Source organism: Lycium barbarum, chromosome 11 (assembly GCF_019175385.1).
Source record: "Lycium barbarum isolate Lr01 chromosome 11, ASM1917538v2, whole genome shotgun sequence".
In the NCBI taxonomy this organism is placed as follows: Eukaryota; Viridiplantae; Streptophyta; class Magnoliopsida; order Solanales; family Solanaceae; genus Lycium; species Lycium barbarum.
The window spans coordinates 12108125-12180213 of NC_083347.1; the positions used below are offsets into that span (position 1 = coordinate 12108125).

A 72089-nucleotide genomic window follows, 5' to 3' on the forward strand; every position below is an offset into this window, starting at 1 on the left:
AACTCAGGAGTTGTCAGCTTTGAAAGCAAAGAAATCTTGCTCTGATGCGGAATTAACTGAAACCAAAGCGGAAGTCGATGGGTATAAAGCAGAGTTGAAGCGTCTTCAAGATGGTATCCGACTTTCCGAAACTGAAAGAGGAGATCTCCGAGAAGGATATGGCCATTGGCAATTTGAGGGTGAAGCTCATACAGACGACATCCAAATTTGAAAAAGCAAATGAGGAAATCCAGAATCTCCGAGATAGATTGTCTTCTCGGAATACCGAATTCGCCAAGCTCGATGCAAAATTTCAATCATTACAAGTTAAGAGCATTCAAGATTCTGGAGATCTAACTAGAGTTTTGATTGACTTAAATCCAAGTAGGAGAGACATAGTTGTGATTGAGGAGAAGTACACCGAGAAAGATCTCAAGATGAAAACTTCATTAGAGAAGAAAAATAGATTCATTGCTAAAATTTTGAGAAAACTAGAAGACTTGCAAGAGCGCGGGAAGCCACTTATGCACCGGGAAGACAAGTATAAGCAGAAGGTTAAACATTTGGAAGAAGCCTATGTCGTGGAAAAGCAAAAGGTTGTTAACCTAGCTGTCCTTAAGAACTCACTTCAATTTTCTGAAAGGACTTGACCTTTCCTCATTTGATCATGCTGACGCTCTTGCTACTGCTGAGCAAAAATTAAAGAATGCTCGTGATCTTCTCGGCGACATGTTCGGAGATGATAATGCTGAAGAAGATGACGAAAAGAAGGTAGAGGAGGAAAGTGATTCTGGGGATGCAAATGATGATTTACTTTTTGAAAATAAGATTCCATCTGATGATGATCATACTTAGATCATTTCAAAGGCTCTTGTATTTCTCTTCCCTTCGGTGTTTGATTATTTCTCTTACTTTTTGCTCTATTTGGATTTGGCGATTATTTTGTAATCGTTTTGTTTTGTGTAAACTTTACAATGAATGAAGCTTTTGCTTATCCATATCGCGTGTTTTCCTTTTTATGATAAATCTGTTGTAAGAATTCTTTGGTTAGAACCTTTCCCGGGTGATCAATCAGTTCCAGAATTCCGACCTCAGAACACTTGTAAGAAGATTTGTAACTTTGCCGCACATATATTCGGGAAGATGGTTTGGGCATCTAACTCATTACGAATAAATTCCTTCACTCGTAATGCCGAAAAAGAGGACTTTGTTTTTAATGAGAGATTTACTCTATTTTGTGAAAAAAGTAGCTTAAATAATCCATTGACTACTTAATCACAAAGTGATTTAAAATAAAAAAGGCAAAGATACCTTAAGTTGTTTATGATTTGGGCTAGCGGAGCTTAACAATGCCCGGCATCTCCAAATATTCAGAGACAAAAGTTCCCTTTATGGATAGTATATCACTGATGTGATCACGTTAACCCTTAATTTATGTTTTTGAATCGGAATTCAAAAAACATGATACTAAGTGATTCGGGAATTCCAGAAGATCGGAATCTTTTACTATATTAATTGCAAGATGCCTTCACAATGAATAATTCTTGTAACGCTTGTACTCAATGTTTTTTATTATTTCGCATAAACTGTTGTCATGCGTGTGTATAGTCCCTTCTTCTTCTCGGCGAAACGGTTCAGTTCCCGTGTACTCATCTGGATTTTGGCGGGAAAATAATATATGACTAAGACTGATAAGACAGTTTAGTTTTCCGATGACCTTCTTCGATTTGCGAAACGTCTCATAATTAGCCATAAAGGCTGCTTTTTATTGGAACCGTTAGTCCCAACTCTTTGTATTCCTCCTTTGAATTTATATAAGGAAGTGAATAATTGATCAAATATTTCATAGTCTTCTTTCCTTTCATAAGTCGTTTAAAGCAATAATTATTCTCTGCAATCTTTTCATATCTTTTCTGAAAATATGTCTTCTTCTTCTAATAAAAATACTTCTAAAATTCCAACAAATCCTTTCGAATTAGAGACTTTAGCCAATACCCTTCTTCCCACTTGTTTCGATTATTCTAATAATTTTGAAATTTTCTATCATTCTTCTCCTATAGAAGATATTGGCTCTTCTATTGCTCCTGAAGATATTGCTTCAGTTGCTCAGGAATGTGGTTTGGGTCCCGGTGTCGTTTTGGCTGTTGACAACGGGACAAAATTTCATAACCATGTTGATGGTTTCACTTTGATGCCTATTTTTTCTTTTCTTATTGGGTTTTTGTTACCCATTCCTCTTGTTATCGAGGAATTTTGCCGCCGATACAATGTGTGTGTGGGCCAAATCACTCCTGATACTTGGTGATTATTTTATTGCCTCCAGTTTTTATCCATCAATGCTAATCTTCCTTTTACCTTGGATCATCTGATCCATTTATACATTCCTTTTGTTTTCTGGGGTGGTTTGATCCATTTGTTTCCCCGCAGAGAACGTAACTTAATTTACTCTATCGATTTTGGCGATGTGGATCATTTAGAGTGGTTTGTCAAAATAAGAACAGAGCTACTCCATCGCCCCTCCGACGATGAATTTCCGAAAATATGCAACCCAACTCCGAATCCTGTCAATCCGAATGAAGTTGTAGACATTCTTGATTGGATTACGGGTTTGTTGGGAGCCTCTCGGGATGTTATACATTCTTGGAGAAGTTTAAGGCTTCTTCCCTCAATTTTTCCTTTAGAAAGTGATAAGTTGGTATTTTACCAACTTATTTCTTCTTAAATCTTAGATTGTTGTTACGTTTTGATTGAGAAAATAGTGTATTTAATGTCGTTTACTTCAATTTCATAGGTATATATGATTGAGAAGTGATCATGAAGAAATCAAGTGAAAAACAAGTCAAAAAGAGGTCAAAGTGGAGAAAATGACAAAAATGGCTAAAACTACAAAAAGTGGACAGTTTTGCCAAATCTGGACAGTTTTCAAAATCTGAAAATATGGGGCTGTTTTGGTCATATTTTGATGTGGAAAAATTAGGGAGCTATAAAAGCAACATTTGAAGGAAAAACTCATCATCTTTGGCCACATTTCAAGCTTGGAAGTTAGGGTTCATCATCAACCACACCATTGAAGGAGAAGATTGGAGCACTTGAATGATAAATTCTTAACCCTTTCTTCAATTCCTTGCTTTGTATTGTATATCTAAGTGTGCAGAATTTTATTCCATGACTTTAATCTTGTTTATGAAAATATTCATTTGCAAAGTTGGATGAAATCTCTTGTTATGCTTATGTATTAAATGATTTTTATTTCTAATGAAGCGGGTTAATGTTTTTCTATCAACTCTTCATGCTTTAATGTCTCTTAATGGTTGCAAACATTATTTGTGCCTAAGTACTTTTAATTTGCTTGAGAAAGAAAGTGAAAGTTAGGAAAAGAGTTAGATAGCAAGGATTTGGGTCATTAAATCCATCTAATAACTTGAGCTACATATAGGATAGTTAACTTGAGGTTGAATTGATTGTGTTTAACATCACACTCTAAGGCTTGAGAAAGCTTAGAGTGAAATTCATTGATTTGGTTGAGAGACTTTCAATGAGATTTTAGAAATCATTATCTATTAACATAAATCCGCTCATAGTTGTAAAATTGTAAAATACATTGGATCATTACTTGAGAGTAATTTCTCTCGTTTTCCTTTGCTTGTGAGGCCGTTGATCATTTTACTTGCTTTTTAGGTTAGTTTTGTCTTTGTTAGATTTTAAATAAAAAATTCAAATATTGAAAAATTGTTTGGCTTAGCTTAATTGGTGATAATTCCTTACTTGTTTAAATCGCCTTTATATTGTTCCCTGTGGATTCGATCCCGACTCATAGTTGGGTAAATTATATTGCGACGATCGTGTACACTTTTTCTTTGAGGAGTGGATTTGGACTTTATCAGAAAGGCCTGGTCCCTCAAACTGAAAACGAAAGAGGGACGTAATAATAATTGAGGATGACGACGAGAAGGTTCAAGCTGATATTCGCCATTCCGTTGCTCCTCCTCTGCCTAATCTCGAGATACCGGCAAGAGAGGCAACTCCGAAGAGCGTTAACCATTCCCGACAAGAAATCTCTTCAGGATCTCTCCAGATACCATGGATGCCCCACGGTAACGCAGAACTATTCCTTGGGTCACTTATTCGAGATGCTTCTTCAAGGCTAGTCTCCTGCAACGGCTTCTTCATCACATGTCCCTGTCACACCCCTTTTTTGCGCCCTCGGCTATAAATGCGCAAGTTTTATTATTAAAGGGTTTTTCCATTGGAAGCGACGGTTTTGAAAAGGGATTATTTTATTTACAGAGTCGCCACTTGGAATTGAGTTTTGGTGTTCCAAGTCACCTTATGAATCCCTAATCAAAAGGAAATGACTCTTTTATTATGGTCCGCGAAAACAAAAGATCGGGTAAGGAATTTTGTTGACCGGGGAGAAGGTGTTAGGCATTCCCCGAGTCCCGTGGTTCTAGCACGGTCGCTTTATCGACTTATACTTAGCTTAAATTAATCTTTGAATATATTATGTATCTGAGCCTTGATTTGCTCGTACTTTTATTGTTGAACATTTATTTGTCTTAAACCGGATGCGTAACCGCATTCCGAATCTTTTAAGCGTCTCAAAGTAAGATGCATAACTGCATTCTTATTCGAAACAAAATTAATTATTAAAAACGAGTTCGGCCAAGGTGCGTAACCGCATCCTTGAATTATAAAGCGTCTCGAAATAAAATGCGTAACCGCATTCTTAATCGAAACAAACGTCTTGAAACGTGCCTAAAGCTCATCTAGCGTTAAAGGCAATTATTTGTCTCCAAAATTCAAGACTTATTATTATTTGGTTATTATTTTCTCACTCTTTGACAACGGATTTTGAATAAATTCGCCATCCATCTCGCTCCCTTACAATTAGTTTTACTACTCTTTTCTTTTATACTTGATAACGGGGTTTGAGATAGATTCGCAACCCGTCTCACTCATCTCACGATTAAAATTAAAATGGGCCTTAAATAATTGTCTTGGCCCAAAACTTGATCAACTTACTTAACTCAAAATTTTAAAAGTGAGATATTGACATAAACAAATAGACCAAGCAAGGTAAGATATTCTATATCAAAATAATGAGCAGTACGTTTTCACGTGATCAAATGCAACAATAATAGATCAACAAACATAGGATCTCAACATGATAAGACACCAAAATATAAAACAAAAGAAGAACTGCAATTAGAGACGAGCCTTTAAAACATAAACACAAGCTACAAGAAGCACGTAGACAGAGATATCAAAGCATACTAGATAGATGGCCTATTTTTATCAAGATTTAGCCATTAAGTGTATGTCTCATATTCAAGTAAAAATTCCAAAGCAACAGTAATCAAATTATCCAAATTTCTAGGCAGCTTCACCATCTTACAACAATAAAAATTGACGCACGCAAAGAAAACTAAGGATTATTGATCATCTGATGCAAACACAACTCTAACCAGATTCGTATAATTCATAAATCAGGAATTAAGTACATATGGCTGTGCAGCACAGGCAAAGTACTGGAGAGGTGACATGGAATATTGAGGGTCTTGTGGAGGAGAGTAATGTTGAGGTTGAGTGTATGGAGTTTGGGAATAGACTTGAGGTTGTGGCTGGGTATATGAGCGATATCGACCCCTCACACCTCGTCGCAATTCTGGTATAATCATGGCTACATCACCATTTTCCTTCATGTCGCTCAGGCTTCCGGAACCATTTTGAGTTACTTCAGCATTTACTTTCATGTCAGCAAAACTCATGATACGTCCTGTTTTGATTCCATCTTCTATCATTTCCCCCATCTTAATGACCTCAATAAACGGTTTGCCCAGTGCCGGGAGCATGTGTTGATAGTATTCTTCTGTTTGGGCTTGGAGAAAAGTATCTACCAACTCACATTCTGCCATTGGAGGCTTTACTCTAGCAGCCTGCTCTCTCCACCTAATGGCGAATTCCCTGAAACTTTCTGTAGATTTCTTCTGCACCTTGGTCATGGACATTTTATCTGGAGCAATGTCTATATTATACTGAAATTGTCGCACAAACTCTTGAGAAAGAACATGGACCTCAAAATCAAGCTTCTAGCTTCCTTAAACTTGGACCAGAGTCTTGAACCGAAAAGGGGAACGCTGACCGGAGACCTCTACTTCGACCAAAATGATGGAAAGAGTTAGACTTTCATTGAGTTTTAATGGGTGATTCAGTGACGTTTATATGGTCTTTTCAATGGTTTTCATGGTTGGTTTTTGGTGATATTTCAACTGGTTTTGGGTGGAGCTTTAATAGAAGTTCACAGTTATGGAGCTTCGGAGCAAAAACAAATGGAGAAGAGACAGTCGGCGTTAATGGAGTTTCGTTACGGCACTGCTTTTCTCGTGAAGTTGCTGCTTTTTTTTTTCTCTTTGGCTGCGGCTGATTGTTTTTTTTTTTTTTTGCTAGGTTTTTATAATTAGATATTTATAGGGTGTCTAGGCTAGGGTTTTGAGTGTGTTATTCCTTTTTTTCTTTTTCCAAAATGCCCACATGAATAAAAATATCTTGAAGGATGAAAGGAATATTCCCTTCCCAAAATAGATTGTGCTTTTTGTGTGGATAGGGTGAAATTTTGCCAAGTGGCGGGCCATCATTGGTTCCATTTTTTATTTTTCTTTTCTATTAAAAGGATTTATAAAATACCAAAATAAATATATTAATCAACTATTTTTAAACCAAAACTAAGAAAAAATTAAATAAATAGACTAACGAAAAATCCAAAAGATAGAATTAACTTAGAAAAACTAGATTAAAAGAAACCTATTCTTTTGTAATTTTTCTTTCTTTTAAACACAAAACTTATGCCTTGAAAATAGCGAATATTTTTTGTCCTTTTTCATTTTCACAAACAAACCTACTAAAAATGAAATAATAGTTAAAATCCACGATTAGACTAAAAAGAAAAATTAATCAATAAGACAATGAAAATATCCCGGGAGGGTCAAAAATTACGTGTCTACAGTCCCTAAAACGAGAAGCTTAAGTTAGAAATAAAAAAGCTTAAGTCTGACCTTGACTCTGTTGAAGCTGCTTTGATGTTACGCCTAGAAGATACAGTTTGTGCATTACAGTATCAAGATAACACAATACAAGCATTGAGCACATCCTATGCGGACCTTCAAGATCAGTTAAAAAGTGTTGAAGCTTCTCGTGATCGTTGGTACTCCCGGTGTAAGCTACTGCGCCTTCAACGTGATGTGGATATCTGTCACGCCCCTGACTTATTCCCATTCTTCAGGCGGGTCCTGACTTGTTTCCCATTCTTCAGGCGGGTCCTGACTTGCTTCCCATTCTTTAGGCGGGTCTTGACTTGCTTCCCATTCTTCAGGCGGGTCCTGACTTGCTTCCCATTCTTCAGGCGGGTCCTGACTTTCTTCCCATTCTTCAGGCGGGCCCTGACTTGCTTCCCATTCTTCAGGCGGGTCCTGACTTGCTTCCCATTCTTCAGGCGGGTCCTGACTTGCTTTCCATTCTTCAGGCGGGTCCTGACTTGCTTCCCATTATTCAGGCGGGTCCTGACTTGCTTCCCATTCTTCAGGAGGGTCCTGTCTTGTTTCCCATTCTTCAGGCAGGTCCTGACTTGTTTCCCATTCTTCAGGCGGGTCCTGACTTGTTTCCCATTCTTCAGGCGGGTCCTGCACATCAACAAAGACAAACAATACGAACAAATTTTTTTGCCCCAGTTTGCACTAGGAAATTTTTTGTGAGTGTTAGCAAAATCATAAACTCTTTGTAAGCTAATTCAAAGATGTAAGTAAAATCAAACGCTGTAACTAGGAAGTGCGTCTCCTAGAGGTAAAACTGAAAATTCTAACTAGGAAGTGCGTCTCCTAGAGGTAAAACTGAAAATTCTAACTAGGAAGTGCGTCTCCTAGGAGTAATGGTTCAATTTAGGAAGTGCGTCTCCTAAGAGAAAAACCTGAAAGACCCAAAATAAGAAATGCATCTCCTAAAAGAAAAAAGAAAAAAAAACCTGAAAGACCCAAACTAAGAAGTGCGTCTCTTAGGGGTTAAAATCGAAAAACTCTAACTAGGAAGTGCGTCTCCTAGAAGTAAAGGTTAAATTAGGAAGTGTGTCTCCTAACAGCACAATGTGAAAGACCCAGGCTAGGAAGTGCGTCTCCTAGGGGTTACAATATACATAATTGAAAAATTGATTAATTTTTGTTGCTTGCAAACCTATGTTGTGCCATTGCCTTTGGTTTTGGCAATTTGAGGAAATGCGCCCTTCGAATATTCGGGCTCTGAAGCCTCTGATTTGAAGATAACACCCATTCGTGTTTCAAACAAAGGAAATTTGTGAGTTTGAAAGCATGGTGGTTGGTTTGTGGCCTTGGATTTGAAGATCTTTGCCCCATTCAGCTCTGATTTCAACCTATCTCGATAACCTTTTCCATACATCTCAAACCTCGAACCTCAAAATAAATGTATTGTACTCGCATTTCAACAATCGCCGGACCTTTGAGTTAACCATGAATCCAAATGTCTATCAATCGTCAACAAACTTGTTGTGCATATAACTTTTGCTTGAAAGTTGTCACTTTAATGATCTGACCAAGTTTTGCTTTATGCAATTGGAGGAATTGGTAGCATATTTTGAAGTCCCTTCTTGCTTGTTTTGACATGGACTGACTCAAGAAACAAAGAAAGAGGAAACAAAAAGTGATGTAGAAATGAAAGAAATAGTATTCAATAAGAGACGTCCCTCTTGGGGAAAGACTAAGAAATGACACTTTTCTGAATGTGGTAGCCGGCTCCAATGATCATGACATGCATTTTGGATTAAGCGGCCTAACCTATTCAAACCAATCTAACCTTCAACTCGTATCATATACTTAGACTTCCAAATTCCAAAACTACATCGCTATCATCGAACCTCTTTCGGCTAGTGATGCCACGAAGGGTTTTCACCAACAAGCCTCTGTCATTTGGTTCTTTCTCATCTTACCATTGCCTTACGGTGCCCATGAGGGTTTTCACCAATAAGACTCTCATTTTCATTCCCTTAACTCACCGTCGCCTTATGGTGCCTGTGAAGGTTTTCACCAGTAAGACTCTCTCATTTTCATTCTCTCAACTCACCGTCGACTTATGCTTCCTGTGAAGGTTTTCACCAGTGAGAGACTCTCATTTTCAGTTCTCTCAAATTATCATTGCCTTATGGTGCCTGCGAAGGCTTTCACTAGTAAGACTCTCTCATTTTCATTCTCTTCTTCCACTTACCTTATCCTACACAGACAGGTGATGCTCGTTAGCAAATATTTTGTACTCATAGTGTGCTCACCCTTGACATTCTCAATGATTGATTTGAAGGTCTTTTCTTTGGTTGTAACGTGGCTTTGGATAGGATTGAAAAGAAAGGATGGCATGGAGGCTCGAAGACAACACAAAAATAATAGGGGTGAGACTTACAACTTTCGGAATCGACTCAAGAGGAAAAATAACTTCTGTCCCAGTTTCTTTGAAACGGGAAAATTCGAATCTTATTTGGGTTGGACCGAACCCCAGAATAGGGTTGCCTACGTATCCTGTCGAGACAAGAATCAGGTCAGACGTAGTTCCGGCAGCTCATTTCTTGTGTGTTTCTCTTTTTTATTTTATATTTTTTTTTCAACTCTTTTCTCTTCATTTTGACTTTCTCCTTACCTTTTCACTTTTTCTCTTCCGACTCTTTTTTTGTACTGTACTTTGATTCCAAAAGAGGGATATGAAAGAAAATAAAACTAAGGCTCAAAAGGGCTAGCAAAAGGTGACACAATGTTCTGATAGCAGAATGAAATGCCTTCGTCATACCAATCATTAAAAATATCAAGTACAAAGCATGCGATTCGAGAATGAGAAGTGAAAATCATATGGTATCTCTTTATAATGGATGACTCAAGTTAATTGGAGCGAACTTGCTTTTTTGACCTCTCTTGATATTGGCCCACTTCAAATCACTTGGGATCAACATTTGTTATACACTAGTGCCATCTCATGATTCCCAAAGTGATCGTATTAGTTTCATTCAAGCCAGACTTCAGCTTACTGTCAAAATGTTTCAGCACTCTAATATTTCCTCCCATGTTTTTCTTCACCATTTTCAATCTTTTAGGTGCATTTCTTGTGTAATTAAACTGGCCTTCAAGATCTGGCTAAAATATCCGCATGCATGTCATGTCAATAGAACCAACCTAAAAAGAACTATACAAAAGAAAAATTAAAGAAAATATACTAGGAAATGACAAAATAAAAAATCTTTTTTATTATTATTAAACAAAATGATAGAAGGGTTGTGGACATTAAAACAAGCCAAAAATTTCTAGATTACAACCCTAGAATAACCCGGATAACAGAAAGAACATCAAAACAAACTACCAAGACTCCTTCCTAGAGGGGAGAGGAGTGACTTCCCAACTGCAAAGCTGTCATCTTAGCCACTAAGTTGCACATAAGCATTACTTGAACCATTATCATTTTCAATCAAATTATTCTCAGCAAACAAGTTTTGGGTCCCTTTAACCAATTCATCCTTATCAACTTCTGGAACTGAGACTGATAGCCCGGGAAGTTTTCCAGAGGCCTCCCTTCTCTGTTGCCTCTCTTTCTTGTATTCTGGCCTAGGTCGAAAGTTGAAGCTGGTACAAGGTCGATATGCTTGTGGGGGTAAGAACCCTGTGGAGCTGGTGCACACCATTGTTGGTAAGGATATGGTTGCACATATGGCTGTGCAGCACAGGCAAAGTACTGGAGAGGTGACATGGAATATTGAGGGTCTTGTGGAGGAGAGTAATGTTGAGGTTGAGTGTATAGAGTTTGGGAATAGACTTGAAGTTGTGGCTGGGTATATGAGCGATATCGACCCCTCACACCTCGTCGCAGTTCTGGTATAATCATGGCTACATCACCATTTTCCTTCATGTCGCTCAGGCTTCCGGAACCATTTTGAGTTACTTCAGCATTTACTTTCATGTCAGCAAAACTCATGATACATCCTGTTTTGATTCCATCTTCTATCATTTCCCCCATCTTAATGACCTCAATAAACGGTTTGCCCAGTGCCGGGAGCATGTGTTGATAGTATTCTTCAGTTTGGGCTTGGAGAAAAGTATCTACCAACTCACCTTCTGCCATTGGAGGCTTTACTCTAGCAGCCTGCTCTCTCTACCTAATGGCGAATTCCCTGAAACTTTCTGTAGATTTCTTCTGCACCTTGGTCATGGACATTTTATCTGGAGCAATGTCTATATTATACTGAAATTGTCGCACAAACTCATGAGCCATGTCATCCCAAATATGCCACTTAATGACGTCCTGATCAGTGAACCAATCCGAGGCTATTCCTGTTAAGCTATCACTAAAGCAGGCCATAAGCATTTCGTCCTTACCTCCAGCTCCTCTCAACTGATTGCAATACCTCTTTAAATGGGCCACAGGATCACCATGCCCATCATACTTGTCAAACTTTGGAGTCTTAAAACCAGAGGGCAAGTGAACATTAGGAATCATGCATAAGTCTTTGTATGAAACACTTTTGTGACCTTCCTGACCTTGCAAGTATCTTATGGATTGCTCCAAGCTTTTCATCTTTCTAGTAATTTCCTCATCATCCACGGTCTTATCAAGTTTTTCACTATTAACGGGAGGCTCAAGGTGAGGATTAGAGACATTTAAAGTCGGTTCTAGAGTATAGGGTTGAGCATCAGGGGTTTTGAACATGGGCCCACTGTTAGATGGATCACCAGGCACAATGAGTGGAGTTCGGGTTGAGGTCGGCATATTAAGGGAAATGTCAAGGAAGCCAGGTGGCGGTGGAGGTGGTGCCTTACCAGTCATCCAAGCCCGATACATGCTTTCCATGTGTTGTTTTAACATTCTCACTTCTTCGGCTAACCTCGAGTTTTGGTCAACCAACGGTGTTTGAGCGCTAGCGTCAACCAACCCAGTGTCCTCGTTGGTCGCCATTGCCTTTTTGGTTTTTGACCTTGTGTTGTAAGGATGAGTCGCCAGTTTTAAAACCACAAACCAACCACCTTCTAAAATCAAACATCAACAATAAAAAAAAACGATTGAGTTAGGGAACCGCGCGCAAGTCACATGTGCACGATTATTAGTTCTAGAATGATTCTAAGGGTAACGATGTCATTTTGGCATCATCCCCATTTTCGTTTGATTTGGCCTTTCTCTCTTTCATTTTGCCTTCCATGCCTCTCGGTTCACTCATCTTTTTTCTCTTTTTATGATTATCTCTCTTTTTCTTTCCACTCTTTTTTATTCTCCACTCTTTCAATACTCTTTTTGGATTTTTTATTAAAATAATTCGATCGAACCCGACTTGGGTTGCCTACGTATCATGCTGGGACATGAATCAGATCTTTGCGTAGTTCGGGAAGTTTCGGCAAAAAGCAATCAACAAAATTGTTTCGAAATTTCTCTTTTTTTTTTTTTGAAATTTAGGAAGAGAAAAAAACTACAAAAACTTGAAAAAAAAAATCTTTTTGGCTTTTGATTGTAAAATTTCCTCCAAAGAAACCCCGCTAAAAATACTACTCAAAGTAAAATCTTTTTGCATTTTCCTTTTTCTTTTGGATAGGGAGTTAAAAAGAAATCTCCTTTTTTTTTTTTAAGTAAAAATAAAATAAAACAATCTCCTTTGTTTTTTGGATTTTCTAATACAAAATAAAAACACTTTTTTTAATAAGGATCATCGAACCCGATATGGGCTGCCTACGTATCGTCGCCCCGAGGGACGGGAATCAGGTGTGCGTAGTTTGTCCAGATTGGACTGCTAAGTTGTTTTTAAAAATAAATAAATTAATAAACTCGTCTCGAATTGAACTCTTCTCTTCTTATTTTAGCAAGAGCGAGACAAATTAGTGGTTTAAGGAAAATGGGTGCGTAAAAAGTCAGATGAATGCTTCTCTCTCGTCTGTCTCACTAGTTAGCACAACCAAGTCTTCCAAATAATATTACAAATAGCACATAAGATGCACATATTGGTCAGATAAAAGGGTCACCTGTCCTAGACAGACCCGACCCCTATGCCAAGTCCCACTAAGTCAACTGCAAGTGATGCATATAAGCGTAGCCTACTAGGGATACCAGTTCTGCGTTTTCAGTTCTGCTAGGTTTAAGACCTAATGGCAAAGGTGTCTAGACTGGGTCACCCGAGCGGACAACTCGAGTCGGGGAGGGGCAATACTGTCGGTAGCAGTGCTATTCCGACTTCATTGCTTATCCTGTCCCGCCTAACATGTGTGACTAAAATCCTACACCGGGCGCCAAGACGCTCCGGCTTTATCTTGACAGAAAGTTAGGATACATAACTGCATTCCTGTGCCCGTGTGTGAAGTGTTTCAGAGACTCAGAAGGGTGCGCAAGAGAAGACAGTTTATAATACAGTTCAACAATATCAAAGCGGTAAATGAGCGGGCAAGTAGCACATTAGGCCAACAAACACACAATAAATCCAAATAATAATAATAAAAGCCAAGTATAAGGCAATATCACAAAGCTCGAAATCTGGTAGGTCCCCAGCAGAGTCGCCAGTGCTGTCACACCCCTTTTTTGCGCCCCCGGCTATAAATGCGCAAGTTTTATTATTAAAGGGTTTTTCCATTTGAAGTGACGGTTTTGAAAAGGGATTATTTTATTTACAGAGTCGCCACTTGGAATTGAGTTTTGGTGTTCCAAGCCACCTTATGAATCCCTAATCAAAAGGAAATGACTCTTTTATTATAGTCCGCGAAAACAGAAGACCGGGTAAGAAATTCTGTTGACCGGGGAGAAGGTGTTAGGAATTCCCCGAGTCCCGTGGTTATAGCACGGTCGCTTTATCGACTTATACTTAACTTAAATTAATCTTTGAATATATTATGTATCTGAGCCTTGATTTGCTCGTACTTTTATTGTTGAACATTTGTTGGTCTTAAACCGGATGCGTAACCGCATTCCGAATCTTTTAAGCGTCTCAAAGTAAGATGCATAACTGCATTCTTATTCGAAACAAAATTAATTATTAAAAACGAGTTCGGCCAAGGTGCGTAACCGCATCCTTGAGTTATAAAGCGTCTCGAAATAAGATGCGTAACCGCATTATTAATCGAAACAAACGTCTTGAAACGTGCCTAAAGCTCATCTAGCGTTAAAGGCAATTATTTGTCTCCAAAATCCAAGACTTATTATTATTTGGTTATTATTTTTTCACTCTTTGACAACGGATTTTGAATAAATTCGCCATCCATCTCGCTCCCTTACAATTAGTTTTACTACTATTTTCTTTTATACTTGATAACGGGGTTTGAGATAGATTCACAACCCGTCTCACTCATCTCACGATTAAAATTAAAATGGGCCTTAAATAATTGTCTTGGCCCAAAACTTGATCAACTTACTTAACTCAAAATTTTAAAAGTGAGATATTGACATAAACAAATAGACCAAGCAAGGTAAGATATTCTATATCAAAATAATGAGCAGTACGATTTCACGTGATCAAATGCAACAATAATAGATCAACAAACATAGGATCTCAACATGATAAGACACCAAAATATAAAACAAAAGAAGAACTGCAATTAGAGACGAGCCTTTAAAACATTAACACAAGCTACAAGAAGCACGTAGACAGAGATATCAAAGCATACTAGATAGATGGCCTATTTTTATCAAGATTTAGCCATTAAGTGTATCTCTCATATTCATCTAAAAATTCCAAAGCAACAGTAATCAAATTATCCAAATTTCTAGGCAGCTTCACCATCTTACAACAATAAAAATTGACGCACGCAAAGAAAACTAAGGATTATTGATCATCTGATGCAAACACAACTCTAACCAGATTCGTATAATTCATAAATCAGGAATTAAGTACATTTGAGAAAGAACATGGACCTCAAAATCAAGCTTCTAGCTTTCTTAAACTTGGACCAGAGTCTTGAACCGAAAAGGGGAACGCTGACCGGAGACCTCTACTTCGACCAAAATGATGGAAAGAGTTAGACTTTCATTGAGTTTTAATGGGTGATTCAGTGACGTTTATATGGTCTTTTCAATGGTTTTCATGGTTGGTTTTTGGTGATATTTCAACTGGTTTTGGGTGGAGCTTTAATAGAAGTTCACAGTTATGGAGCTTCGGAGCAAAAACAAATGGAGAAGAGACAGTCGGCGTTAATGGAGTTTCGTTACGGCACTGCTTTTCTCGTGAAGTTGCTGCTTTTTTTTTTCTCTTTGGCTGCGGCTGATTGTTTTTTTTTTTTTTTGCTAGGTTTTTATAATTAGATATTTATAGGGTGTCTAGGCTAGGGTTTTGAGTGTGTTATTCCTTTTTTTCTTTTTCCAAAATGCCCACATGAATAAAAATATCTTGAAGGATGAAAGAAATATTCCCTTCCCAAAATAGATTGTGCTTTTTTGTGTGGATAGGGTGAAATTTTGCCAAGTGGCGGGCCATCATTGGTTCCATTTTTTATTTTTCATTTCTATTAAAAGGATATATAAAATACCAAAATAAATATATTAATCAACTATTTTTATACCAAAACTAAGAAAAAATTAAATAAATAGACTAACGAAAAATCCAAAAGATAGAATTAACTTAGAAAAACTAGATTAAAAGAAACCTATTCTTTTGTAATTTTTCTTTCTTTTAAACACAAAACTTATGCCTTGAAAATAGCGAATATTTTTTGTCCTTTTTCATTTTCACAAACAAACCTACTAAAAATGAAATAATAGTTAAAATCCACGATTAGACTAAAAAGAAAAATTAATCAATAAGACAATGAAAATATCCCGGGAGGGTCAAAAATTACGTGTCTACAGTCCCTAAAACGAGAAGCTTAAGTTAGAAATAAAAAAGCTTAAGTCTGACCTTGACTCTGTTGAAGCTGCTTTGATGTTACGCCTAGAAGATACAGTTTGTGCATTACAGTATCAGGATAACACAATACAAGCATTGAGCACATCCTATGCGGACCTTCAAGATCAGTTAAAAAGTGTTGAAGCTTCTCGTGATCGTTGGTACTCCCGGTGTAAGCTACTGCGCCTTCAACGTGATGTGGATATCTGTCACGCCCCGAACCATGGCCTGGGCGAAACACGGCACTAGGTGCCATACTACATGTGGCTTGCTGAATCATCATGAGGCATATATGAGCGGAAATATAACATGAATGTGATGAGCTTTTATAAAACATGAGATGTCATAATAATTTAATGAAATACTTATTTAAATCATAAATGCGGAAATAACATGAGTTGAGCCAAAGATGGCTAAACACCTTGCATGTCTAACATAACTAAACAGACTAGTCTATGAAATCTCTAATTATGAGTCCTGACTGGAAAACACACTTGCTGGGACAAGGCCCCCAGCATACGTTTAAATGCATAACTAATAAAATAAAGATCACTGACTAAAACCTCGAATAAAATGAGGCTCACCAATAAGCTGATACGAGCGAATCCTACTGAGCATATGTGGCGTCCTGTAAATTTGTACCTGCATCGTGAAATGCAGGCCCCCGAGCAATAAAAGGGGATGTCAGCACATTGAATGTAATGGTATGTAAACTAACTGAATGAAATAACATGGGACATGAAAATAACATAACAGAGATTGAGCTAAAACATGATCATGAACATGAGTACATATACATATATAACATGTGTAAAGTATCGTGAGTAGGGAGAGCAGTAAATATAACCGACAACATGGTCTGGTACTTGCGTCCTACCAGCAGAACACTCATACCTTGCTAAGGACATGAGATTTAATAATATTATGAAAGGATCCAGTCATTATGAGAGATCGTCCTAAGCATGGATGGAGCAATCCTCATGCTACGGTGGCTACATAGTTTCAGGCTGTTTGAACCCTTCTCGGTAATTAATGCAACTCCCAAAACATGAACATGTAAAAATAAGTGGCACTTGCTACTCATGGTTTTCATGAATATAACTTGCTTGTACATGGATATCATGAATTATAACTTGCTTGCATGAAATTGTAAAACATGTATAGTATTTTCTTGAAAATAGCATAATATATCATAAACTAGCATGCATGAACCCATGGAATGAGATATATGGATTTTTCATAGATTACAGATAGATTCTTAATAATCATAAAGAAATATTAAGAACTCAATGATGGAATTATAATAATTCATACATAATATAATCGTGGACATGGACCTAGGGTTGTTATGAGCATGGTATAGAAACCCTAGTTTTCGTAAAGATTCATACTTTATGGATTAAGAGGCATGGGGAAGAACAATGATGTTCCCACACATAGATAGTAACTCTACATTCCTGATAATGCTCCAGAACTTGAATTAAAGACTTGAACTTTGAAGAAAATTTCCAAAATCTTGAATTCTTGAACCTTGAGATGGGTTTTCTTGAAAATCCTAGGTTATGAATGATGATTTCTTGTTTAGATTACAAGGATATATATTAGAATTGACTTGGAATGATTAGAGTAGGCTTACCTTGGTGTTCTTGATGATTGGAAAGGGTAGGAGGTCGTTCTAGGGCTTAGGGATGTGAAGAATGAAGTGAAAAAGCCTTAAAACGAAGTTTTAAAATTACTGTCGGACCTGTTTTATGCCCCATTTTACGGCCTTTAAAAGTTTTACGGTCCTTAGATCCCACCGTAAATCAATTACAGTGATTTGGGCTTTCTGGACTAGTTTTACGGCCCAAATCTACGGCCCGTATAATTTTTACGGCTCGTAGATTCCACCGTAAATCGACAGAACACTGTTTTAGTAAAACGGGCATAACTTTTTGTACAAATGTCTGTTTGACCTCCATAATATACCGTTGGAAAGTAATTTCAAAGATATACAACTTTCAAGAAGTAAATTTTCCAAAATTCCTTACAGATTTATTCGTATATTCATTTTAATTGAGACATTGTGCAAACTCACTTGAAAACACGCTCCGTAGGATAGCTTCCGACTTTCCTTTGCTCAAGGACTCTTCTCATGTCTTGATTGGGTTTTAAACACCATTTATACACTACTCAAATTGGATTCATTATACCCCCATCTTACGAATCAAATCTTAGCCCGAATTCACGAGGTGTTACAATATCTCCCCCTTTGGGATCATTCGTCCTCGAATGACGGGTCATGGTTAAGAATGCGACTAGACATGACTTGAATATATGAATGTGAAGAAACATGACATGGAACATGGGAAACTGATATGACGTGGTTTCATGAAAATATGAGTGCTAAAACTTGAGACATGAATAGAGAATACATGAACGTGAACGTGAAACGTGAGGCATGAATACGTAAGGGACATGACATGAATACTGAAGGTATTTACCTTGAAGTTTATCTTCTTGCTCTTCAAACAAGTGAGGATATCTGGATTTCATGTCTTCTTCGACTTCCCATGTAGCCTCTTCAACTTTCTGGCTCCTCCATAAGACCTTTACTGAGGCTACTTCCTTAGCTCTCAACTTGCGAACTTGACGATCAAGAATGGCTACGGGGATCTCCTCATAGGTGAGGCCATCCTTAACTATTATAGTATCAGCAGGAACAACCAACGACGGGTCTCCTACACACTTCCTCAACATGAATACATGAAACACTGGGTGAACAGTAGCCAACTCTTGTGGCACCTCAGGTTCATAAGCTACTAGACCGACCTTTTGTGAAATTCTGTAAGGTCCAATATATCTGGGACTAAGCTTCCTTTTCTTCCCAAATCTCATAACACCCTTCATGGGTGAGACTTTAAGGAACACCCAATCATTAACTTGAAATTCTAAGTCCCTTCACCTCACATTTGTGTAAGACTTCTGGAGACTCTGAGCCATTTTCAAACGCTTTTGAATCAACTTGACTTTCTCTATCGCCTGATAGACCAAATATAGCCCTAACAATTCTGCTTCACCAACTTCAAACCAACCAATCGGTGACCTACGCCTTCGCCCATACAGAGCTCCAAACGGTTCCATCCCAATGCTTGCATGATAACTGTTATTATAAGAAAACTCAATAAGAGGTAAGTGATCATCCCAATTACCTTTGAAATCTAGGACATATGCTCTCAACATGTCCTCAAGAGTCTAAATAGTACGCTCTGCCTGGCCATCTGTCTGTGGATGAAAAGTTGTGCTGATATTCACTTTGGTACCCAATCCTTTCTGAAAGGATTTGTAGAAGTTCGCTATGAACTGAGCACCACGATCTGAAATAACAGACACTAGGGTCCCATGCAATCTGACGATTTCATTAACATATAACTTGGCGTAATCTTCTGTTGAATATGTGGTATTGATTGACAAAAAATGCGCCGACTTAGTAGGCCGGTCAACGATCACCCAAATAGAGTCATGTCTCATAGCTAAACGAGGTAGACCTGATACAAAGTCCATATTGATCATTTCTCATTTCCAGACAAGAATATCAATATTCTGAGCTAAGCCACCAGGCCCCTGGTGTTCGGCTTTCACTTGCTGGCGATTCGCACACTTAGCTACAAAGTCTGCTACATTTTTCTTCATATCATTCCACCAATAAATCTCCTTAAGATCATGGTATATCTTAGTGGAACCTGGGTGAATGGAATACCTGGATTTGTGAGCTTTTGACATGATTCGCTCGATGAGCCCATCTGCATCTGGAACACATAATCTGCCTCGGTACCTCAAGGTACCATCATCTCCCCCTTGTTCAAAAGTCGTCGTCTTATGCTTGTGAATCCCCTCCTTCAGCTGCAACAAATAGGGATCCCTAAACTGTTTCTCCTTGACTTCAGCGACTAAAGAGGAAAGAGCTCTATTCTGAACAACCACACCACCATCCTCGAAGTCCAAAAGTCGAACCCCAAGACTAGCCAAATGATGAACTTGCTTGGTCATAACTCTCTTATCTGAATCCATATGGGCTAAAATCCCCATGGAACGCCGACTAAGAGCATCGACTACAACATTCACTTTTCCAGGATGATAGAGAATATCCACATCATAATCCTTAAGCAATTCGAGCCATCCCCTCTGCCTAAAATTCAGCTCCCTTTGCTTGAAGATATACTACATACTTTTATGATCCGTGGAAATGTCAACATGCACTCCATACAAATAATGACGCCATATCTTAAGTGCAAAAACTACAGCTGCCAACTCTAGGTCATGAGTCAGATAATTCTTTTCGTGAACCTTGAGCTGACGAGATGCATAAGCGACAACCTTACCATGCTGCATTAAGACACATCCGAGACCCACTCCCGAAGCATCACAATAAAATACAAACCCTTCGGTTCCCTCTGGCAGCGTCAAAACTGGAGCAGAAGTCAATCTCTTCTCCAACTCTTCAAAGCTTCGCTCACAAGCATCTGACCATTGGAACTTAACCTTCTTCTGAGTCAACTTAGTCAACGGAGAAGAGATAGAAGAAAATCCCTCTACGAAGCGTCTATAATAGCCTGTCAGACCCAAGAAACTTCTTATATCAGAAACTGAGGTGGGTCTGGGCCAACTCCTTACGGCATCAATCTTCTAAGAATCAACTTTAACATCTTCACCTGAGATCACATAGCCTAAGAATGCCACTGACTTAAGCCAAAACTCACACTTTGAGATTTTTGCGAAAAGTTCGCGATCTTTAAGAGTTTGCAACACTATTCTGAGATGTTCTGCATGATCAGCCTCATTACGGGAATACACTAAAATATCATCAATGAAGACAATGACGAATAAGTCGAGAAAAGGCTTGAATACCCTGTTCATAAGATCCATGAAAGCAGCTGGCGCATTTTTCAACCTAAATGACATAACAAGAAATTCGAAATGCCCATAGCGGGTTCTGAAAGCGGTCTTCGGAATATCAAATTCCTTAACCTTTAATTGATGGTAGCCTGATCTGAGATCAATCTTGGAATAACATTGGGCACCCTGAAGTTGGTCAAATAAGTCATCCATTCTAGGAAGAGGGTACTTGTTCTTAATGGTGACCTTGTTCAACTGACGGTAGTCTATACACATATGTAAAAAACCATCATTCTTTCGGACAAATAAGACTGACGCATCCCAAGGCGAAACACTGGGCCTAATAATCCCCTTGTCAAGAAGATCTTTCAACTGGGCTTTTAACTCTTTTAACTCTGCTGGAGCCATTCTGTATGGCGGAATAGATATCGACTGAGTATCGGGAAGTAGATCAATTCCAAATTCAATCTCCCTGTCAGGAGGGACTCCTGGAAGATCTTCGGGAAAGACATCTGGAAATTCATTTACAACTAGGACGGACTGGAGAGTTGGAGTGTGGGCATTTGAATCCTTGACTCGAACTAGGTGGTAGATATAACCTTTGGAAATCATTTTTCTGGCTTTTAGGTAAGAAATAAATCTACCCCTGGGTACTACTGAATTACCCTCCCATTCTATGACTGCTCATTAGGAAACTTGAATCTTACAACTTTAGTTCTACAACATACAGTGGCATAACATGAAGCTAACCAGTCCATACCTATGATCACATTAAAGTCTACCATCTCTAACTTTGCTAAGTCAGCTATGGTTCTACGGTGATGGACTAAAACTGGGCAACCTCTATAAATACGCTTAGCTATGACTGACTCTCCCACTGGGGTGGACACTTCAAAGGGTTCATGCAACTTTTAAGGTTCAAACCCAAATTTCTTAGCAACAAAAGGGGTTGCATAAGATAAGGTGGATCCCGGGTCAAGAAGGGCATATACTTAAAAAGTGAAAACTGTGAGTGTACCTGTGACAACATCTGCTCTACCCTCTATATCTTGACGACCTGTCAATGCATATAAACGGTTCTAACCACCCCCTGTATTGCTGGACCTTGCCGTTCCACACCCCTGCTGGGCCTGATTGTGACGAGGAGCTGCTGAATTTGTGGACTGCACCACGTTACCTCCAGTACCTTTCTAGCACGTATCTGTACCCATACGACACTCACCTAAGTGTCTCTTGCTACACTTGCTGCAAGCTGGAATAGTATAGGCTTACTAACCCACACTAGCCTGAGAATAAGAACTCGATGGTCTGAAGTTCTGCTTCTTGTCATTTCGGAACTTAGGGACTGGGGCACTAGCTGTAGATGGAGCGAGTCCTGCTAACCTGTTCTTAAAGAACTACCTACCTCCTCCCTGATTAAAGTTACCTGAAGATTTAGCCCTCTTGTTGAATTTTTTATCCTTTTGTTTCTGCAGAGCTTCCTCTTCCTTCAGTTCAGCTTCATTACCTTGCACAAATGCCAAGATCTTAGAGATAGTCATCTTATCATTCTAAGCAGCAGTCTTGGCATCTCTATACAATTCGAGTTTCAACCCCAGTACAAATCTTCTAACCGTTGCCCTCATGTCGGGAACCATGTAAGGAGCATATCTGGACAACGAAATAAATTTGAGATAGTACTCTTGAACGGTCAAGTTACCCTGCCTCAACCTCTCAAATTCTATAGCCTTTTCTTCCCGGACCTCGATAGGCATGAAGTGGTTAAGGAAATAATCAACGAACTCGTTGCAAGTAGCAGAAGATGCATCCTCCTCTCGAGATTGTTCTCATGTCTCATACGAAATATGAGCAACATCGCTGAAAAGCACCAAACTCTGCTGCCTCTGTCTCAGTGACATGCATAATACGAAACACTTTCTACAGGCCATCAATATAGTTCTGCGGATCCTCCTCAGCCTTAGTCCCTGTGAAAGTTGGAGGTTTCATCCGCAATAATTCCTGAGTTCTTGAACTGTTTGACGCGCCACTAGCACCTGAGCTAGGGGCCGATTCTTGTCGCTGCGCCTAGTTGGCAACGATCTAACATCCATGTCCGAAGTGTTAGGAGGTGTAGCTTTAGGAGCAGTTGAGACTGCTGGTTCTGAAACAGTTGTCTGGGTCCTCCGGCTAGTAGTTGTAGTCTTCCTGGTGTATTTCCTTTTGCAGGCATTTTTCTAAAATACGAAATTCGCACGAGTTAGAATGATTCCCGAAGTACTGTTCTAACTGCACAATTTAGAGTATGAAAGAAGTGAGACAATCCCGAATGTCTTGGTGGTCAACTATTTATATGTATGAGGCCCTCACACATATAAAAGTGACCCCACTGGACACGGTTTCATAGACTCCCTAAAGACACTTGAACCTAGGCTCTGATACCAAACGTTGTCACGCCCCGAACCATGGCATGGGCAAAACACGGCACTCAGTGCTATACTGCATGTGACCGACCGAACCACATGGCTTGTTGAATCATCATGAGGCATATATGAGCGAAAATATAACATGAATGTGATGAGTTTTATAAAATATGAGATGTCATAATAATTTAATGAAATACTTGTTTAAATCATAAATGCGGAAATAACATGAGTTGAGCCAAAGATGGCTAAACACCTTGCATGTCTAACATAACTAAACTGACTAGTCTATGAAATCTCTAATTATGAGTCCTGGCTGGAAAACACACTTGATGGGACAAGGCCCCCAAGCATACCTTTAAATGCATAACTAATAAAATAAAGATCACTGACTAAAATCCCGAATAAGATGGGGCTCACCAATAAGCTGATACGAGTGAATCCTACTGAGCAGATGTGGCGTCCTGTAAATCCGTACCTGCATCATGAAATGCAGGCCCCCGGGCAATAAAAGGGGACGTCAGCACATTGAATGTACTGGTATGTAAACCAACTGAATGAAATAACATGGGACATGAAAATAACATAACAGAGACTGGGCTGAAACATGATCATGAACATAAGTACATATACATATATAACATGTGTAAAGTATCGTGAGTAGGGAGAGCAGTAAATATAACCGACAACATGGTCTGGTACTTGCGTCCTACCAGCAGAACACTCATACCTTGCTAGGGACATGAGATTTAATAATATCATGAAAGGATCCAGTCATTATGAGAGATCGTCCTAACAATGGATGGAGCAATCCTCATCCTACGGTGGCTACGTAGTTTCAGGCTGTTTGAAGCCTTCTCGGTAATTAATGCAACTCCCAAAACATGAACATGTAAAAATAAGTGGCACTTGCTACCCATGGTTTTCATGAATATAACTTGCTTGTACATGGATATCATGAATTATAACTTGCTTGCATGAACTTGTAAAACATGTATAGTATTTTCTTGAAAATAGCATAATATATCATAAACTAGCATGCATGAACCCATGGAATGAGATATATGGGTTTTTCATAGATTACGGACAGATTTTTAATAATCATAAAAAAATATTAAGAACTCAATGATGGAATTATAACAATTCATACATTATATAATCATGGACATGGACCTAGGGTTGTTATGAGCATGGTATAGAAACCCTAGTTTTCCTAAAGATTCATACTTTATGGATTAAGAGGCGTAGGTAAGAACAATGATGTTTCCACACATACATAGTAACTCTAAATACCTGATAATGCTCCATAACTGAATTAAAGACTTGAACTTTGAAGAAAATTTTCAAAATCTTGAATTCTTGAACCTTGAGATGGGTTTTCTTGAAAACCCTAGGATAGGAATGATGATTTCTTGTTTAGATTACAAGAATATATATTAGAATTGACTTAGAATGATTAGAGTAGGATTACATTGGTGTTCTTGATGATGGGAAAGGGTAGGAGGTCGTTCTAGGGCTTAGGGATGTGAAGAATGAAGTGAAAAGGCCTTAAAACGAAGTTTTAAAATTGCTGTCGGACCTATTTTACGCCCCATTTTACGGCCTGTAAAAATTTTATGATCCTTAGATTCCACCGTAAATCAATTACAGTGATTTGGAATTTTTGGACCAGTTTTACGGCCGAAATATACGGCCCGTATAATTTTTACGGCCAAAATCTACTGCCCGTATAATTTTTACGGCCCGTAGATTCCACCGTAAATCGGCAGAATATTGTTTTAGTAAAACGGGAATAACTTTTTGTACAGATGTCTATTTGACCTCCATAATATACCGTTGGAAAGGTATTTCAAAAATCTACAACTTTCAAGGAGTAAATTTTCCCAAATGCCTTACAGATTTTTCCGTATATTCATTTTAATTGAGACATGGTGCAAACTCACTTGAAAACACGCTTCGTAGGGTAGCTTCCGACTTTCCTTTGCTCAAGGACTCTTCTCATGTCTTGATTGGGTTTCAAATACCATTTATACACTACTCAAATTGGGTTCATTATACCCGTCTTACGAGTCAAATCTTAGCCCGAATGCACGGGGTGTTACAATATCGTTAAATCCTGTAAGGAGGCTTTTGAATAAGCTCTTACTCCAAGTTTTAATTTGACCGAATCTCTTCGAACTGCTACTCATGATCTTCATGTTGCATCAACATCCCTTAAAGATTTGGAAGATTCCGGAGAGGGTTCTCGAGATTAGGATCACTCTCTCCTCCAAGAACGTTAAGAATCTTGAAAAAGTGTGTGCTAATTTGGTTCGTGGTGCCATCTGATAATTCCAATCTTGATCGCCATTGTTGATTCTTAGATTCTTGCCATCAATGATCACCATTGTTGATTCTTAGATTCCTGCTATCTTTAAATAGAAGAGTTGATCCATGTATATTTTTAGTATTTCTGAGTATCCTTCTATTGTGCTTTTCCTGTCTTGAATAATTTTTTTTTAATATAACTGTACTTAAGGTTGATATAATCGCTCCATGAATCGGGATCATGTTTGTGCCTTGTTCTCCGATGTGCGATTTTGAAAACCTTCTGAGAGAAAAATACTGTAGTTTTGAGTAATTTGCAATTTTATCGGGATGACTTGCAGTCCCTAGTGTGTATATGTATGTTGACAATCCCTATCCATTGCCCCCATTGTTTGGGTATGAAGTATGAATACTCAAACAATATAGCATGTATGTCGTTCTCGCATATCCTTTTTACTGCCTCTACTTGGTAAAATTCAATCCGGATTAACCCCGGTTAAAGGGTATATCTCGTAGAATGTGTCTCTGTGTTAGGAATGATATACCTTCAAATTGCTTATGCTCTAATTGTTGGTGATGATCTTCCCGCTTGCTACTAGATTGTACTAAAATAATAATGCAAAAACTTAAGAAAAATACTAAAATAATAATGCTTGCGTAAACAGAGAAAAAATTGAGATCAAACTACAAAGAAAACTGTAGAATTCCCATAGACGGCGCCAAACTGTTTGAGTCAAAATTCGTGTTTTTACCCAATTGAATTTGTTCTAAGGTTAACCACAGTTGGTAGTAATTCGATTCAGATAAAAGGATTAAAATAAGCAATTTATTAGTTATTGATAAAGAGTAGGAAAGTTAAGAGGAAAGAGTAAACTTATTCCAATTATGATGAGCAACAGTAGCAGAATTCTTAGTCTTCCAAAATGAATGAAAGCTTGATGATCAAAGAATAAAGATAAAAATAAGGAATCAATAATAATAGTGTATTGTCTAGTCAGACTTAGATGTCTTGGTCTACAAATGAAAATCCTATTTATAATTATATGTTCCTATCTGGTGCTTTTTCCGATGTGTGTCTTTAACGACAATCAGTAATTACTGAATTAATGATTATCATTTAATTCCCTTAATTCTGGCCGTTAGTAACCATTTTGTTGTTACCGTATTAACTCTATTTAATGCGTAGTAAAAAGGGTCTTATGTGTTGTTTCTATTGATGTTCTCGTCGTTGACCCAGTCTGCAGCCTCTCCGTAAATGCTATGTTCGGCATTACCATCTAATGTTTTATACGTCATTGAATAAACTGACACGTGTCGACTATATGTTGATCCACGTGTCAGGTACATTTTTTACCCATACAATTTCATTACACAAAACTCGTTTGTTTTCTATCTTCCTTCTCTTTTTGGCTAAAAATTAGTCTTGATAAAATTGAGCATGGCCTTAATGTTGAAAACAAAGTTTCAGTTGCGCTTCGTGAAGCTAATGAAAACTAGGAGGATCTTAAAGCAAAAAATACAAAGGCAAATAACAAGGACAACACGTGCGTGCACTATTCACTAAGGCTAAAATCAATTCATGGGGCCACCAAATAAGTTAAGAGAAATGAATTTTTGATCTTTTACAAAAAAAAAAATTAGTTTTTAGATCTTTTTATAAGAGATCTTCATTTTTTTCACATAAAAAATCTGAAAAAGACATTTTCTTCTATTCAAATTATAAGAGGCCAAAAAATCTTATTTTCTCGAACAAAGGGGGGTAAATTTAAGTTCTATACATTTTTATTTTTATTTTTCATATATATAATTAGGTCAACAAGAAAGATAGTAAAAGGGGTACGTAATGTAATAAATATTGATTGATAATTTGAAATAAATGATAAATTACTTGTTATAATAGGGTAAATCATAAAGATGGTACATATTCCTTATATTGTCAGAAGTGGTGGATGTAGGCATGTAGCAAGCGATTATTGTGTCAATTGAGTCAGTATTTGAACTCATAATCATAAAGATAAGTTACATTATTCTTCTTTTCGTTATATCCTTTTCTATTAGTAGTTGCTATGTATTTTACCCTTTACCATCACTCTTTAGCTAACTCTACCTTATACCTATTTTGTCCTTACTCGTATTATAAGTGGTTCTTGTCAGATTTCTTGTTCTGTCGTTGCTGCCTTTTCTATAGTAGCACAATACAATTCTCCAAATAGCAAGCATAATAATTCATTACCTATACATCAAAGATCAAACAACCAATGCATTATCATCTGTCTTTCAGATCTCGCTAAAAATTAATACTAGTACTAATGATTATCTGAGTGAGCATAGAATTGAAAATGTTAAATTAATTGATGTTATGCTCCCTCGACCCTATATTCTCGAAAGAGAATCTAGAATTTCAAATTTATAAATCGTACAACAATCTTACGTTAATATACAATAATCATTGCGTTTACGATCAAATATTCATAGATATTTTTAATACATTTATAGTGTCTTGACCCTTTTTTTTTTTTTTGACAATATAGTGCCTTGACCGTAATGAACCCATAACTTCTAAGCTTAAGTCTGCCCTGCATATTCAGTTGGGTCCTTGTTGCTGCACCTAGAGCCTTTATGTGCATATAGAGGAGAGACTCTTAACCATGGATCTTATGCACCAAGGATTTAAAAAGTAGAGAAAATACTTATCCGCATCTTGTTACATCAAATCATATAATTTAACCTTCACATTTATAAAATAAAGCGAAAATATATACAAAACTACATATCTTTTCGAAATAGAATATGAAAACATATGGCTTGTGTTCATTCATTTGGTATAAATACCTGGTGGAGAAACCACCTAGTCATACATGCTTAGTAAGCAACCACTGTACAGAATTTTTAGTAGATTAGCTTTACTACATTAAAGATGTTGCTGTACAAAAAATTGTAGTTTAGCTAATTGGGACCTGTTGGCCTGAGGTTTTCCTCTGTACCTAACTTGGGACAAGATTGCTCAGACTCTTCAAATTGTTGTCTCATTCGTGGTAGATCCTTCAAAAATATACTACTATACAACAACAACAACAACAACAACAACAAGCCCAGTATAATCCCACCATGTGGGGTCTGGGGAGGGTAGAGTGTACGCAGACCTAACCCCCACCTTGAAAGGTAGGGCGGCTGTTTCCGAAAGACCCTCGGCTCAAGAGAGGAGAAGAAGAGAGGAAAACAAGACAAAAGGTCAGATAGGACCAAGCATATCGAAAACAATATGAAAACAAGAAATAACAAAAGCGAGAAAGTCACGGTAGAACAGTCCGGAAAGAAAGGAGCATTAACTACTATAGAAAAAATATTCTACTATAGAGGATATGATATGCACCCGTCGATATTTTTGAAGAGTTTGAGCCACATAGCCTGGGATCCTTTAGCCTGAGGTCTTCATTACTACATTATAATCTTGTGATCATGTTTCTTCTCTTCTTTTCCGATAAAAGAAAAAACTGAAACCCCCTTCCCCTATCTTCTTTTTCCCATTTGCTTACTGCAATCCCCTTGTGACCCATATCTTAATAAAGATCAAAACTTTCTGCGATATATTGAAGAACCTCAAAGCCGTATAACCAAAGCCTTCTCTATATAGCAGCACAAAAAGCTACACCTTTGCAAACACTCCACAGCTCAACACAGGCACCTAATTCTTGAAATAGTTGACCAACTTACAGAAATGTAAAGCTGAGAAAGTAAAGACTTACAAGTGCAATTCTTGAGATGCTTGGCAACAAACAAAGAAGCAATGGCAAGAGAGGCAAAGACTAGTATTGTGACTGCAGTGACCCTTTGCTTTCTTGGAAAAAAAAAAACTTGAGATTCTTTTTGCTGTTAAATAGTTGATATGTACATGACTTGTTACCTACGAGTTCGCGCAGCAAAACAATCATCCCCAACCTCTTTGAACAATTCTCTCTTCATTCTTTGACAAGAACAACCTCGTATTAACACAATTCGCCCACGACAAACCCAAAGCAGCACTTACTTTCCTCTCAGATGTATACAAACAATTCCAATTCCCAATCCTTAAACCATCCGAATCACCCATTACATCAACATCCTGATTAATCACCACTACAGCCAACCCAAATCGCCTCGCTTGCTCCTTCAATTTACACAAAATCTTAAAAATCAACCCCCATCTCTCCTTAAGATCACGCGGGTTGTTTTCAAATTCAAACAGAAAAAAAGCATCAATTGAATCAATCACAATTAACTTTAACACGGATAAAGAGTCTAGTTGGGACAATTGAATAGGTGGTGTGCATAATAAGAGGTTCTTTTTTCTGTTAAATAGATAATCAGTACATAGTTTGTTCAAGCCGATGTTTTATCTTTCTAAACCACAAATTTTTTCTCCAGTAATAACAAACTCACAGTAAGAATCAGGCAAATGAGGAGCAAAAACAACGCGTATAAACCTCCGAGTTCGCGTAGCAAAACAATCATCCCCAGCTACCTCTTCATTCCTTGACAAGAACAACCTCATATTAACACAATTCGCCCAAGACAAACCCAAAGCAGCACTTACTTTCCTCTCAGACGTATACAAACACGCGGAATTCCCAATCCTCAAACCATCAGAATCATCCATTACATCAACAACCTGATTAATCACCACTACAGCCAACCCAAATCGCCTCGCTTGTTCCTTCAATTTACTCGAAATCTTAAAAAACAACCCCGATCTCTGCTTAAGATCACGCGGATTGTTTTCAAACTCAAACCGAAACAAAGCAGCAATAGAATCAATCACAATTAGCTTAATAGGGGATGATAATAAGAAGGAGTCTAGTTGGGACAATACGTCGAACAGGTGGTGTGCAGAGTGAAGAGGGTGAGTTAAAATGTTATCTAAGGGGTTTTTGAGAGTGGGAAATGAGGAAGAGAGTTGGTGAAGGCGGCGAAGGGGGAATGGTGACTCGGAGTAGAGATATAAGGAGGTAGATGAGAGGCCGCCAAGTGAAACGGGAAGCTGAGCGGTGAGGAGGAGTTGGAGGGATATTTGGGTCTTTCCACAGCCGCTTTCGGCGACTAATTCGGTTATTGAATTGCAAGGAATGCCGCCGTTGAGGAGGCCGTCGAGAATTGGGCAGCCGAGAGTGCATTTTTGGGTGGGGATAGGGGTGAGTTGTTGAAGGAGATTTTCAGGTTTCATCAAATGTGTGATTCTTGTTTGGTTCATTTGAAAGTTTAGGGAAGGCGCCAATTTACTGATGTTTTGCTTCTAGTGGAAGGTAGGTTAGTAAAAGACGCTGAGAAATTTAAAAAGAAACGCGTAAATCCTTTTTCCTCTATTGGAGTATAATTTATGAACGGAACTTTAATTTTAAACTCTAGTGATTTGGTTCAAAATAAAGGTACTACTATAAAGTATCGGAAGGATTATAATCCCACCTGCTACATAAAAAAATATACCATATGAAATAGATAATTCTAAGTTTTGGTGTAAATTTCATTCTGGTTTAGCAAATACCCAAATTTTATATTGGGTTAATTTCAGTGGCGGAATCAGAATTTTTATTAAGAAAATTAAAAATATATTAAAAAAATTCAAGAAAAAAGATTAAAAAATTTAACGTCTAATACAATACTATAATTTTCGGGAGTTTTGGGTCAAATCCTTGGATAAGCCTTATTCCTCATGTTTTCTTTGGACCATATCATTTATGGTATGTTATATTATATATTCTCTGTAATAACATTTCGCTATAGTACCCAAAAAGATATCGGGACAAATGATGTTATTATAGAGAAATTTGATTGTATATACTTGAAGGGGTTGTGGATAGGGTGGCAAACGGGTTGGTCGAGTCGGATATGGGCTGGGTCAAAATGGGTTGACAAAAAACGAATCATTTATCCGACCCGCTCATATTTAACACGGTTAAAAAATAGGTTACCCGACGGATAATATAAATATACATCTTATCCATATTATCCAAAGCTACTTCAAATATGTTGGCTTCATGTAGCCAATGTGGAGAAGATTAATTTACCATTTTGTCCACAAATCCAATCCCTAGTACATAGTTGCGCCTCAACATTTGTGGGAAGAATAGAACTTCGAAACTTTTCAATGACACGACCTCCAAGAAAATCTTTTTTGGAAACTATCCACCCAACCCCAACCCCCACCACCCACTCCCCAACCAAATCCTAACCCACCCAACGACCACCCTCGAACGCACTTCATCTTCACCTACCCACCCCAACTCCACCCCATCCCACACCACCGCTCCACCCAACCCTCACCCACCCCCCTCCCAAAGCGTCTATTTCATATATGACTACTTTGCACTTTGAAGACAACCCCAAAAAGTGACTATGTTTGTAGACTAGCCATTTTTTAAAAGTCACACAAAAATGACAATTTTAGTAAATTGACCATTTTTGAAAAGTGACATAAAAATGATTATTTTTGCAAAAATATATTTCTTGCAAAACGACCGAAAATGCTAATTTGCAAAAATAGCAACTTTTTTGTCATTTTTCAAGAGATGGTCACTTTACAAAAGTAGCCATTTTTGTGTCACTTTAAAAAAATGGCTACTTTATAAAAGTGACCACTATCTTAGAAATGGCACATTGCAAAAATGGTTATTTTAATACTTTCACAAAGAAGCTATTTTAAAAAATGGCTACTTTTGCAAAGTAGATAATTTTTAAAGTAACTTACTTTCACAAAATGACTATTTATGAAAATTGACTACTTTCAAAAGTGACTATTTTTAAAAAGTATCTACTTTCACAAAGTCGCTATTTTCTAAAAGTGACTATTTTCTTAAGTGACTACTTTTGCAAAATGACTATTTTTGAAAAGTAACTACTTTTCGCAAGTAATATTTTAAAAAAGCGGCTACTTTTGTAATGTGATTACTTTGTAAAGTTGCTATTTTTGAAAGTTACTACTTTCACAAAATGTCTAGTTTTGCAAAGTTGAGAGATAGGGGGTGGTGGTAGGGAGGTGAGAGGTAGGGGTTGGGGTTGGGGGTAGGTGGTGATAGGGGTACGGGTGGGGTAGGTGGTTATAGGGGTAGGGAGGGAGGTAGTGGGGGGTGAGGCGTGGGGGTAGGGGTAGTGGGGTTGGTGGGGGTGGATGGGTAGTGGGGGGTGTAGGGGTGGTTAGGTGGTGGGGTAGGGGTAGGGGTAGGAGGGTTTAGCACCCCCTTTTGGGAGGATGCCACTTACGAAACAAAAGGTAATTTCATACTTGCAACGTTCAGAAGAAATTTCTTTAATAAGATATTCACAATAATTTAGTAGCGGAAATAGGCTCATGTGAACAAGTTTCAAAATACAACATCTCAACATAGTAGGATTTAAAAAAAATAGAAATATCTAAATCACAAACCTAAGGCTATGATACCAAAACTTGTCTTGTTGGTGATTTAGTGGGAGAATTTGATGAGAGGAGAGGAGTTTTGGGGTTTCCTTTTTTCTCAAGAAATCGAAATAAAAGGAGGTGGAGAAAGATATTTCACATAGGTGATATATATCACCTTGGATAAGTGTGAAACAAAAAGGTGGCTGCCCAAACTTTTACTTCTTTGGATAAATATGAAAGGGTGGCTGCCCAAAATATTAAATATCTATTTCATTTCTTAATTACTTAAGATAATAATAGTAGGAGTAGTTTACATAACTACACCGTAACACTTCAAACAAGTTCCAAACATCGTCAAATTCAAGTTTAGGAAGTGCGAAGTAAAATTTATCCTCATTATATATTACGACCCAACCGCTGAGTCGTGACAAGTGCCTGACCACTACTGACCAAGCACCCCTGTACCTGCCTATACATTTCTGGCTAAGTGGGTGGCCCATAAGACTTATGGCTGAGCTATGCTGACTCATATAATAACGAAATCAAGAACTATATATATATACTGGAAATAACAGTGCAGGCCTACAAGGCTGCTATATATGCTATACCACAAAAAGATGAGAGCCGACATGGCTATATCTTGTCTACTGCACACATCTGTCTATAGACCTCTAATGGTGGGATAGGGCCTTGCCGTACCCGTATACATATACATCAGAACATAACGTACCAAAACAGACAGCAGCTCCGGATTGAGTGGAGCGCACCAACAACAGCTGAGAAGAGGCCCCACTGGGCTGGATCGCCCCTTTGTCTATCTGTACCTGCGGGCATGAACGCAACCCCCCGAACAATAGGGGAGTCAGTACGGATAATGTACCGAGTATGTAAGGCATACGAGTAACATATACAAAGGAGTCATGAAGAAAATTTAGAAATCATAAGCTATACTGACTGACTGAGTGCATATGTATGTCTGACTATCTGAACATATCCGTATGAATGCATGTGTATATATATCTGGCTACCTGAACATGTCTGTATATCTCTGATTATTGAAAATACCTCTGAGGGCGTATGATATGCATAGGTCATAGTGCCGAGGAATGTTCGGCTCGATCCCTATCCCATATAATCCCTTCGAGCATCATAATCATCATCACTGTGCAACAGCTGATCAGGTGGTAATGCGTATATAACGCTTTCCCTTTCCCTATACCCCACATACATATAATATACGCGTATATAACGCCTTCTGGTCACGGGTCAATATGCATATATGTAAATGAATGCAATGCATAAACATAAACTAACATTATCATGACACAAAGTTTAGGACCCATGAATAGAAGGAATAATCATAATAAAGGGGTATATGAGCATAAAAAACTGAGGTACTCCTAATACTTCTAAGAGTAGAGTAATAAGGAGACTCGAGTATTCCTCGTCTGCTGATAGCATGGGATCATGCCAAAAAGAAAGAAAGAAAGGCAAAGTCTTAACATACCTTTCCGGTCGCCTTAACTCTAACTACTGCACGCTTGTCTTTCCAAGCTCGTCAATCTATATTTAAGAAAATTAATACTACTGTTAGGACCGTTATCATATGCTTACCTTAAGCCCTTAAATTAATCTCTTTTAAATTCTGTCAAAATTCGGGCAACATCTCCCCTGTTTATATGCCTAGCCCGAAATTACAATTCAGTAACCAACAACAACAACAACAAGACCAACATCATATTGGAACCATTTTAAATGGATTGGGTCGGGCGGATAACCATATTTTTTACCCATTTTGCCACCTCTAGTTGTGGAGAGTGGGAAATGAGGAAGAGAGTTGGTGAAGGCGATGAAAGGGAAAGGGTGATTCAGAGTAGAGGTGTAAGGAGGTGGCTGAGAGCATTTGGGACTTTTCTTGTTGGGGTGCAGGTGCTGAATGTGTTGTTGAACTTGTATTCACATGCTATTAAGCCCGGCAAGTGAAACGGAAAGTTGAGCGGTCAGGAGGAGTTGAAGGGATATTTGGGTTTTGCCGCAGCCACTTTCGGCGACTAATTCGGTTATCGAATTGCAAGGAATGTCGCCATTGAGGAGGCGGTCGAGAATTAGGCAGCCGAATGTGCATTTTTGGGTGGGGTGAGGGCTGAGGGGTGAGTTGTTGAAGAAAATCTTTAGGTTTTCATCAAATGTGTGAGTCTTGTGTGGTCCATTCGGAGAAGGGAACGAAATGTGGATTTTGAAAATTTAAGGGATGCGCCAAAAATTAGATGTAGGTTGAAATAGAGTCACAATCAAGCTAGTAATGAAATTGGTCACAGTTAAACTTGTCTAGTAATTTATGTGAAATAAGAATATGAGTATTAGCAATGTAGAGATTAAGTAGGCGTTTGGGCCTCGGCCATGAAAACCAAATATTTTTCACTGTATTTGGAATTTTGAAGTTGGGGTTGAATATGAAGTTCTGTTTGGTTATAGTTTTTGCAAAGAATATTTGATTTTTTGAATGTACTGAAAGTGAAAAAGTGAAACTGAGTTTTAAGGTGTTTTCCAAATTCCACATACAACTTCAAGTTGTATTTGGAATTTTCATGGTCAACGCTGATTTTCAAATAAAATAAAAAAAATCTTGAAAAAAGTGAAAACTTTTCATGGTAAAAAAGATTAGCTATATAAAGTTGAAATCGCCTTTTTAGAGTGATTAATTTATGTACAACATTTTCTTAATTATCAATAGCAACATAACATTACATTCATTATTAATTACTATACAAATAATCTTTGCATTATTAATCCCTCCATAATTTACTCTTAGTACCAAATAACCCCTAATTGTTAAAAAAGGTGTTTTCACATTGGAACTTATAAGGCACACTACAATTTTTTATTTTTTATTTTTTATAATTTCTCTTTTTTCTCCAGTAAAATACTTTATCCGCTCCCAATGCATGCCGCAGACTGCAGAGTATTAGTATGTTTGCTATAGATGACCTTAACTTATTTTTGTTATAAATTTTTTATCAATAAAAGCTATATTGATGTAAAGACTCGATGCAGTTAATTTTTTTTTTTCTAGAAGAACATTGTTAACTATTCTTGTATGAGGTGAGAAATTTTTAAAGAAACGCGTAAATGTTTTTCTTGTATTATGAAGAAAACTTCAATTTTATACTCTAATTGAATCAAATATTGTATTTTAACCGGAGCAGTCGAGAGGAAAGTACCAATTATGTTCCCTGTTCCCACTATGCATTCACATCTTTTTGTCCAATCATTTCTTAATTAAAATCATTTGTTATTTAAACCAATTCGATTAATTTAGATTTGTATCTCTTGTAGGACCAAGGCTATCATCTAACAAAATCCCACTCCAATTTGCTGATCGTGGAAAAGTATTAACATAGTCATAACTACTCATTAATTCGATTAAAGTAAGGAAGAAAAAGACATTGTTTTTCTTCATAAATCCCTCTGGCATTAGCCCCATCACCTCAAAATTTCAACCCAAATTTCCACCACATTAGTCTTATCTACATTTCTATTACCCAAAATGGGGACAGAACCAACATGGCATGAATTATTAGGAAGCAACAACTGGGAAGACCTTCTTGATCCACTAGACCTCAATCTCCGGCAACTCATTCTCCGGTGTGGCGACTTTTGTCAAGCAACATACGACGCTTTCAACAATGACGAAAACTCCAAGTACTGTGGCAGTAGCCGTTACGGTAAAAGCTCATTTTTCCACAAAGTCATGTTCCAATCCTCCTCAAATTACCATGTCTATAGCTTCCTCTATGCAACAGCTCGCGTTGGTGCTCACAAAGCACTTTTCCTACACTCTCTATCTCGCGATTCATGGGATCGCGAATCCAATTGGATTGGTTACATAGCTGTAACGAACGATGAAGTCAGTGAAAAACTCGGTCGTAGGGAAATTTATATAGCGTTTCGTGGCACAACAAGGAATTATGAATGGATCAATGTTCTTGGTGCCAGGCCTGAATCTGCTGAACCTCTGCTTCATCCCATGTCGCTAAATAAAGCTGACCCTGATGATGATAATGATGATGATGCTGATGAAAATGAACCCAAAGTGATGAATGGGTGGCTAAAGATTTATGTTTCCAGTGACCCAAATTCGTCATTTACGAGATTAAGTGCTAGAGCACAGCTTCAGATAATGATTGAAGATTTAAGAGAACAATATAAAGATGAGAATCTGAGTATAACTTTTACAGGTCACAGTCTTGGTGCAAGTTTATCAATTTTAGCTGCTTTTGATCTTGTTGAAAATGGGGTGACTGATATTCCGGTATCCGCCATTATTTTCGGTAGTCCACAGGTAGGAAACAGGGCATTCAACGAAAAGCTGAAAGAATTCCCAAATTTGAAGATCTTACATGTTAAGAACAAGATTGATCTCATAACTCATTATCCAAGTTCTTTATTGGGGTATGTCAATTCTGGGATTGAGCTAGTGATTGACTCCAGAAAATCCCCAAGTTTGAAGGACTCCAAAAATCCAAGTGACTGGCATAATTTGCAGGTAAGGTTATTAAACCTAGCGGGCTCAGATGAATTTAGACGAATCAAAATGAGTTGCGTTAATAAATAAATATTTTATTGTGGGGATTGCCCTTCAAAGGCACTAGTCTTTAATTTTTGTCCTTCGTTTAATATCTCGAGTTTTTGGATTTTAATCCCGGCTCAGTAAAAAAAAAATAAAAAAAATTCGCAAGACAGAGTTTTGCATGCAAAACTTCACCTTAAGGTAGAGTTTGAAACTTTGCCTCAGGTAGAGTTTTGCATTCAAAACTCTGCCTGAGGCCTAACTTTGTTACGAAACTCTGCCTTGCGATTTTTTTTAGACTGATCCGGGGTTCGAACCCCAAACCTCATGGTATTAGGCGAAGAGCAGAAATTAAAGACCACCAATCCGAGGGGCAAAAATTAAAGACTAGTGTCTTTGAAGTGTAATCATGCAAATGACCCATAAATAAACGGGTTAAATAACCCGTCAAAAGTTATTTGGACTGAAATAAGCCGAGATATGGGTTATAACTCAACCGATCCAATTCTTACAACATTTTTTTAATTGTTTAAATATCTAATAAAACTTATTTTTCTTTATATTTGACTATATAGAGGAGTAGAAAACATATTAATTAAATAAAATACTTTTTAAAATAGTTTGACAAAGTTTCTCGTGGGTAAATTTAAGTCCCATATCAGCTCACATTTTAGAGGGAAGGAATCGGGCTAATAAATGGGCGAGCTATTTTGAATGGACGAGCAAATTATATTTTTATGGGCTAATTTTGTGCCTCCTATTTGCAGGCAATGTTGCATATTGTAGCTGGTTGGAATGGGGAAGATGAAGAATTTGAGCTGAAAGTAAAGAGAAGTTTGGCTCTAGTGAATAAGTCAAGTTCAATATTGAAAGATGAGATATTGATTCCAGGATCATGGTGGGTTGAGAAGAATAAAGGGGTGGTTCTTGATGAAGATGGAGAATGGATTCTTGCACCACCTTCGGATGAGGACATTCCAATCCCTGAGTATTAACTTTTCCTCTGAGTGGCTTGTTAATTATTGGTTTGTTCTCTTTTTATTTTTCTAAATGGATCTTTGTTTATTTGTGCATAGTTTGGTTGACTAAGTTTTTGGAAGGCAATTTTTTAAATTTTATTTATATATTTATTTTACAGAGTTGCAGTGTTTGATCAATTTTTTATAGAAAAAAGTAAGTATTTTTCAGTAGTAGCAAAATTAACTTTTAGAAACTGAAAAAGGTAAATTCTTTATAAAAGTACTCTCGGAACATTGACTAATTGTTGTTTTAATATTGACTAAAGAAATTCTGCTTCAATGCAAAAGACAAATTATTAATTTTTCAAAAGTAATTTTTCGATATTTTTCAAATAAATAGATTTTAAAATTTTGTAAACAAGCTATTAGACTTGTCAAATACGATAGGTCCAATCCCTATCTTGCAATAATTTTGAGAAAAAGGGATCAAACATGTCCTTAATGAATTAGAAATGGCTCAAAAATGCCCTCGTTTCACCTTTGCATCAAATTCGCCCTAATGTTATTCTTAGGCTTAAAATTATCCTTCCATTACCAACATAATAATCGGCCTTTATTTATTGGTCTACATAAATTTCTGTTCCAACCTAAAAGGCCCCGACCATCCATGACCCAAGCTAACAGAAAACGAATTTTAACTTAGTTTAAGCGATAAAATCATTTTCACCTCCCATTTTCAACTGGGTCATGTATGGTTGTACCAACAACTTTACTTAACCTTTGTTCATGCTCCTAGCCACGCTACTAAAAGATTGATAGAACTTATAATCACAGACAAAATCATTAAAAATAGTCCAAATGATTAAAAACAATTCATGTGATCACTTCCTAGCATTCTAAGCTTTGTGTGTGTGTGTGACAACAGACTCGCTCTAAGCATAAACATGTACTATGTTTTTACGAACTTTTCAATTAGAAATTTGGGTCGAAGTTAAATGTGTCTCCACTTGGTGCTTTTCAAAGTTGTAATTTTAATTGGTATACTCTTTTTCCATTATGTGTGCCAGGGTTTATTCACTGGAAAATGATGCCATAAGTAAACTGGCCGAAGATGGAGTAACACAAATTACTGAAGATGGAATTGAGAATAAGGAGCACCGGCACATTGCTATCCTGAAAGAGAGTCGTTTCTTCATCCACAGAACAAAAGCAGGATTAAAACAGAGTTATAAAGGACACTTTGTGTTTAGACAATTTGGCAAACATGGCTAGCTAGAAGCAATTCTGTTTTACAGTGTTCATCGTGAAAAAGAAGATTGTATGAAGTTAAATTGACTTATTATATTGCTTAAATTACCTCTGTTAAATTAACTGGGAAGCATTTCATTGAACTTGTCGAGAATGTAAACTTGGAAAAGCTCGTTGGTGTCTTGCATTAAGTCCGTGTTCAATTTTATGCTTCATTGCCGAGAAAATAACAAAAATGTTCGCTAATGTTTGAGGGTAGGTTAAAAAAAGTTCCTTTAGCAACTTTTACATGAATTTTCAAGTGGATGAAATCGGTCGAGTGGTCTCAGTTGGAGATGGGATTGCATGTTTGTCATCATTCTGATCGTGACTTGGAAGAAGAAAAAAGAGAAGGAAATTAGAGTTGGCGCCCACATAACGGATTGCTTGCTTACCAAGCCATTAAGTATACATTGAACAGTTTTGGTCCTTTAAGTTTAAGAAAAGTTAACACCATCAAATATTTTACAATTTATGTTCGGTAGCTTTGAAGAAAATAGTGAGAGATTTTTTTTAATCATAAACACTAGAAATCTTTTCATAACCTAAAATATGCAACACAAAAATCATATTACACACTAAAAAAAATATAAAAATAGCAGAAATTACATCTCAAAAGCATTAGACTCTAGTAATAAATTAAATATAGGAAAATTCACTATCGTTCGAAACTCGAACTTATTTATGAGTCGAACTAGAAATAAATTAAATATAGGAGAATTAACATCATTTGAGCAAAATTCGGGTATGTCACAAAATATGCGTCGAAACGTGCCCCTCAGTTTCATTATTGCAAATAGTGTCCTCACAGTTCAACTTAAACATTTGTTCAAATGAATCAATTAGGTAATCACTTAATTTCACTTAGATTCCATATTTTACATGTGCAATGATGCATTCTTAGACTAGCAAATGGTGCATGAACCATTTAGGTGCACTCACTTAGTGTCACTTAAATTCCTCATCTGACAATGTTGCCGGTAATTAATGCACTGTAATGTTAGTTCTTAATGTAAATAACAATACCCTATTCAACTGTTTTATTTTCTTCTTTACCCCAACTTACATATTAGTAACACAAGAACACCACTGAAAAATTGCCAAATGAAAGAATCATAAGTCTATAAAGCATGAAGTATATTTAGATCTTGTCCTAAGTACATGAGAACAGAGAATATTGACATTCCTGTGAATAATTTAAAAAGTTGGAATATATCCTACATGGCTTGACCAACATTTTTAAAGTACAATTTTATTAGTGGACGGAAAATCAAAAATATTCGGGGTATATTTGAGAGAAGCCAGAAGAAAACTATACATGATACGAGTAAATTATCTATTCTGCATTTCAAATTTCGAAGTTTTATAAATTTTATCCCGAGACTTCATTTTATGCTCCAAATCTATCTCCGAATTAGTGAACAACTATATGATTCATCTCCATAGAGATTTTGTTTATATTTTATTATTATTATAAGAGATGAATTTTAAAAATTCGTTTACAAGAATATCAAAAAATTTATCATGATTAATATTTGCGCGGTACTAATACTAGTCAAAGTAAATAAGAATGGAGAATAATGGCATTCCTGTGATTTCCACCTCAACCGAGGACAATAATTTCAAGTAGTCAAAGAAGGGTCGGTTTACCAATAACGATAGATAACTCCGACCCATACCGGAGCCCCGGGTTTCCCAAAAGGCTCCGAAAACAATTTGTACGCAAACGCAATCCATCTTCTTGTTCATTCTAATAACAAAAATCTCTCTGTAATTTAATTAATCTCTCATTTTCTCAAGGTATGATAGCATCATTTTATGCTTAAAACTTGGCAGTCACTGGTTTGTGTACGTGTGTATATTATTATTATTATTATTGTTTTGCTTTTTTCATGTTCAATTTTGTGCGTTTTGAAGTTTCATTATAACTCTCGTTAGTACGATTTTTCATTTCAATTGTTGATCGTATATTTGTATAACTCTTTTACAATTGAATAACGCATCTACTGAAACACATCGATTTCGCTTGGAGTATACTTATTTCAATCCTCTTCATTTCAAGCTTGCTTTTTTTTATTGTTATGTATAATTTATAAACTTGAGTTTTCAATTTTTGATAAATTGCTTTGTTTATGTGTCTTCATGTGCAATTTGTGCGTTTTGCAATTTCATTGTAACTCTCTTTAGTACTATTTTCCATGTTAATTGTTTATCTTATAGTTGTATAAGTCTTTTTTTCCAATTGAATTATGCATCTACTGAAAACACATCGATTTCGCTTCAAATATGTACTTCCTTCAGTTCTCTCCATTTCGATCTTGCTTCTATTTTGATTTAATTTATAAACTTGAGTTTTCAATTCTTGATATTAAATTGCATATCTAGATTTGTTGCTGGTGCCTGGTGAAGAGCACAATAGCTGGAGTCTAAGTTGATAATTTTAATCTGAGGCCTTAAATATATACACATACACAAAAATTTAGTGTTGCTTTAATAGACTCACCCTTGAGCTAGCCCTGCTTTTAATTGGAAATGAATTGTAGCGTATAAGGGAGTTATTTTTGGATGTTGTAAATATTCCGCTCGGATTTAGGGCTCTAGAGATGGAATTTGGAAATGAAAATGTGATTTTGAATAGCAGTTTTTTTCCAAATCCTACTGATTATCTTCATGAATATATATGGATTAGAAATGTTTGAGTTTAATGGTGATTTCTTCTATTCGTTAGGTGACATTGATAATAGAAAGTAAAACTGGATCAGTTAAGGACCACATGGATGCGTGATCGCCGCTTTGGTTTGAATCATAAAGTCCAGTTTGTGCCCAATCGTTTTCTCGAAGGATCTTCTGCTTGAAAAGCTGTTCTTGAAGGGTCTTCGAGAAATAGAGGACCCTTCAAGCAGAATTTTTGGTTTAGTTCGAAGCCGTTAGCCACAGTGAGATAAGTTTTGTCGTATAGGCGGTGGGTATAATTGTTCTCGATTTGCTGAACATGCCAGCTGTACAAAAGCTTTATAACGCTTGTAAAGCATCACTTTCACCTAACGGACCGGTTTCAGAAGATGCTCTCGACAAAGTCCGTTCCCTATTGGGTATGTGTTTATGTTGATTAATTAGTTAAACACCTTGTGGTTTAAATGGTTATTTAATTTGTCTTCTATTTTATCTACTCAAGTTACTTCTAGATGTAATAAAAAATAGTTTTCTGGAAGATCATGTGGTAAAATTTTATCTCTCTTTTTATGTTCAATGAGAATCTCCTTAACCTATTTGAGTGACTATCTTTTTGGCCATTTCAAGATAGAAAGCTATAGCTTCTCTTGAATCTAACTTAGGTTTGATAGATGCAACAGTTTTATGTTAATAAGGCCTTAGAAATACTAGATTGTAAACTTAGGCATGAGATTATGTAATACGTTGGAGTTTTAATGGGCTTATATATATCTCATGTTCAATAAACTGATATCATCTTTTGAAATTGACGACAATTTGTTTAGGAGATCTAATTATCTGAAAACCAATTGTGCTTGGTGTATATGTCGTCGGTCCGTGTTGTGAAGTTAATAACTTTAATGTGCCTCTCTGATACATTAGACAAAAAATCCACCATTCAACCGCCCTTTCTCAAGATTTCTTTGTTAATCTTTTTGTGTGATAATGTAACTCTTTTTCATTGTCAATCGAGTTTCTAGATTTCAGGCTCTTACGTGCTATAATCTAGTTTACCATTCAGGATGGACATGGTATATCAATCCGTACCTCCTTAACTCCATACTAACATTTAAAACTACACTTTTCGTCTTTGATAACTTTGATTTACAAGCTCCGGACCTCACCTTACAATTCCTAGGCTCTCTGCCAGCTAATAAATGTAGTTTTAGTTGGAATAGTAGGCCTCTTGAGGATCTTCAAGTATATTGTTTCGGCAATATGAATGCAGTAGCATCTTTAATACATCCAAATTATGCAAGCATTACTCCAGTTTTTCACACTCATGCTAGTAGATTGGGAGGGTAGGGAAATAGCGCTTGTATTTCATGAAACCTATGAGGTGTCAGAATCTTGGATGTATCTAAGATCGGAGGGACTTGAAAGTGGCAAGGAAGGGGATTGGTGCACTTCACTATTAGAGTATCAAAGGTGGCACCAATGGTGTAGTGGTTAATGAAGTGGGTTGAGAGCCATGAGGTCTTAGGTTCAAACTGGTACTTGTTGCTGGTGGGAGGTGGCAGGTATCCCGTGGAATTAGTTGAGGTGCACACAAGCTGGCCCAAACACCATGATTATCAAAATAAATAAATAGAGGTAGGTAAAAAAACCATGTTATATCTTATATGTGCTAAAATTTGGTGCTAAAAATTTGTCAGAGTAGTGTTAAATGCTAGAATGAAGTTGGTCCCTCATTGGTTAATTGTAGGATCGGAATGTATCTTACTCCTACAAATAGTTGTGTTTTGTATTATACTATCACCAAGTCTTCAATACTCTCTCTTTTATTTCTTCACAATCTAGACCAAGGGAATGGCTATTAATTTTATGTATACGTGATGGTAAAGTTTTAGCGACTTTCAATATGTTTTGATGGATTTTTGTGCAGTAACCACATTCTATCCTTCTCCTTTGCCATTGGTGGATTGAGACTAATAGAGGGTCTTAATATTATCTCTAAAATGTAAAGAAGCTTGAAGAATGAGTGTCTAACCATTGAATCACACTGTTTGTTTTCTTTGTTAAGCAATGAATAAGATTGCTCATAGCTTATCGAGCTATCGGCAAGGTCAAGTGGAGAACATTTATCTAAACACCCTTTGAGGACGATATGCTTTTTTTGTGATGGCCCAATTGGATAATATATGTAGGATGGCGTCAGAGAGAGAAATCAATGCGGCAGGTCTTCAGTGAGTAAATCTTGGAATCACTAGATTACTTCACGACAGCTACCAAAAGATGTGAAATTTTATGTGATCAATCTATTTTTCACACATTTATCACATTTTGCAAAATACTATAATATTTAAAGCTGACAGCAATTCCATGCAGCTCTTTGGAGACTGGATGGTAGTTAATTTTTTCTTCTTTTATTTCTTCCGTAGTGGTGGTAGTTGGGGACAGATCTAGACTGGTTTTTACGTGAAGGTAAAAGGTTGAGGTTTGTATTATTTAATCTGTAACAGGAATTGAGAATTTAGCTTACATTATAATTTACAGCAGTGAAGTGGAAAACTTTGGAAAACGTGAGATTGAGACCTCTACTCTGTTTTAAGGGTGCTAAACATGGTGTAGATTTATCCCATATCCAGTCTCAATCTCAGATAGGTAACTGAAGCAGTCAATATGGTTTTGCAAGCAGTCTTTATTTAACGTTTGGCTTGTTCAGTGTTTGATCGTGGAGGTGGGTTTGGCAGTAATTGGGTTTGAAGTGGAGCTTTTCTCATGGATCGCATTGCACTATTATAATCATATTTTTGTGTTTCTCATTTTTTCTTAAAAGATATTGCATAGAACTGCAAAATTCAAGATTTAAGATGATTTTGGTTTTATTCCTTAGTCTCTAAACTCTCATTTACAGTAAGTTTATTTGGGCCATGAGTTGAACTGTCAATTCTGTGATAATTGGCCTTCCCCTGAGATTTCAGGCTCATTTTGGCATATGCTTCCATTGATGACTTATATTACTGACTATTCGGCTATTCGTTTGGGCTACAGATAAAATCAAGCCCTCTGATGTCGGTCTTGAGCAAGAAGCACAACTTGTACGGAGTTGGAATGGTACTCTGCTCGAGCACAATGGGGGACCCCGGTCACCGCCAGCAATCAAATACCTGCACTTACATGAATGCGACAGTTTCTCTGTAAGTGTTGCATAAGGCTTTTACCCCCTCTTTTTTTTTGGGGGGGGGGGGGGGGGGGGGGATGGTGTGGTGGTCGTAGAGGAGTGCTGGTATTTGGATAATATGGATGATCAACGTCAATTTGTAGGGTTCCAGAAGTAGAGGAATGAAAGCGGCATGATTGAATTTGTTATCTTGTTTGGTGTTTTCACAGATGGGGATATTTTGCATGCCACCTTCCTCTATCATACCTCTACACAATCACCCTGGGATGACTGTTTTAAGTAAGCTGGTATATGGTTCCTTTCACGTGAAAGCCTATGATTGGATCAATATTCCAGGTCCTTCGATTCCATCGGAAGGTGCGTACTATCTTAATTAGATGTCTAGGATGTACTTGGTGAATGTGTAATAGCATTTCATTGAAGCACATAGGGTTTTTTGATTAGATGCTTTTGATGTGCCATTAATTTTGAGGCCTTGCATGTGCTTGTTTTTTGCTATGTTTTTTTTAATTGGGTGGCAGGTCCTTTCTCATCTCTGGTCCTGTTGGCATGGTTTGTCAAGCCTTTACTTTTTATCCATAGATATCTTTTTTAGTTTGAATATGATAACTCAGAATCATGTATTATTTGTTTCATATGATAATGGCTATTTTTGCCTTATGAACTCCTCTCTTAAGAATTCAACCATAAAGACTTGCTGACTGAGAGCTATACTAAGTTTGAGGGTTTAATTGTATTATCTGCAGAATTCGTGCTTGCTTGTACTAATAATCACTTGGTTGAGTTGAGTAGACTTGCAAAGTCAAGGGTTCAATTCACATCTTGTGCAGAATTTTGTATCCCATGCTTCAACTGGAACACAAAATGTGAGAACTATGTGCACGTAATTATATTACTTGTGGATAGTTGACTGCAACTGGTGACCAAAGATTATGAACGGAGAGATACTATATATTAATTGTAGATGGTTGGCTGCGGTGACCAAAGATTTATGACCTGAGAGATACTAGCAATTATTTTAAGTCAATTGGAAGAGTCACTTTTACGAGTTTATTTTCTTTTTCTTTATTAATAGTTTATCTGGGGTATTATTGTCTGGGATTAATGTTCGTTATAAAGGATTCTACTGCTACTTCTTCTCGACCCACTTCAATTCATATACAGTTACATGTATACATTGCATACACACACATCGATGTTTGCTATCTTCAGTTGCTCGCTCCTAATGTTGCTCAGGTACAAGACCGGCAAAGCTTGTTAAAGACTGTGACATGACTGCTCCGTGTGGGACGACTACTCTGTATCCTACTTTTGGAGGCAACATCCATTGTTTCAAAGCCATAACTCCTTGTGCTATTTTTGACATCCTTTCTCCACCTTACTCCTCTGAGGATGGACGGCATTGCACTTATTTCCGGAGGTCTCCCGTAGGGGATCTACCAGGTAGTTGCATTGTGAGAAATTTTGCACAGATATGACATGAAATTTTATTGTACTGAAAATCTGAAGTATTTTGACATGCTTTTTTTAAAGGTGAGCTCGAGGTGGATGGAGTGACATTCTCAGATGTGACTTGGTTGGAAGAGATTCAGCCTCCTGACGACTTTGTGGTCCGTAGAGGGCAATATAAGGGCCGTGTCATCAAAACTTGAGATGTTCCATTTTTGGTTCTGTCCCAACTTTTATAATGCATTTAGGTGAATCAGTAATGTGTCAACCGGTCTGAGAATAATGATTTTTATTGGTGAGAAAATAGGGGCATTTGATATATAAATATCATTATATACCATACACTAATTTACTGACCTCACCTTAAATTAGTGAATGGTTAAGACAGAGTATAAGCAAGTTCCTCGAAGTTTTGAACGATAAAAAACCAGCTCGCTTAATCTTGTTGTGCCTGTTATTCTGCCTCATGCCCATGTGGGTGGATAATGAGCTGCGATATGGTTTAGATTTTTGTGGAACTAGCACTCGTGGACGGAAATTGAGTCACAGAGAAATTTACGATAATAATTCAAACTATGGAGAAAGCTTTAGAATAATAATCTGTTCTATATTAATCTGTTAATCTCTTCTTTATGTAGCCTTAACGAGTAAGAGATCCCTAGTTTGTCTATCACTTCACTTAAGCTGTCACGTGTCCTCCTTAGGTAGCTAGCATTAACAAGCAAGTGATTCCTAGTTCATCACCTACTGTCACTTGTCCTCCTTAGGCAGCTAGCATTAACAAGCGAGTGAAGTAGCTTAGCTAACTTCTATTTATTGCTTGAAGTGGCTGTCTAACACAACCGTTTAAATTATTGAACTCATTACTTTTTCTTTTTACTCTTTTAAAGAGTAGTCTTGAATACCTTTTGCCAATTGAGGGGTTTGTGGAATGGGAACCGTTTAGTGCTTTGTATATAAGCTAGCTTAGCATGCTCTGCTTGTTAGGTGCAATTTGGTGAAGAGGCCATCGGATGCAGTTTTAACCATTCTCATATAAACAAGGGCGGAAGCTCAAATATGCCATCAAACTATCAGAATAGGTTCATTCATGCCACTTGTTAATAGTTGGGCTCAAAAATGCCACCGCCGTTACCATTTTAGGTTATATATGCCATTACTCACTAGCAGAACTCTACTACTACCAGATTTTGTCACGTGGTATTATCTAAACCCTTCATTTTACGAGTGGCATATATGAGTCATTTAGTAGTTCAGTGACATATTTGAGCCTTTTCCTAATTCCTATATAAAGCTCCATCTTTTTAAATTTTATGTAACAAGCTTATTAGGGAAATTTGTCCCTTATAGTAACATTATTATTTTACATGGAAAAACTATGTTCTCTTATTTAATTGGATTATAAATCTAATCTTATTCTACATCCTTCACAATTTTTACGTACTTTATGGCTCTTTAAAAAGATTTAAAACATAAAATATTTATTTAAGGAAAAAAAGAGACATTTAAAAGAGATTACACTAATGATGTGTAGATGAAAATGAAGAGTTACATATGAGTGAAATTTGGGACGTTAATCATGGTCGGGAGAGCCTCAAATTTGCTCATATGTATTTTTCATACCATCGATCTCATCTCATTAGTGTACTCTCTTTTAAACCCGTCTCTTTTTTTTCTTAACGAATTTTATGTTTTTTTTTACTCTTTCATGTTTTTTTTACTCTTTCTAAAGAGTCATAAAGTACGTGAAAATTGTGAATGATGTACAATAAGATTAGATTCATAATATAACTAAATAAGAGAGTATAGCTTTTCCATGTGAAAATAATAATGTTATTAGTATAAGGGACAAACTTGTCGTTATAAGCTAGTTACATAAAATATGAAAAAAATGGAGCTTTATTTAGAAAAAAGAGTCAAATATGCCACTGAACTATGAAATGGCTCATATACGCCACTCATAAAATGAAGGGTTTAGATAATGTCACGTGGCAAAATCTGAAAGTAGTAGAGTTCTGTATTTAGTAAGTAATGACACATATGACCCAAAATGGAAAAACGATGGCATTTTTGAGCCAACTATTAACGAGTGGCATAAATGAGCCTTTCTGATGGTTCGATGACAAATTTGAGCTTTTTCGCTATAAACAATTTCAATTTTATTGTTAAGAAGGGAGAGCAGCAACCCACACTCGTACACACTAGTATTTTAATGTTGGATTTAATTAAATGGACAATATAGACTCAGTGGTCATGAGTTCATTAGAGCTGCGATTCATGACCATCCCTAGCCAACGGAGTCAGCGTGCATGATACATTAGATCGTCACTGCATATGTCAAAGAAAATTTGATATATATATATATACTTTTTGGTACAGATTCTTATATGTATTCTTTTAGTCCCCTTTATTACTTAGGTTGATTCTGATTTAAGTAGTATCTCTTAAGGATGTTTAAACTTACTCAAACTTAAGTCTGGTGCAGTCCCATATGAACAGATCTCTTTATTTCTTTGCGTTCATATACAGATGTGTAAACAGACAAATTAAACAAGAGGAAGATGGAAAAGAAAAGTAGGATATATTGTAACTCTTTTATAAAATGTAATGAAGATCCAACTACCACTTTTTCATGTGTTATGTAAGCACAATTATATGTGAAAGGTTCTTAATTTGTTTTATGAGGCTATAACGCCTTAGAATAGTGAATATCGTCAACGCCCATATTTATGCAACACAAAATGACAAGACACAAACTGTTCCCTGAAAACGTTAGCAGTTTGGAAGGAGTTTTAAGGTAGTAGTATAAAATAATAATTGTATTGTATGGTCACTTAAAAGATAATTGTATGTATATATAATGTTCTCTTATTTGTCCCCCTTGGCCCCACCCCCTTGTGAAATATATTAATAATGTAAAATGCTGATGTATATATGATGTTCTCTTATTTGTCCCTCTCCACCCCACCCCCTTGTGTGCATGCATGATGCATATATAAGAATTGTCATGTAATTTTTTTGAGCATCTCCCGTGAGGTTAGTGTGTCCTTTCGCCAAACCTACCACTGAAATTTGAGATATATAATTCCTGTGTAAAAAGAGGAGTTCGGCGCTGAAATGGCACAAAATTGGACCAAAATTTTCAAAAGGGGTTGTGGAATTTGTGATAGACCAAAAAGGGTTAATCGTGCACTGCTACACGATTTACCCCTAATTCATTAACGCCCTGCCTTCCTTCCGTTAACTTAAAAAAAAAAATGTTAAAGCGCAAATCGTGGACCAGTACACAATTTGCCATAATTATTTTTGCTAATCGTGCACATGCACACGATTTGCAAAATTAATTTTGGCAAATCATATCCATGTACACGATTTGCATACTGGTGTATATCATGTGAAACTTTATATTCACTTTTATCCTGTTGAAGAAATATATGGTGATGGTAAGAAGAATATGAAATACATTTGAGGTTAAATGATGGTTTGAGGTTGAGAATTCTACAGATGTTGTGTCAAAGGAGTTTAAAATTCCTCAAAATGCTTATAGGGCTGTATTGGAAATTTATGTTTCATTTCATGAGAATGATGAGTTTTGGTATAGTAATCCACCGACTGATTATATTGTTTTCATGAAATGATGATTCCCTAGCAAGTCATAAGTTGTTCTTACACTCGATTTGCAAAATATATTAAGGTAAAACGTGTACATGGACACGATTTGCCAAAATTAATTTTGCAAATCGTGTCCAGGCACACGATTTGCAAAATTAATTTTGGCAAATCTTGTACTGGTCCACGATTTGCCCTTTAATTTTTTTTTTAAAGTTAACAGACGGAAAACAGGCGTTAATGAATTGGGGGTAAATCGTGTAGTAGTGCACGATTAACCCCTTTTGGTCTATCACAAATTTCACAACCTCTTTTGGAAATTTTGGTCCAATTTTGTGCCATTTCGACGCCGGACTCATAAAAAGAGTATTAATCGGGATTCCGGAAAAGAAAAGCCTTATAAAGTAAATATTTGTACAAGCACTTGAAGTTAAAATCCCCATACTGTAATATCCAAGCACCCTTTTCTGATCGTAACTCGTAATTTTGTGTTATAGTTTTATTTTACCGAGATGCAACGTTTATTGAATTTTAGCAATAATAAAATTTTAGCAACAATATCACAGAATTCTACAACACTATCTTGGAGTTTCACTTGTAAAAGTTCGATATATTCCAGGATATTGCATTGGAGTTAAAATCCAGGACACTATCCTATGATTCGAACTTGAAATGAAGAAGAAAAAGAAGAAGCAGCTGGTGCATCGTCAAGTTATATCTCAGCGGACGGCCCTAAAATTTCAAAATCTCTCGAGATTTTTAAACACTAAAGGTTGGTAATAATTTCAAAGAATTAGTTGGAGCAATTCAAGTAATTACATGAAGTTGAGGAAAATGACTTCCAGCAAAAGCGATGAGAGATATTACCTTTTTTCTTCTGATGGGAGATTAACTTTTTAGTAGCCAATAATTTAGGAAAACCTATTCTAAAATATTATCTCCGACATGAAACACATTCCTGGAAATTAGTCGGTTTCAAGAAATCTATTAGAATCTGTCCCTTAACATTTTTCCATATTACAAGTGAGAGAATAATATTGATCATTAATTTTGGACCATCTTCGAACCTCATCTGCGAAGTTCGATAGTTTGTGCAAAGGAAAAAAGAACTTAATTTTGCGTTTTCGACATTTGCTTCTTCCTTTTAATTTACTTTAATACAGTTCACACGGGTTACTCAATTGACGATTTAAGTTGGTTTTTGTATATTTTAATACTAATTACCCTTTTCTTGATTAAAAGCAAGAACAACTTTGGTTAGCTAACAAACTTGCTCAAGAAGTAGATTTTTGAAATAAGACATTCCAATCATTCTCTAGGCCACTCCAAATTATACACGGGGATTTTTGTATATTCCTAGAGAAAAAATAAAATAAAACTAAAACTATGTTAAGACGTGTGGAACTGAACATAAGCTGGCTTTCCATTTCTACCATTGAATTTACTTAAAATGTTCAACAATTTGGGTAAAGAATTTTTGTCATGTTTTCTCCAGAGGTAGATTGACATAGAACATTCCAATAATAATTATTATAGTCCTCTCCGAAATAAACAACATACTGCTAAGAATTTGTGAATTCCTAGGGAAAATGTTTGGTGAATGTGCAAAGACGAGGGCAACTGAACATAATTAGCCAGCCAGCTTTCCATTTCTAACGCTGAAGTTAAAATGTTCAACTATTCTGGTAAAAATTGTGTCATCAACATGACACGAAAACTAAATCAAAGCTTATAGCTAACCTATATTTTGTACGGAGAGATAACCTAATTATTAATTCCATAATTATAACTGCGAAAGTTGTTCTTTTTTTCTTAATTGACGATGGTCGAGCTAGTACTGCCAGGGACCTATCCTGGCAACAGGTTTTATGAGCTTTAATTTGATAAAATGAGCACCAATTATACAATATTGCATAAAAATGGCAAGTGACTTGATATTCACAATATTGTAATTAATTGCATCAACATTTTACACAATCAGGTCATCCAATAAATATCTACAACCAACAATTTTAAAATGTGGGATTTATAATCTTGAAGAAAAAAAAAAACAAATTACTTAAATTGGTGTATGTGGCACCGAAGAGGGTGGCAAATCATTCGGAATTTGTTCTTACATAATTGTTATCCCATGCATGGTCCATTCTAGGTTTATTTTCCCTATCAATAAAGCGTGCTTTTCATAATAACAAAGACTAAGGTTATGAAAATTTTATTCCCTTGTATCTTTGTGTATATAAGCACGAGGGGCAAAAAACCCTGAGCAGTGAGCACCCACTGTATATTTATAGGTCAGTGAGGAAAATGTGAAACAACGTGTGAAAGCATTGAATGGCACACGATTCCAATAAGTCAAAGGGTTTGGTCGTATCTGTATTTGCATGATAATAATTCCATCAATAATTCCTAAATAATTGAAGTTTACGTAGTGAAACAAGTTCGTGAACAACTTAAAGGGGCTACTTATGTATTTCGCCTTTCTCGTATAGTTTTGTCTGTATTTATATGATGCAATTATTATTTGGAGATGAGTAAATGAGTTTTTTTTAATACGATTTTCTACATGTCTTTTAAATATTTTAAATTGTTTATTTTTTATGTACTTTCCAAATATCTATATATTGAAATTTTATTTCACAAAAATTGAAGATTTTGTGTCCGAATTTACCTTAAAATTAAATAGTTTGATCTTCGTACTCCGAATTGTGCAGGACGGGGCCGTGTAATATGATCGATCTGATAGACGATGGATATAAAACCACGTTATGATATTGCACAAATTCCACAAAGAACAGCTCAAAGAAGAAATGTGGTAATTACCTTGTTTTTTCTCTTAACAACTCATACGATACACCTGTCGTATTCTCACATACCCAAAAAGAAAGTATAAATATTACACTGTAAGTGCATCAGCAATCATTGCAGTAACATGCAAGACTCTTGTGCATCATTAGGAAAGTCCCCTCTCTTCGATTTGAATGAGGTCGCTACCAATATTACTATTGAAGAACATGAAGATAAAGTATCTACCACTTGTAGTGGTAGTTATGGAAATGAGTTGTCAATGGAAAGAGCTAAAATCGCCCCAGTGAACGAGCAAAAAACCAGGAGATTTAGGCGATATGTTCGATCGAAAGCTCCTCCGCTTCGCTGGACTCCTGATCTCCATCTTGCCTTCGTAAATGCTGTGGAAACACTAGGAGGCCAAGAGAGTAAGTCTTTAAGTTTCTGGTACTAAGGAATTTAACTTATTCACACTGTATTTTACAATTTCTTTACAGTATTCATAACTTGTTGTAGCAGATAACCTGTCTTATTTTCCGGATTAATAATTTCAATGTTTTTGGCTGGACAGTTACTTATAGTTATCTTTTAGGTAGCCTGATAGTATTCAAATTCTTTTGTATTATTAGTACATATAGAAGTTAAACTCAATCTACAATCTTAACATAACGTAATTGTTGATTCTTGGATCCTTGCATACATGCTGAAGTTTGAGGAGGAATTTAAAATTTCCAACTTTTTCTCTTTGGTGTTATTAGGAGCTACTCCTAAGCTGGTTCTTGAGCTGATGAATGTAAGAGGACTTCAAATTACTCATGTAAAGAGTCACTTGCAGGTAACAAATAATTGAATGCATATGTTTATCAGAGGCTTCTTTTCTTCTTTATATCTTTTCCGCATGGCTTCAGCTTGATCAGTTCCAATCGTTCATTTTCTCTTCCAGATGTATAGGAATAAGTTTCAAGACTCAGCTAGCGGTAAGCTGAAGAAAAAATGATTTTTTTCTAAGCTTTTAATTATACAAAAATAAATTTTCCAGTTCTGCTGCTGGAAATTTGAAAACAATTTGCTCTATGCTTTATACAGTTTTATCTTCCTCAAGTGGATGTATAAATAGGAAACCTCATATTATGGAAATGTACCGAAGGGTCAAAGGTTCCTGGTACTTGAGAAGGGATCATGGAAACCATTTGTCATCTCTCCTTCAAGAACCACTAGATCCAAGGTAAAGCTACTGAATATGTCACAATACCCTGAGCTGAAACAGGAATGTGGATGCCAATATTTTTGCGCTGTTCAATCAGAAACAAGTACACTAATTCTTACCTTTCAGTTATGCAATGGTAAGGTCTACTGCTTCACAAGGGAAAAATGATACAGGATTGGTACTAGCAGGATATAAGCAACTAAAGCGTAGTCGATTTGTTGAAAACAAGAAGAGGTCTTCTCATGAAACCTGCAGTGAACTATTTCTTCAGCAAGGTTTTGTTACTTTAACAGCCAGTTCCGCATACAAATCTTTTGAACCAAACTATGAACCCCTTGGGCTAAATGTAATGCTCTTTTTCATATCCTGCTTTGATTTCCTCTCTATATGAGAAGTTTTTCACTGACTTTGAATTTTAACATTTCTTGATGCAGCTTCATGAAGCATGTAAATTACAAGAAACTCCAAAGCACGACGGATTATCAAAATTACAGTTAAGCTTGAGCCATGGTTGTGATCAGACTGGTGTCAAACAGAGTAGTCTACAGAGCTCAAAAGATGTTAATACCATACTTTCTCTTTCTTTCTCTTGATATAACTAAACAAACAGAATACTATGGCAAATTCAGGAAAACACAAGACGAGTACTTGGGATCTCACTATGCAATTCAAATATTGTGCATTGGAATGAGATCTTGCAAGTACTAGACTTGTAGGCCTCATACACAGAAGGATATTCATGATATTAGAAACGATTTATGTTCATTAATTCTATGAGCAAAGAAGTATAGCTGAAAAAGAAGTGATTACCTTCCTTAAACAATTCCTGCTATTACTAGTGGTAGTAATTTTCTTCCTTATAAGAAGTTCCGCTACTCCGAATCCCTATAAAAATGAGAGATGGTGCAACATCGAGTTTTATTAGTGTCAAAAATTATTCAACTTGACTTTGTTGCTATATAGAACTGATCTTACCTCATTAATGCTGTTCAATTTCCTGTCACGAATGTAAAAAAATTGTGGCAGAACAACTGCTTCAACTCTTTAAAACAGGGGGTCTTTCCTGCAACTATAGTAAAATTCCGGAACTAATTAAAATTAATCCAGGTTGCTGAACGCCTGAACCCTTTTTTGCACACAATATGCAAGTGAGATTCTATTTGTTTTTTAATATGTTTCCAAGTGATTAATAAGGGCGTAAACTTTTTGTACGTAGCGTGCCTTTCTTTTTTTTTTGAACATTTCTAGTCGTTTTGACAGACGGTGATGGAATTTTTAGAATCGATGTTCCTTTTAGAAGCGCAAAATCAAAGCATAGTATTGAACAAGTAGATGCAATTGTTGAGTAAGCATGTTGTGATAGGGTTTAAAATGAACAAAATTAGCTGACATAAGAAAGAAAATAAAAAGGTAACATAACAAAGCACTTCAGCCTATAATATATAGTCATTCATAAGTCATAGCAGAGTAAGATTACAAGTTTACAATCACTCAGCAACCACCACCGCCACAGCCACTGCCACCACAGCCGCCACCGCCACAGCTGCCACCTCCACCACTGCCACCACAGCAAGCACCACCGCCACTGCCAGCACCAGAATACATGATCATGCTACCAGCACCACCAATATTAGAAGCACAAGTACCAACGGACTTAGGCTTGTTTTTCTTTTTCTTCATAGATACTGTGTCTTTTTCAGGATGATCAGTACATGCAAATACAACTACTGACACCACCAAAACGGAGAAAATGATAACACAAGGCAAAAACAGGCCTTCAGAGTAGCTAATCATAGCACCAGCTTTACTAGAACTGTCATCAACAGCCAAAGAAGAAACCAAGAACCTAGCCATTATATTCTTAATTACTCTGTTCTGTAGAACATTGAACGCAATTATATATCGAGGACTTATTCCGTACAATAATTGTAACTGTTGGTTAGGATCATGTCACATAATTTTTTCTAGTTTTCGACAGAAAGGACGGTTGTTTATTGATCATCAAACTCTTCACTATTTAAAGTAATAATTTCCCTCGTTAGAAAGAAGAAACCAAAAAAGCTAGCAGTTCTTAACATGAAAGCATTTACAGTGGACTGATTTCTTACCTAAAATACAATATTTACAACTATTTGTTACGATAATCCATGTTTACATAGTTTTAGTAGTTTTTCTAACTTTTGCGAGAAAGACAATTGTTTGTTTGTCAACCTCCCTTCACAATTAAAAGTAATAATGTAATTTCCCTCGTTAATGGAAATGTTTTCCAATATATAACAAGTAGTCACGTTACGTCTTACAAGATCCTCGTACTTTTGTGGAAATCTTTGACCATTCATTCTAAAAGAATCAGTCATATTGAACAAAGTAGATTTTCAGAGCCCCGCACTTTTCTAACCCAAAAAAAAAAAAAATTGGAACCAAACTAATCTATTTAAAAAAAAAAAATCAAACTAGGCTTACAGTTTGGTCCTTTCACGCACAGATTATGTGCGTGAAAGGGGTATTTTTTTCCCTTTTTTAAGCTATCAAAAATCACGTTTTTTTTCATACTTTGGGCAAAAATTAGTTATTTTTCAAAACCCCGAAATATCAATATTTTATATAGAACTTAATATATTTTTTTGCATACAATAACTTCGGCTCATTACATCAAGTATACTTAAACATTTGGATCATCGTTTTAGAGGTTATAGAGTGCCCCGAAGTAAGTTTTGTTTGCTTGGAAACTTGTCATCTTTGGAAATCAAACTCAAAATTGAGCTTTTTTCAGTACTTTAACCGAAGATTAGTCACGTTTTAAAATACTGGAATATAAATATTTTATATAGAACTTCATATTTTTTTAGCGTAAAATAATGTCGGCTCATTACATCAAGTATACATATATGTTTGGATCGTCGTTTTAGGTGTTGTAAAGTGCCTCGAAGTAAGTTTGAAAACTTGTTATCTTTAAGTTTTTTTTCATACTTTGACCGAAGATTAGTCACGTTTCAAAACATTGAAATATAAATATTTTATATAGAACTTAATATTTTTTTTAGCGTACAATAATATCGGCTCAGTACATCAAGTATACATATGCCTCTTCACTCACGTAAATAAAAAATAAGGACCGGAGCATAGGTGGAAAACTAGTTGAAACTTTAAATGGTCATAACTTTGCGCTCGGATGTCCGATTTACACGATTTTTTTTTATTCAGGGTATTTTTTTGAGATCTACACTGACAAACGCCGCATGACGGTTTGGCCGAGCAGATTTTTCAAAAAACGTCCGTTATCCCATTCAATTTGAATTTTCCCCCAAATTTGTGCAAAAATTTCATTCTTCTTTAGTTAAAATCTAATGATAAAAAATCTATTTGGAGATGCTAATCCCGTGGTAATGATGTTTTGAATGTCAATTTCGAGGTTCGAAATTCAATTTATGAAAACGAGTTAGATAGTATCAGTGAACATTATAAAAATTAAAAAGTGTCTACTTTGTTGCTTTCACCAATTTGGCTTGGTGGTTTAGCCTCTCTTTTTTACTCACTTCTTTTTTATGCCAACAACATGGGATCAAACATTGGTGGGAACATTGAATGAGATATATTATACCTTGGTTGAACCTCTCGTATTGGATGAATTATTTTTTAATATAATATTTTTATTTCAAAACACTTAAATCAAAATCCTATAAAATATGACACTTAGATCTAAAGATGATAAGTTTCCAAGCAAACAAAACTTACTTCGGGGCACTCTACAACCCTTAAAACGACGATCCAAACGTTTAGGTATACTTAATGTAATGAGCCGACGTTATTGTACACAAAAAAAATATATTAAGTTCTATATAAAATATTGATATTTCGGGGTTTTAAAACATAACTAATCTTTGCCCAAAGTATGAAAACAAACGTGATTTTTGATAGTTTAAAAAAAGAAAAAGAAAATAAAATACCCCTTTTAAATGGGTGAAGCCTAGTTTGGTTTTTTTTTTTAAATGGGTTAGTTTGGTTCCAAATTTAATTTTATTGGGTTAGAAAAGTGCGGGGGCTCAGATTTTCAGGGATTGAAGAAGAGAAAGTGTTAAGAAGTGGACGAATTTCGTAGAGCTTTCTCTGAGAATTGGATTCATTATTCTGGACCATTTTTGTTGTGATGACTGACCATTTCAGCTTAATAAATTGGAAGGTCACAGTTGTTCCCAATAGTTTTTTTTTTTTTTTTTTTTTTTTCGGGTTTTTCACGGTGTCCGGCATTCGTATTGGAGCCCGGTTAAATTCAGATAGCACGTTGCAGGGCCAATTTTGGGGACAGCGCTCCCTAATAGAATTTAATCCATACCCGAGGGCCAAACCCGAGACCTCTGATTATTTTGGTTTGTTCATTAATTCTCTACTTTAAAATTATCTTAAATTTACTTTTAGTTAGGTGAAGTTTCATGTGTAGGACAAAAATGGTCTCTTAACTATGATAGTAGGTTCAAAATAGTCCCTCAACTATGCACTTAACGGTTTTTAGTCCTTTAAGTTTGTTACAAGTTAACAAAAATGGTCCTTAACTATGAGAGTAGGTTCAAAATAGTCCCTTAACTATGCACTTAACAGTTTTGGTCCTTTAAGTTTGTCATAAGTTGACAAAATGGTCCCTTAACTATGAGGGTTGGCTAAAAATAGTCCCTTAAGTATGCACTTAACGGTTTGATAATGTCAGAAAATGGTGTCTCGAAACACAAAGACCGACGGACTCTATCGATTAAAACTGAGGGAATCCATCGACTAAATAAAATACACTAGACTTTAGAAATAAATTAGAAATAGCAGAAACTAAAAAAGTTGTCACTACCAAAAAACTAGCGAAAAAAACGATGGATAAAATCGAGGGACACTATTTTTTTTTTAATTTTTATTGTTTTTTATGAAAACCAACGGAAGTCCATCGGTTATTTTTTAGGAAAAATGCGCGGAATTCCATCCTATAACCGACTAACGTCCGTCGGTTTTGTCCCGAGTTATTTGACCGATCTAGAGTTCTCACTAATTTTTCCCTTTTTTTCATAGTTCTCGTCAAATCTAACAAATAGAGTTCGATGAATATTTTGTCGAGACTAAAACTGTCAACTTATGGCAAACTTAAAGGACCAAAACCGTTAAGTGCATAGTTAAGGGACTATTTTGAACCTACTCTCATAGTTAAGGGACCGTTTTTGTTAACTTGTAACAAACTTAAAGGACTAAGTGCATAGTTAAGGGACTATTTTGAAGCTATTATCATAGTTAAGGGACCATTTTTGTCCTTTTCTCGATTTTTACTATTTAAATAATTTTAGAAAAATAGGAAAAACGTCATTATATTTGGGATCTTCGAAGATAAAAATAGTTTGCCACATACACAAAAATTTTAGTCATCTTATTAATTAAATTGTGTTAATTTCTTACTCAAACATCTCAAAAAATATTTTTTCTATTTTAATCAAAATAGTCGACAAATATTTTCAACAAAAGAATTATCCTCTTTTCAAATTTCAAGCAAAGTTATATTTATAATTTCCTTTTTTCTTTTCCAATATACAAGAAATGTATGTCTAGGATTTTCATACTATATTTTAAAGTTAAAATATAAGAATTATATCCAGAATATATAGTACAATATGTTTAGCGTAGTTATAGTTAATTAATCTTAATACTCCCTCCATTTCAAAATAACTTGTGCTTTTTTCTTTTCATTTTCTTTCGTAATAAATAGTGTTTCACATAATTAAGAAGCAGCATTTGGTCATAAAAACAAATACAGCATGAAGTTCTATTTAAAATTTGGGAAACATCTAAAATCTTATTTTCACTATTTTTCACTTTCATTACATTCAAACAACCAAATATTCTTTGCAAAAACTATAACCAAACACAACTCCATCTTCAACTCCAACTTCAAAATTTCAAATAAAGTGAAAAATATTTGGCTTTCATGGCCAAACGCCTACTCAAAATATTTATTAAGGATAAATTGGTAAAAATACATCTTACTCTTTAGGAATAAATAATATTTTTACTTATTTTGAAATAATGGAGGGAGTTAGAAAATCCAAACCCGCCAAAAATTCCGTCCGGAAATAAAGGGTGTGTTCTGTATGGAGGAAAATGTTTTCCTATAAATAGGTGAATTTCCACTTATTTTCTCATGTTCGTTTGGGTAGTGAAAAATAAGTAAATTTCTTACTTATTTTCTCATGTTCGTTTAGTTGATAGAAAACGTTTTCCGGAATATACTCATCGAAGCCTCACCAACTCCAACCCAATCCCATACCCCCAACCGCACCCACACCCCACTCCCACCCACTCACCTACGCCCCCCCCCCCCCCCCTCCTCCAAAAAAAAATTCTTTTGATTTTTTTTTTATTTTTTTGCACCCCCACCCCAACCCTCACCAACTCCAACCCAACCCTCACCAACTCCAACCCAACCTCATACCCCCCACTCCCACTCACCCACCACTACGCCTCCAACCCCCCCCCCCCCCCTCTATTTTTTTTGTTTGTTTTGTTTTTTGCACCCCCACCCCCAACCACTCCTGTAACTCATACACCACCCCTTCCCCCTTCCCCCCGCACCCTAACTCCCACCCACCCACCCCCTCCCACAAAATTATTTTTTTGACATATTTGCTTACTTGAACATAATTTCTTTCCACGAAAAGAAAGGAAATGGTTCATTCCACAAAATAAAAAGCTTTTATTTTTTTGCGAGGAGGGGGGGGGGGGGGGTGCGGGGTGGAAAAAAAAAGTCAACCTTTTTTTTTTCAGCTGGGAGAGGGGGCGTAGGGTGCGGGGTTTGGGGGGTGTAAAAAACCAAAAAAAAAGGTCAAAACTTTTTTTTTTCAAAAATATTAATTTTTTTTGCGTAGGGGGGGGGGGGGGGGTAGGGGTCGGGTGCAAAAAAAAAGTCAACTTTTTTTTTCAAAAAAAATAATTCTTTTGGGCGGGGGGCGGGGGTAGGGTGCGGGTTTTGCGTGGGGGGGTGAATAAAACCAAAAATAACGTCAAAACATTTTTTCCAAAAAACATTTTTTTTTTTTGGGGGGGGGGGGGGGGGGGGGGCGCAAAAAAAAAGTCAACTTTTTTTTCAAAAAAAATAATGTATCAAAAATAATGTCAAAACTTTTTTTCCAAAAAAAAATTATTTTTGGACTAGGGGGTGGGGATGGGGTGGGTGGGGGGGGGGGGTTGGGAGTGGTTGGGGTTTGATGGTTGGGATTGGGTTGGGTGGTGGTACGGTGGTTGGTGAAATTAACTTGTGAATTTGTTTTCCTTACTTTTATTAGGGAAGTCATTTTTCCCAATTTTGAAGAAAATGTTTTATAAAATTTTTGATCAAATAAACATGAGAAAAATGGAAAACATTTTTACCGAACACACCCAAAGTGATACAATCAAGGCAAAGCACCAAGATTAATAGTAATGTAAATTCCCATAATCTATTTCACTCTTTCACTTTTCTTTATCTTTCTTCCTCTTTCTCCACTATCATTCACCTCGGTTACTGAAGTAAGTTTTCTTCTTTCTTTTCTTTTTGTTTTAAAAAAAGAAAACCTGTTTTTCCTTTTATAGATCTGTATTCACTACAGTTTATATTGAGTTAATAGTCAAAACCACACTTAAACTATTACCATGTTCAGATAGGAATGGGAACAACTAATAGTTGGGTCAGTGGCGGAGCAGGATTTTCATAAAAGAGTAAACAAATGAAGAAGTTAAAGGGTTCAACATCTACTATGTAAACATAAAAATAATTTTAACCTTATATATAAATGGTATTTTTTTCACCAAAGGGGGTTCTGAACTCCCTATCCACTACCTAGCTCCGCCCTGGTTGGAGAGTGATTTGATAAATAGTTGGTGATAGTTCAGGTAAAAAACTCGCATGCCTGATAGTTCAGATAGAAAACTCACGAAATGATAGTTCGTTGTTTTTTTTTACCATTATCTCTAGTTTATTATTTAGGTAGTTTAGTGGTGATATATGTTTTAGTTTTTTTGTTTATACAGATGTTTAGATTTTTGGGTTTAGTTTATATGTGGTGCTTTTGTTTATTGTTTATTCTATACTAGTGTATGTACCCCGCTCGATGCGCGGTGAGTATGAGCAATTTAATTTTATGCTAAATCTTTTTACATATTCTTAAGTCATATTCCTCTATATTTCTACATTAAAGTTTTTTATGTTTGTATTCCTTGTTTATCGTATAGGTATTATATTTATCGTATAGGTGTTATATTTATTACTTGGTATCATTACATTGCCAAAGCTTGAAATTCTTTTGTTGTTCAATATTTCTTATTTTTAACTTATCTGTTATGATTTCAGTTACGTGACTTTATCCATAATATAACTTTCTAATGATAATTCAAATGATTTTTCATCTCATATTCAAATAAAATCTTATCCAAATATATCTACACTATAAGAAGATAATTTTAGAAAAAATTCTTTTTCTTTTCTACTATTTTATCTATTGTTATTGCATTATATATTACTTAATCCAGTCATATTTCTCTCAAAATTGGATTAATAGATAACTTATCACCATCATTAAAAAAAAAAAAAAAAAGATCAAATAATAGCTTGAAATTACGGCAAAAATTAAGCACTGCCATTGCCAATTCATACTCCTCCATCCAAGTTCCAAACACTACAAAAATAAATTAATGCCTTTTATAATCCGAAGTATTATGAGGTGTTCTAAAATTCAAAAAGCAACTAAGAAAACTAAATGCTTATAATAAAATTTCTTTTTTTTCTTTTTTGCTAATATGATATGAAAATAAGTAAGCAATATGACCTGCATTGACATAAAAGATTTTCAAATAAGAACACTAACGATATAAATTCTCTGGAGATATTGATGAAAAATTAAGAACATGAAAGTAACTTATGCAACAAAATAGTTGAGAAATAATGCAAATTATATCATAAAATGTTATATCACAAGATAAAGTCGCATAAGACCATTCATTCGAAAACAAAACTAAAAAAGATTATTCAATTAGCTCACACACAAAAAAAATTATATCTTCATCATTTCTTATACAATGTCGTTTTACAATTTTTATTTTCCTTTCTCTAACTTTTTAATTGATTGTAAAAGTCTAGGTATAACTTTATTAATAATCTTATAATTTTTCTGGTCTATTAATATATTACCACTTGGTGTAACCTTAATATATTAATATATTTAGTTGATTATTATTATTTTAAATTTTTTATCATTATTATTATTATTATGTGCTGATAATATCCTAGTATTTGAATTGAAAATTTTACAATTTCCTTATAAGGAAAAATATTATCTGCATATTTTTTGCCATATAATATTATTCCTTATATGGTAATTTTTGAATTGCAAATAGTCTAAAGTCCATATGAGGAATAATATTATATAAATATTTTTAAAATTATATGACATGGTTCTTCATATGATAATATTTCAACGGAATTAATATCCCAAACCTAGATCTTTTTTGCAGAGCATAAAGAGGTATTTTCTTACTTATATATAATATAGTTATTTTATTCAATATTTTGAATTTTCAAAGCCATAATTAATATCTTAAGTAAATTCATTTATTTTATTTTATATTTTAACTTATCTCAAATAGTAATGAGTTATCTTAGACTATGTCGTTTTACAATTTTTATTTTTCTTTCTCTAACTTTTTAATTGATTGTAAAAGTCTAGGTCTAACTTTCTTAATAGTCTTATAATTTTTCTGGTCTATTAATATATTACCACTTGGTGTAACATTAATGCAATTACCTTCCTTATAAATTATTATTATTATTATTATTATTATTATTATTATTATTATTATTATTATTATTATTATTATTATTATTACCACTTGGTGTAACATTAATTGGAAATATATGTAGAGATTATTAGTAGATCATTAAAGATATATATAGATTATTAGTAACATTAATGCAATTACCTTCCTTATAAATTATTATTATTATTATTATTATTATTACCACTGGGTGTAACATTAATTGCAAATATATATATAGATTATTAGTAGATCATTAAATTAGGTAATATTTTGGATTACAATTAATAACTTCTTTTATAATTAATGCAAATAGAATTTGTTGCCAAGTGGCTTGTTCATATTACGCCACTTGACTTAATATTAAGCTAGACTACTCTCTTTATATATATATATATATATATATAGAGAGAGAGAGAGAGAGAGAGATTTTATTTTTCCTTCTCTAACTTTTTAATTGATTGTAAAAGTCTAGGTATAACTTTATTAATAGTCTTATAATTTTTCTGGTCTATTAATATATGACCACTTGGTGTAACATTAATTGGAAATATATGTAGAGATTATTAGTAGATCATTAAAGATATATATAGATTATTAGTAACATTAATGCAATTATATCATCATCATCATCATCATTTTTTGCAATTATATCATCATCATCATCATCATCATTATCATCATTATGATTATGATTATTATGATGATGATGATGATGATTATTATTATTATTATTATTATTATTATTATTATTATTATTATTATTATTATTATTATTACCACTTGGTGTAACATTAATTGCAAATATATATATATATATATATAGTAGATCATTAAATTAGGTAATATTTTGGATTACAATTAATAACTTCTTTTATAATTAATGCAAATAGAATTTGTTGCCAAGTGGCTTGTTCATATTACGCCACTTGGCTTAATATTAAGCTAGACTACTCTCCTTTTATATATATATAAATATATATATATATATATAGATATAGATTATTACCACTTGTTGTAACATTAATTGCAAATATATATATATAGATTATTAGTAGATCATTAAATTAGGTAATATTTTAAACTACAATTAATAACTCCTTTTATAATTAATGCAACTAGAATTTGTTGCCAAGTGGCTTTTTCATATTACACCGCTTGGCTTAATATTAAGCTAGACTACTCTCCTTTTATATATATATGGATATTATATATTTACTGTTTAAGCATGTGGAGTTAGGATTTAGTTTTTTTTGTGTGAAAGTAAATGACTAAAAATAATAGAAAATTGATTTGTGTTAGTTATTTGAATTGATATTTACAGTTTTTTTGCTAATCTTTGTGACAATTGTTGAGTTTTTCAATTTCATTTAGTTGATGAGAAATTTTTATTGTAAAGTTGACGTTGGCTAAATAGTTTAGAAGTGAGTAAAGTATTCAAGCTAAAAATTTGTAGGGGATATAATCTTTATACACCAAAAAATTGTATTTGACTTTACTATAAAGGCACAAGATATTCAATTTTTGAGAATTAGAGATGTATTGCAACTTAATGCTTTAGTCACAGATAATTACTAGCATTTTTGAGAATATCTAAAAGATTGCTTTATTGAAAAAAAAAATGGATAATAAAAAGCCTAGCAAGTAACATGGCCACAAAAACCTGAAACATGAGAAAAAAAGGGGTGGAAGCACTAAATTAGAGAAAATAGTAGGGTTATTCCTTCTTAGATTTTAACTTGCACCTTATCTAAGAATATCTAAAAGATTGCTTTATTTGAAAAGTTTAAGAAGTGAATTTATCTTCTTTTTTTTCCCTTGGTTGTGTAGATGGAGCTGGAACATCGTAAATGGATGTATAATAGGAAGTATCCTAATAGTAGGAGAATGAGGGAAGAGTTTGTACAAGGGGTTGATGGATTTATAGATTATGCAATGTCGCTTTATCCATTTCTTAGTGACGGGATGATTAGGTGTCCTTGTGCGAAGTGTAATTGCCTAAATTTCGAAGCCGGAGGATGTTAAACTTCATCTATATAAGAAGGGGTTTAAAGATAATTATTATGTGTGGACTGCTCATGAAAAAATAGATCATCGTGTGTATGTGAATTTTCAAAATTTTCGTAATAGTGAGGCCTTTCAGAAGAAGAGCACCCAGGCAAAGGCTGCCCGAGCATCTAAAAAGGGTGGCTCATTGCACGCTGAGGGTTTAGTCACTAAGAGGACTAAGAGGAAATTGGTAACTTATTTGATATATTTATCTTGGTTTTTAACTATATCCATTAGAACTTCGAATGAACTCATATTCTCTCTTTTTAATGAAAAGGCTTACGAGAGACCTTTGCCTTATGATGAGGTCTTCCCGGAGATCCACAGAAAGAAAAAGGACGGAAAAAGGGTTCGGGTTGAACCACATGTTGAGCAAACATATGTAAGCTCCAAACCTCTTCAAAGTCCTCCGTGAAGTTGGAAGTAACACAAAGGCTATTGAAGGTAACACAAAAGTCTTACAATGCTTTGGAAGCGCATTGACAAAGATATTGACCTCCTCAAGTATCAGTTGAATTTTCTGGTGAACTATGTCCAGAAAAAAGGTTTTCATTTGCCCCCTCCTCCCCAGACCGACTTTGATAACAGTGAGCCCGTAAAAGATGCTGCACCCGGTGATAATTGATGTCTAGTTTCATGTCCTTGTAATTTTCCGAACAATTATTACTATTTTGATGCAATTCAGATGTTCCCAGATTACACTAGGGTATGTTGTTGTTGTATGTAATTCGGATGTTACTAATTTACTGTAACTATAGTAGTGTGAATTGTATTTGGATGTTTTAGTTTGAAACTTTAATGTATATGTTTAAGGATTTAATAGTTGGAATTTGATTGCTAAGTGTGTCTTGGGGTGGATAATTTTTGAAATTTAGGAATTTGATTGTGGTTGGAATGGAATTGGACTGATTGAGGCTTTGATTGTTGGCTTGTTGTTTCCTTTGTTTAGCAGATGGTGTGACTTATAAAAGAGCACAGTCCGTACCATCTTCAACCAAAATTTTGACGGATTTCTTACAGAAACATTAGGAAATCTCAGTGAACGATTTCCAGATCTGAAAATATGGACCATGAAGATTGATAAGGATCTCAAGAATAGAAATGTTTAGAGCTGGACAAAATCTCTGATATTTTTGACTGAATCTCTAGTGTCTTTGGGGTTCATTGTTCTGACCATAATATGAGATTCCTGATAATTCCAGTTTCCTGAATTTGTCAAGGACGCAGCATTGGTGTCTTATGAGAATGTTGCAAAGAATTTTTCATGATAGGACAATTATAGTCGCGGCAAGTTAGTGGTGGAGCCAGAATTTTCATAGGGGGTTCAAAACATTAAAAGGTATACATAAAAAAATAACTTTAACCTTACATATACAGCGTAATTTTTCTGCGAAAGATGAACCTCTTTGCACCCTTCTAGCTCCACCCTCACTGGTAGTACACTTTTATTCCTAGGACGATATCTAAATAAAAGACAGTCAATGGCTGTAGATTAAAAATACTGTTGCGTGAACATTGTTGGAAATATATAAGGTATCAAGAGTGTTCTAAGTAAATTGATATAAACACCCAGATCTAAAATATCTATTTTCTGTTTCATCAACTCGTCCAATGACCTGAAATGGGAGTGACCAATTCTGTATGAGCTTTGAAGATTGTCTTATTAGATATCAGAATTAAAGTACGTGTAACCATTCAAGTTTTCCACACAGGTTCAAGTGTTCAACCAGTGTGCTAACAAAGCCAAACAGAAATAAAAATGATTTTATGTGCGACGCTGCATTGACTTGGAAAAAGTATGACAAACAAACAGAGATTGCAGGATGTAATTACAATTTACAGGAGTTAATATAGCCAAGACACCGTAAATATTCTTCACGGGAAGATACGTTAACTTGTACGAGTATGATCAACATACAGAAATGGCGCGGTGTAAGCTTAACGTGCATAGAAGATAGAATGGATACATGGAAACCAGAAATGTTTTTATTATGAATCGATCATATAGGGGATTCAAGTCTATTCTCACGCATACCTGTACAAAGACTTTTATTCCGTGGTGTAATTACATAATATGAATTGGGCACAAAACTTACAGTTACAAACCCATCATAACTGGACAACAGAAGTGTAAAATCAGACAAAAACTGAATATTTTCCACCACCTTGCAACCCATTGTACCGATTGATTTACCCCGAGAAACTAGTTCATTTACACGGGAAACGGGGAAAGCATGGGAAACAACCAGCCATATTCAGAAAAGTCTAAAAATCTTCTATTGAGCTTCTGGTATAGGTGTCAATGCCATCATTTCCTGGTAGATTGGAAATAAATTTTAAAACACAGAGAAAAGATTACACATAAATATAGCAGACAAACAGCCTTACCCCAGAATACCGAGAAAGAGAAGAGAAGTGCACAAACTCGAACACTGAGAAAGAGAATTTACCTCTGTATACCGCAAATGTTGTTTATGTCCCTTTGTTGTTTTAACGATTGTTTCCCACTTGGGATCATTAGATAGTGGCTTACAAGATTGATTGTTAGGACTTATTCCTGTCCCAACATATGATCTCGAAGATGGATTTTTTGTGGAAAGTGAAGGCAAAGTACGGCAAAGCCATGAATCTGATGGAGATTTTGGTAAAGGAGGGGGAGCAAGAAGATTTGAATTCATTAAGCATGAGTTCTCCAACATTTCTTTTCTTACAGTTTGCTTTTTGGTACTTCGTTTAACATCATTTTTGGGTTTCACTGAGGCGACTGCATCCTTGTAACCGTCTTGAGCTTGTCCAGAAACCATCATTTCCCCTCCATTGGAAACTTCTTTTTGAGTATTTATCTTTGAAGCTCTACCATCCACAGGCTTAGCTACATAACCAAGCGAAGAATCTACCAAGGGCTTTTGTTCTGTTGTCTTTTTAAGAGTCTCATGGTCCTCATCGTGGAAGTTAAGTGGTCTCTCTGCTTTAGGAGAACATGACTTCATAATTGGAGATTCCACCTTATGTATAATATCTACATGCAGAGTTTTCTCTGCCAGAGGAGCTGCTAAATCCGCTTCGCTTGCATCGTTCCGATAATCGAATAATTCTTGAAAGTGAGTATACTTCTGCAAGAGAGGAAGTTAGCACAACATAGGTGGCTGCAGTAGAGCAATGGAAGTGACAGGAAGAAAGACAGTGGAAATTGATACCTCATTCTCAGATCCGCTACAAGAAGTGGTAGATGATGATCCTGTCCGTGTTCTACTAGCAGGAGACATGGGTACTTTGGCTCTAACACTCATTCCAGGTACAGGATTCATAAGACAAAATGAACTCTTCAAGCAAAAACGAGGCAATAATCCACAAACTTTATAAGGTAGATTTCCATCATAACAACTGTCATCATCACTTTCTTCTTCTTCTTCTTCATAATTATCATGAGCTTGGGAATAACGAAGTGCAAAACTAGGTCCGTAACGCAGTTGAGGCCGTTTATCCCCATTTACAACCATCTTGAGTTGTCTCGGTTGCTCCTGAACAGCAGCTGGTTGCTTCTTGGGAGCATAGTGAGGAGGCGTTTCTAAAGTCTTTTCTGAAGCCATGGCCTTGGCTGCTGGTAAAAACCGATCAATCATGAAATCTCTAGCTTGTGGATCTGTTAAAGAAGTACCAGATGGTTTTGCTTCTGGTTCGTCTAATGCACTTAAGCCACTTACACTACAATTCAGAAAGAACGATTCAGTTCTTGTAAGCTCGTTGAGGGCATCCATATACACTTCATCAACATTCTCCGATTCACGTTCTTCTTTATCCTGTTTCATTTCTTTCGGCTTTTCGTCCAAATTCATGCAGCTCGGTGTCGAATCTCGAGCATTTCCTGTTTGGCCCTTACTAACATTTTGAGTTTCATGAGATTTATCAGAATCCTGGTTTTCTTTCAGCTTCCTCCCTGGGGGAAGTGTCGGGGCAATTGACGGTTTTTCGGTAGCACGAATTTGGCGTTTGCTTTCATACTTAGGTTTTCCAGGGCTCTGTTCCCAGCGGAAAGGTACAACTCCTGGGTTCCTCACCGGGCCTGATTTCAGTTCTGATTTGTAACGAGGAGGATGAGTTACCGTGGGGAGAGAATATTCAGTTTTTTTTGCCTCGTCTCTCCCAGAAGCCACTGTTGGAGAGGCTCGTCTTACTGAGAGAAAGGGTTGATTCAAATTCAGTTGCTTATCCTCCATGATATTCTTTTGCAACATATAAACACCTATTCTGCAGATATAACCATCAGTCACACTTACTGCTATATACAACAATAAGGACAATATAACGAAGGATACTTCCCTTAACAATAACAAGAAGATACTTAGTAATAAAACAATATCTAAACCAGCTGCTACATTTTTCCGAACTGAAGTTACTCCTTGTAACAGCAGATTATGTTAGGTCCAATACTAAATACTTTATCTCTTAAGCCAAACTAACTGTTCGTTAGATTTCAAAATCTCATAGTTATCTAAACACGGAATAAATATCGTTAACTAGACTACAAATACTCCTGACAAAAAAAAAAAAAAAAAAAAACCTAACATAAGTGCAATACCAACTACATTATGTTATCTAATCAAAAAGCCTTTTTCTAAATGCTTACAGGATTATTTATTTTGGGGCTAAGATCTCAAAGCAAACATCATATGTCTCTTGTTACAGACCCACATATTCACCAGTTTGTGCTGGCAACTGGCACCAAAATTTAGACAGGATGCTAACAGGTGGGGCCTTAACAGCAAAATCTGTCATGTATTTCATGAGTTTTCTGACTCTAGCTTAAAATTTCGACCACAACCAACTAAACTCATTTGATACACCTGTGAGGCTGTGACTCTCCCCTCACCCAACCTAAATAAAGCAATCTCCCTGTCTACAAGACTATGCAGAGTCAGGATTTTCTCTAAGGAGATTCAAAATATAAAAGAGTAAACACACGAAGAAATCAAAGAGATTCAACAGTTACTATATTTACATAAAATAATTTTGACCTTATACATACAGTAATTTTCAGTCGAAGGGGGGTTTGGATGAACCCCTACGTCTGCCCATGCTATCAGATATATATCCATGATCCAACCATATCATACTTTAATATACTTGGATTGACTCACACAAATTGAATATGAATGAAAGATTTGAAAGAAAAAAATGAGATAAATTTCTGGATAATCATAAGGAAAAGCACATAATTACAAGATTCCGAGGTAAAAGGACTGCAGATTCATACCAGTGTCTCCATAGAAATTCCATTTACTTTGAAAATTACCGATTAAATTTTTTTATTTTTTTTTTAAAAAAATGCATTTCCACAAGCCTAACTTGGAATTTTTATTCTTGTAGATCCCATTGAACTAAACTTCATAGAAGTTGCCCTCTGTTTTGTTATCTGAACCAACATTTTTATCAATTCAAATGGTTTTTCCCTTAATGCATCACCCCATTTTCCCAAACCCAATAATCTCCATTTCTACATGCAGCATACCTACCACAAGAACACACACACAAAAAATAAAAAAATGAAAGAACCTTGACCCCTTCCAACCACCCTCCCCCCCCCCCCCCCCCACCCACACACACACACCCCCTCTTCTTTCTTCCTGAGTTGCAAGACAATAAAAAGATCAAAACTTGGAAGTTCCCTGTACTTATAAAGAACTCTTAGCATCAAATGGGAATTGAACAATACCAAAACC

At 35.9% G+C, this 72089-nt stretch overlaps 6 protein-coding genes across 11 annotated transcripts in view; 3 read left to right on the forward strand and 3 right to left on the reverse strand.

The window, feature by feature from the left end:
• Positions 1 to 28214: 28214 nt before the first annotated feature.
• LOC132618361 (DNA repair protein XRCC3 homolog) lies at positions 28215 to 30809 on the reverse strand. The gene has a single exon (XM_060333418.1). The coding sequence runs from the start codon at positions 30665 to 30667 to the stop codon at positions 29813 to 29815; it is 855 nt and encodes a 284-aa protein (XP_060189401.1). The 5' UTR covers positions 30668 to 30809; the 3' UTR covers positions 28215 to 29812.
• Positions 30810 to 36204: 5395 nt separating this feature from the next.
• Positions 36205 to 39771, forward strand: LOC132618549 (phospholipase A1-IIdelta). Of its 3 annotated transcripts, none has more exons than XM_060333580.1 (3): positions 36205 to 37355; positions 38147 to 38367; positions 39406 to 39771. In XM_060333580.1, exons 1-3 carry the CDS (start codon positions 36357 to 36359, stop codon positions 39608 to 39610), a joined length of 1425 nt encoding a protein of 474 aa, XP_060189563.1. In that variant the 5' UTR covers positions 36205 to 36356; the 3' UTR covers positions 39611 to 39771. The 3 variants fall into 3 exon arrangements, with proteins under 3 accessions (XP_060189563.1, XP_060189565.1, XP_060189564.1); XM_060333582.1 differs by having other exon boundaries at positions 38147 to 38404; positions 39406 to 39543; XM_060333581.1 differs by lacking the exon at positions 39406 to 39771 and having other exon boundaries at positions 38147 to 38518.
• Positions 39772 to 41225: 1454 nt separating this feature from the next.
• LOC132617648 (plant cysteine oxidase 4-like) lies at positions 41226 to 47269 on the forward strand. 3 transcript variants are annotated; one of them, XM_060332698.1, is made up of 6 exons: positions 41226 to 41343; positions 42354 to 42717; positions 45332 to 45477; positions 45671 to 45818; positions 46698 to 46904; positions 46995 to 47269. In XM_060332698.1, exons 2-6 carry the CDS (start codon positions 42618 to 42620, stop codon positions 47111 to 47113), a joined length of 720 nt encoding a protein of 239 aa, XP_060188681.1. In that variant the 5' UTR covers positions 41226 to 41343; positions 42354 to 42617; the 3' UTR covers positions 47114 to 47269. The 3 variants fall into 3 exon arrangements, with proteins under 3 accessions (XP_060188681.1, XP_060188679.1, XP_060188680.1); XM_060332696.1 differs by having other exon boundaries at positions 41268 to 41425; XM_060332697.1 differs by lacking the exon at positions 41226 to 41343 and adding an exon at positions 41455 to 41473.
• A 6122-nt stretch (positions 47270 to 53391) lies between these two features.
• LOC132618134 (probable transcription factor KAN2) lies at positions 53392 to 55410 on the forward strand. The gene is made up of 6 exons (XM_060333204.1): positions 53392 to 53731; positions 54062 to 54138; positions 54247 to 54280; positions 54390 to 54528; positions 54637 to 54856; positions 54945 to 55410. Exons 1-6 carry the CDS (start codon positions 53449 to 53451, stop codon positions 55101 to 55103), a joined length of 912 nt encoding a protein of 303 aa, XP_060189187.1. The 5' UTR covers positions 53392 to 53448; the 3' UTR covers positions 55104 to 55410.
• A 591-nt stretch (positions 55411 to 56001) lies between these two features.
• On the reverse strand, positions 56002 to 56364 carry LOC132619435 (uncharacterized). The gene has a single exon (XM_060334342.1). The coding sequence runs from the start codon at positions 56362 to 56364 to the stop codon at positions 56002 to 56004; it is 363 nt and encodes a 120-aa protein (XP_060190325.1).
• Positions 56365 to 68335: 11971 nt separating this feature from the next.
• Positions 68336 to 72089, reverse strand: part of LOC132618083 (uncharacterized) — a 4260-nt gene continuing 506 nt past the window's right edge. The window contains exons 3-5 of one of the 2 annotated variants that reach the window (XM_060333136.1): positions 69567 to 70612; positions 68820 to 69482; positions 68336 to 68684 (exon numbers count right to left, since the gene is read on the reverse strand). In XM_060333136.1, coding sequence (XP_060189119.1) covers positions 68646 to 68684; positions 68820 to 69482; positions 69567 to 70604 — 1740 coding nt within the window. In that variant the 5' untranslated portion in view covers positions 70605 to 70612 and the 3' untranslated portion in view covers positions 68336 to 68645. Of the gene's footprint in view, positions 68685 to 68819; positions 69483 to 69566; positions 70618 to 72089 lie in introns of both variants that reach the window. The other variant, XM_060333135.1, reaches the window with a different exon arrangement.

Bases quoted from the DNA above. Each gene is read 5' to 3' on its own strand.
- LOC132618361 (XM_060333418.1), bottom strand. From the start codon at position 30,667: ATGAACCAAACAAGAATCACACATTTGATGAAACCTGAAAATCTCCTT.
- LOC132618549 (XM_060333580.1), top strand. From the start codon at position 36,357: ATGGGGACAGAACCAACATGGCATGAATTATTAGGAAGCAACAACTGG. The intron at 37,356-38,146 runs GTAAGGTTATTA...TCCTATTTGCAG, and splicing joins GTGACTGGCATAATTTGCAG to GCAATGTTGCATATTGTAGC. The intron at 38,368-39,405 runs GTATTAACTTTT...TATGTGTGCCAG, and splicing joins GAGGACATTCCAATCCCTGA to GGTTTATTCACTGGAAAATG.
- LOC132617648 (XM_060332698.1), top strand. From the start codon at position 42,618: ATGCCAGCTGTACAAAAGCTTTATAACGCTTGTAAAGCATCACTTTCA. The intron at 42,718-45,331 runs GTATGTGTTTAT...TTTGGGCTACAG, and splicing joins CAAAGTCCGTTCCCTATTGG to ATAAAATCAAGCCCTCTGAT. The intron at 45,478-45,670 runs GTAAGTGTTGCA...GTGTTTTCACAG, and splicing joins ATGAATGCGACAGTTTCTCT to ATGGGGATATTTTGCATGCC.
- LOC132618134 (XM_060333204.1), top strand. From the start codon at position 53,449: ATGCAAGACTCTTGTGCATCATTAGGAAAGTCCCCTCTCTTCGATTTG. The intron at 53,732-54,061 runs GTAAGTCTTTAA...TGGTGTTATTAG, and splicing joins AACACTAGGAGGCCAAGAGA to GAGCTACTCCTAAGCTGGTT. The intron at 54,281-54,389 runs GTAAGCTGAAGA...TGCTTTATACAG, and splicing joins GTTTCAAGACTCAGCTAGCG to TTTTATCTTCCTCAAGTGGA.
- LOC132619435 (XM_060334342.1), bottom strand. From the start codon at position 56,364: ATGGCTAGGTTCTTGGTTTCTTCTTTGGCTGTTGATGACAGTTCTAGT.